Here is a 72,089-nt window from a genome sequence, read left to right on the forward strand (position 1 = left end):
AAAAAAAGAGACCAGTAAATAACAGTTGAACTGGTGGTGGCTGTAAACTGGTTTGGGCATCTCTAGATCTGGGGGCACACTTGAGAACAGCTCAAGGCACAGTAGTGTGCCACGGCACAGAGGTTGAAAAACACTGAAGTAGAAGGTGATAAGTTACCAGCCAATCAGCTCTTAACTGTCCATTACAGTTAGGAGCTGACTGGCTGCAGCATTATCACCTTCCACTTTATCACTTCTTAATACCTCTGCCCTTCTTTCCAGTGTTTATTGCTCTATTCTCTATGTCAGTACAATGTGCTGCCATATATCCTCTGAGAGTAAGGTCAGTTTGCTGATGACTCTTGGCAGGGTAATATCTGAGCACCTATAAAAATAAGATTGAGAGAAAACTCTCAGATACCTCTGTTTATAAAATTCTTGAAGGTGACCCTACTGGAGCGTTCAGTAGTGAATTGTCTATGTGCCTTAATAGAGCAGTGGAACATGGTGACATCTCCAGTGAATCATCCCAACTCCCATCACAAGTGCCACGTGGTTGTCAGGTATAGGATTATAGATCACATTCTGCCAAACTTAAGGGGTGGAGATAGACCTCTACAATTACTGAGATTGGAATCAAAGTGAATTTTTAGACTTGGAAACTGTCCCTCAAAGGGTTAAATTAATTTCTTGGTTTTCACTGCTTTCTGTGATCATCATGTCATCGGAATGTGTACTAGTGACGCTGGCATCCCGACTACCATGAGGAGACGGCGCCGGAATGCGGACATCAATGAGTACATCAACACCAGATTTCTAATTGCGATGCGATCCAGCCCATAAGGGTGCGATCATCGCACCATGTATGGGCACCTTTAGGCCAGGGACAGGTCGGCAGTTAGGTTTAGGCACTAGTGCGGGACTTGGGACTTGGCTGCGGGGGAGGGTTAGGCTGCGGGGGAGGGTTAGGCTGCGGGGGAGGGATAGGCTGCGGGGGAGGGATAGGGTTAGGCTGCAGGGAGGGAGGGTTAGGGTGCTACATATTAAAGGGCCTATTGCTAGTGCAAGATAAAGTGACTGATGTAGAGCCAACCAGCATTTGTTACCTGCTCACCTGAGTGCTATATATATATATATATATATATATATATATATGTAGGCACCGGAAGGGGCTTTACCTCACTTGGTACGGCTGGAATCGGTCCCACTAGTCTCCTCCGGTTCACGGTCTGGAGTCTTCTCGTACTGTGGCACGGTGCCAGCTCCCGCTGGGTATGGGCAGACATTCACCGGTCGCAGTGCACCCCGACGGGATTGCTAGTGTGGGCACCAGGCGTTGCCACACTCCGCTACACTGCACCCCGGGTGCTGTTGGGTCCTCTGGCTGGGCTGCAATTACTGCTGGGCTCTGCAGTTCTCCCCGCTGCACTCCTTTCTCCCTCTGGTACGATACGGGCACCTGGTGGGGGGTCTGCTGGTGGTCTGGTGCGGCTCTCAATGGGCCTCTGCTGGTGGCCTGGTGCTACTGGTGGCCTGGGCTGCTGGTGGCCTGGGACACTCTCTCCAGGGCCTCTGCTGGTGGTCTGGGCTGCTGGTGGCCTGGGCCTCTCTCAAGGGGCCTCTGCTGATGGCCTGGGCTGCTATGAAGTGGGGTCAGTGGGGGTCCCGGCTACTGCCACGCTGTGTATGCGGCTGGTGAGTGCCGGACACTGAGGGATTCTTCCCTCTCTCTATTCCCCTCTCGGTGCGTGGCCGGTGGGGCTAATGGACAGGGAGGTCAGCAGGGGTCACAGACCTCTCCGCGCTCCCTCTCCGGCTCTGTACGGCTGTCTCTCCCCACCGTGTCTCCGTCCCTCTCCTCCGGGTCGGCGGGGGTCACCTTGCGTCACTCCTCTGACGTCAGCGCCTCTCCATCCTCTTCTCCGGCAGCGGCGGGCACTTCTCTCTGTGCCGCCAGTCACACGCTGCCGCTCTGTTCTCCTTCCCCTTGCCTCCCCACCGGGACACACGTAAGTTCACTCATCCTGCCCTTCCTCTCTCCTTCCGGGCCTCCTCTTCCTCCCTCTCCCCTCCAATCAGAGGTCCTGCTGGCCTGTCAATCACTGGCTGCCAGCCGGGCAGTTTAAGCCCCCACGCCCTGGAGCGCGCCTGTTAGGGCTGGATTAACCCATTCTTTTCTGGGGCTTACATCTATATATAAAAAAGGGCCTATGAACATGAAAAAATGTTCACATGAAATGGTCGTGCCAGGAAGAAGGGGGCATGGGTTCGCAGGAAAGGTGGCCGAACCACCATTTTGTCACTCCGGGGGTCCTGGAGATCATCTGGTCTGCTGCTGCAGTGCCGTCACTAAAGGGCCCTACATACGCAGAGATGTGTGCCAGAGATACATAACTGGAGATTCAGCACAAGAGATTTCACTCATTCAGATAATGAGCCACATACAGAGAGATTTGTGTCAGAGATTCATAATGGGAGATTCAGCACGGGAGATTTCAAATCTGTCACAACTGTCACATAAAGTGAAGTAAAACACTGCACTTCATCACAAAACTAATGTTATATGGTATAGACATCTACCACATAAATAATGTCTTCTTTAATAAGTGTTCTTTCACCTCCCCTAGTATGCCCCCCCCCCCCCCCCCAAAAAAAAACAACGAGTTTAATCATTGGTGGCTGGTGGACCCCCCCACAAAAAAAAGTTTAATCATGGTGGCTAGTGGTAGTGGTTCCCCCAGAAACCCCCCCCCCCCATATGAAAACTTTTAAACGTTGGTGGTACAGTGGGTATTGACATAAAAAAATACATACTAAGTCCGGGGTCCAGCGTCTCGTCCTCTCAGTCATACAGACAATCATTTTGTATAATAAAAAAATGGCATGGGGTCCCCCCCCCCAGACATGACCAGCCCTGGGCTTTTTGAGTGGTCCTGTTTCCCAAAATACGGAGGACAAAGTGAGTGGGGTCCCCCGGATTTTGGGGACCAGCACCAGGCTCTTGAGTTGGCCCTGGTTTCCAAAATATGGGGGACAAAAAGAATAGGGGTCCCCCGTATTTTGGGGATTAGCACCAGGCTCCACTAGCAGGGGGTGCAACGCCATAGCCAGGGGACATGCTTGATGGGGTCCCGTGGCCAAAGCATTACCCACCCTAACTAGTCAGCGCAGGCTGGGAGTTTTTGGGGAGGTGGGAACCCCCCAAATAAGGGGGTCCCCCCTCTCCAGGGCACTCCAGGCCTGGGCTGAAGCCCTGGGCTATCCCTAGCCCTAGGCGGTGGGTGCAGGGTTGATAGCTTGTTTAACAGTAATATTGTCTTACAGGGGTCAGCAAGCCTACCCAACATGATGGCACTTGGGAGAACCACAGGTACCAGCATGTGGGGCATTAAAGGCCCGCCGGTACCTATAGCCCCCCTGTAAAGGAAATATTAAAATAAAACCACAAACACAGGTTTTAAATGTTTTATTTAATAAAAACACAAACACAGGTTAATACGTATTTTATTAAACTGCATCTTGTTTTCACCCAGGGGGTTCCTGCCCCCCCCCCCCCCCAGGGCTTCTGCGGTGTCTGCACCTGGGGGCGGCGGCCCCCTAAGCTCTTTTGCATGGCCACCGCCTCCCAGGACTTCTGCATTTTCATCTATGTTCATCACCAAGGGGCGGCGGCCTTTTAAGCTCTTTTGCATTGGCCGCACCTCACAGGACTTCAGGAGCTCTTCTCCTCCGCTGTCGGACTGACTGCCCCTACCAGGTCTCGAGCTGGCTAATATAGCCAGCTCTAGGGGGTGGGGCAATGACGCAGCAAGCCGTGATTGGCTGGCCACGGCCATTTTGAAATTTGTCATTTTTTATTTAACATCTCCATCCCAATGCCGCGCTGCCGCCCCGCTGACGCCGAGAGGAGAGGTAAGGTGGGGGTGGCGATGGCAATGGGTGCTCCTGCTGGTGGGGGAGGGGGCACAGGGATGGCGGCAGCGGGTTCAGCGGCACGTTCTGCGGCGGGTCTGTGGCATCCGCAGTCCCTCGGCCCTGATCATCTTCCCGCAGCCACACATGCAGGAGATAAGCAGGAGCTTTCTGAGCAACTGCTCTGAATTGTACAATGGGTCCGTTCTGAATTTATTATGAAACACATTCACGGGTGACGGAAACAGGGTGTGGCTCATGGTCACGGCATTCGCGTGAGGCCATGCCACCTATTGCAGAGGCCATGCCACTTTGCCTGCGCATGGGAGCCCCTCTACATCTGTTTATAATGTTGAGAGGTATGGTGTCCCAGTAAAAGGGATCGTATAGTAAGTATATGTATTAGGTATAATTCATGTGCACAGTTTGGAACATGCTCCATGGAGGAGGATGTGGGCCAGTCCAACCCTGCCGTGAAGTCTGTCCCAGCACTTCAAAATATATAAATAAGGTGGTTAAATGAAAGTAAATATCAACTATTTTTATGATGCTCACTGCTTATTTTTTTAATATACCCATCTACTTTCCTTACTGCAGCAATAATCGGTACTTGTTTCCTAGCACGGCGCCCACAATTTTATCTTATTACATCGTTTGGATCGCATCGCATGCGATTGATGAGATCAAAACGATGATTTCATTGTACAATCACCCTGATGGGTGATTAGTATGTTATATGCACGCTCATTGTTAACGGCACCGCCACTATTAACGCCAACCCGAAGTGTGGCGAGCGCAGCAAGGGGACGTGGATAACTTCACATGTATTCCGCTGCACTCGCCACACTTCGGGCTCGGTGGCTCGCTGCGCTCGCCACACTATCTATAATCAACTCCACACCGGCGTGGATAGTGGGGCTATGAAAAGGTCGGAGGACGCGTACCGCCGCCCCTCGCAGATTAATAGTGGCGATGGGGTGCATATAACATACTAATCACCCATCAGGGTGCATGTACAATTAAATCATCGTTTTGATCGCATCCATCGCATCGCATTCCATTTTAATGGCATGCGATGCAATTTTAAAATTGTACAGTGCGGCTCTTAGGACCCGAAAATCGGGTCCCATCGCATTCCACTAAATAAGGCATGCGATGGTATGCGATGGGCTCCGTGCTTGGAAACAAGTACCCAGTAATCTAATGTTCCTTTTTCTTCATTTGTAGTATTTTGTTTAAACTTTCCATACAATATTGACATTCTTATTTACCACCCCGCTAGCATATTGCCCAACAGAAATGTACTTCTGGGCACAGCCGCTATAACATACCTCCCAACTGTCCCGATTTCCGCGGGAAAGTCCCGATATTCGGGGACGTTCCCGCGTCCCGCCCGGGGCCGCCATTGTCCCGCGGTGGTGGTGGTGGGGGGGACAGTTGGGAGCCCCCCCCAGCCTGCCAAGAATAGACGCTGTGCGCATGCGCACAGCGTCTATTCAGCGCCGACGAGCAGCGAAAATGGGGGCGTGGCCTCGCGGCAGTACCGCGATTATAGACCACGCCCCCTTCCCGATAGGCCACGCCCCCCGAAAAATCACGGCGCGCACCCTGTCCCGACCAGGCACCTCCAAAAGTTGGGAGGTATGGCTATAATTATACAGATGAACCCTCAGTGTTCTCTGTTTAATAAGAAACTACATACAAATGTAATTATTACTAACCATAACATGTACAATGTTTTTTTTTTTTTTTGCTTGTTCGTTTTTTTGGTGCAACCAGAGACCTGTCATCCTTCTGCACAACCATTAGATGGCAGTGCGTGATTCACAGTTTACATCTCTATAGCAGGAAATCCATCTGTGTGAGAAATAATTTCTACTTCCAGGTAAAGGAACAAATTTAGTACATGGCTTCCTGTTCTCCATAATAGGGAACAAGTTCTTCTGGTCTGCTTGCTTGTGCAATGTAAGTGATGTGTGTGTGTGTAACCAATTAGCTGGGCTTATGTACTGCGTTGGCTGAGCATAAAGCGCTAGTCATACAGTACCTGTATGCAGGGTGCCTAGCGAGTATTATCAGATCACCCCATCAGTTACCTTCTCTTACCAAGTACTTATTGTATGTTGGATTGCTTTCCTACAAGGTGCTAGTAATAGCTGAGCAATATTCAGTCATTTCTGTAATTGCAGAATGTTAAGTACAGCAATGATTCGCAGGTGCTACCTATGGACGTAGTTTTATATGCAAATTGCAGTGTATTAGTGTTCAGCATGGAACCATTTTACAGGAATCTGTTTAGTAAATACGATTAGCTGAACGCCCTTAGCTGACTGGGATACCCACATCATGTATTTTCTGATTAGTTTGGTGTGTATCTGGTAATGTAGGATTATTAGCATACCCTGTTTATTGTGTACAGGGACTATGTAAAAACCGGACCGGACTACACTCCGAACCGCCGGACAGGACATCACAATCTGCAGTCCAGAGCTCTACTTTATGTTCTATAATATCAGCTAAAAACAGCACCTGGGACTCTCCTTTTAATGATGATAATCCCACACAAGGAACCTTTTTTATGCAAATATTTATAACTCCTGTCACAGGTACATTTCTTGAAGTTCATGGACATTGAAACATTAAAATAAGGGTATGGGTAAAACCCAGACCAGGACAAAACCCCTGGACTGCCGGACCAGACATCAAACTCTGCAGTTTGGAGCTTGTAGCGTCCGGTCCGGGGGGTGTCCTGTCCGGGGGGTGTCCTGTCCTGGGGTGTCCTGTCCGGGGGGGCTGCCTGTCACACCTGTCACCAGGTAGAGGAGGGGGGGTAGAATAAAGTCTCCCTGTATGGTCCGGGCATGTAGCAAAAACCGGGCGGTCCGGACCACACGGGGAGGCTGTAATCTCCCCTCCCCCATGTCCCTGGTGATAGCTATCACAGGGACCCCCCGGACAAGACCCCCCCCCCTGAACAGGACACCCCCCGGACCAGACCCTACAAGCTCCGGACTGCAGATTTTGATGTCAAGTCCGGGTCCGGTTTTTACACTTTTGCACTTTTTGACAAGTCCCACTACATGATAGACTGTATGTATGTTTGGGTGTGGATTTAATGATCACAAACGTTAAAAGCTCTTCTTAAATGACAGGGAGGGAGATCATCGCTATTGCTGTCCTTGTGAGTTTCCCCAAATACACAGCTGAGATATTTTCATTAATAAATATATACTGTTAATCTGGCTATGTCATGATCTTTAACCCTTTGAGTGCCAAGGGAATTTGACAAAATAGGTGTGAAAATTGCCAAGGAAACGGGGGTTTTTTTTTTTTATTAACCCATTGAGTGCCAGCGTTGCTGTGAGAGATCCTCAAACGATTTGTTAAAAATGCCAGCGCCGCTCACAGCGACTGTTCTTTTTTTTTTTGGTGCAATATTTAACTAAACTTTAATCAATTAACTTGGCTATATTTGTATTTATTTATTCTAAAAGAACAGTGTCTGTGGGCGACTCGGGCATTTTAAGTGGATATTTTGAGGATCGCTCACAGCAATGCTGGCACTCAAAGGGTTAAGGAATAGATGTTAGGTTTGCTCTTTTGGGAGGTCTGTTATAGAGCTACCCAATGTGTTTGCGTTCTATTTTGCTGTATATTAATAGGAATTCAATTAGCTGTGTGTGTGTGTGATTTATTATAAGTTATTTAAATAATGCACACTTATTCTGTAGCGCTTTACAAAGTATATATAAACACACTTGTCCTTGCTCCATGGAGCTTACAATCTATATTCCTTACCACATGTACACGCACACACATACATACATTCTAGGGTTCATTTTTGTTGGGAGCCAATTTACCCTACCAGTATATTTTTGGATTGTGGAAACACACACAAGTGCAGAGAGAACATACAAACTCTGCACAGTTAGGGCCATGGTGGGAATCAAACCTATGACCTCAATGCTGTGAGGCAGTAATGCCTAACCATTACACCATCTGTGCTGCCCTTATGTTGTAGTGTTATACCCCTTTCACACCAGAAATGCAGGGACAAACCCGGGAATTACATTCCCGGGACAAGCAGGGACATTCCCGGGTTAGGACCCATTCACACATGCTTTTGAAGCAGGGACAACCTGGGTCGGTACCTTTCATACCATGTTCTCATTGCCGCCCCTGCAAAATCCCGGGTTTTTCTTGCCGGATTTTTGGCAGGGCACAGAGCTTGTCAGCTCAACAGACCCCCTTCATACTGCACTTCAGACCCAGGAATTTCCTGTGTCTGCCCCTTTCACACTGCTTTCCATGGTCTGCCTTCCAACAAGTGTGTGGAATTTGATTGGGTGTTGGGAAATGTATACAAATTGCTGTGATTGGCTGTTTAAAAAACAGCTTTTATTGGCTGGCTGTCACATATCACATGATTACATCCCCCAATGAGCTTGTTTTTTGGCATCATGTGTGAAAAACACGGGTCTGTGCTGTTCACACTGCCGTACACCCATGCATTACCCAGGAAAAACCCTGCAAAAAACCTGTGTCTAATTCCCAGGGCGTAACACCCGGGAATTTCACAAAGACCCTTTCACACGGAGACAGGACACAGGAAATTACTGCTTGCCCTGGCAAATACCCGGGTTTTTGCGTCAGTGAGAACGGGGTATTACACCAAACCCGGCTTGACCCTGCATTTATCATTGAAAATGGCCTTTTTTAGGCCCAAATTACATCATTGATTATTAAAAATTAGACACAAAACATTTTTAGTGTTTTAACCTTTTGTTTACTTCAAGAAAACAAATGAAAAGGCATATAAAAGTATAAAACATTGCCTATTTCTAGGCACAAAAGTACAAGATAAATACAACCTGAAATATAAAGGCACATTATTACACAAATCAAACAACCCCCCCACCCCCGCCCCCCACAAGCATCAAACATCCCCCCACCCCCCCTTACACACATTAAACATCCCCCCCACCCCGCCCCCTAAACACGAACATATTGACCTTATGAAACAGGCCAACATTTTTGTAAACTTGAAAAGTGCTCGGCAAACATCGGTCGGCCATTGTAATCAACAAACCTGTTAAGTGCACAGGCATATAAAGTGTCCAACTGTCTGCATATAAATAAAATAACACCCTAAAAACCCAACTTACCCCCGCCCCCCTACCTAAATGAAAAATGTGCCCTTACAACAGCAAGACAATTTTAAACTGCCTATTGCAATTGCCTGTATACAGGGTATTCAGGTAAGGATGGTGGCGGGTTAGGAGGGTCATAGTATGGACCTCTGGAATACAGCGGGCAGCTATGCTCAGGGGCAGTAGGGCCTTGGTTAGCTGGGTGCATGTTGTTACCCACAAACCGAGGTAGGATGTGTTCCAGGAACTGGAATTGACGGTCTTGGTAGTTGTGCAAGCTGCGCTCTTGGTGTCCCATTATCTGCGTTATGAAGGTCTGCTGCAGCTCTCTTTCCGCCTCGATGAAACAGAGTTGCCGGGGATCCTCCTGTCACTGCATGTTGTTGTCCATGTCGCGCAGTTCTTCACAGAGCACCCTGGTCATTTCCCGTACTGCGAGCTCTACTTTGGTGACTTTGCGTTTCCGTAGGAGAAAAAGGCATCAGAAAAAGCAGTGGTGTGATCGTATGTGTTTGTGGCCTACTCCCACATACACTTGATACCAGTGGTCGAAGTGGGGCGGTATACAACGGTATACCATACCGCCACTTCTCCACTGTCAGTCATTTTTTTTTTTTTTGTAAGTAATAGGAGTGTGCAGACTAGCGTCTGCACACTGCTATTACTATATGCATAGCACAGCAGGCCCAGCCCTGACCGGGTTAATGGGGCCGGAGGCAGGGGCGAGCATTAATTGACAGCCCAGAGCTGCCAACGATTGGGGGAGGCAAAAGAAGGAGGAAGCTTAGGACTCACGTGAGGGGAAGAGGGCAGCGTGCGGCAGGAAGGTGAGGAGGAGAAGCATGGGTCCAGCCACCTTGATTGGAACCCCGCAGCCAGCCGGAGAAGAGAGAGCGGTGAGTGACGGCACGGGAGCGAAGAGGAAGAAGGCCGCGCGTCACCGTGACCCCCGCCGACCTCCAGCCGGGTGAGTCAGACAGGAGGCGCAGTGCAGCATCGCCCGACCTGCCGTTTGCACAGGAGGCTGTGACCCCCGCTGACCTCTACACACAGCGGGCGTCGGGAGCGGGGAGGCGCAGTGCAGCAGCGCCTGTCAAGCAGAGAGAGAGAGAGAGCGCCTGCACACATGGCTGGCTCTCTCTGTAGTGCTGGACTCGGCAGTGCTGGGCTCTGTAGTGCTCCACTCTGTAGCGCTGGATTCTGTAGGGCTGGGCTCTGTAGTGCCCCACTCTGTAACACTGGGCTCTGTGAGGGGCTGTAGGACTCTGTAGGGCTGGGCTCTGTAGTGCCCCACTCTGTAACACTGGGCTCTGTGAGGGGCTGTAGGACTCTGTAGGGCTGGGCTCTGTAGTGCCCCACTCTGGAACACTTGGCTTTGTGAGGGGCTGTAGGACTCTGTAAGGCTGGGCTCTGTAGTGCCCCACTCTGTAACACTGGGCTCTGTGAGGGGCTGTAAGTACAGCCCCTCACAGAGCCCAGTGTTACAGAGTGGGGCACTACAGAGTCCAGCGCTACAGAGTGGAGCACTGCCGAGTCCAGCACTACAGAGCCCAGCAGCCGTGGGACCCAGTACTTGCCGGCCATCCTGTGTAGCTGGGTCCCACACTAGCGTTCCCTGGAGGGTACACAGCACCGGCGTAGATCTGTGAACCCCAGCCAACCCCTGTCTCCCTATCCCTGCAGCAAAGAGACAACCATTTATTTATTAAATATACTTATTTATATGCCAGCAGCCCACCAAGCCACCATGTGAGATGAGCTGCATCGGGTGCTGGGCCGGGGTCAGGGTGCCTGGGGACATGACCACGCCCACTTTAGCCATGACCACGCCCCTTTTAAAAGTAGCCACGCCCCCTTGCCCCGAGCGCGCACGCCTTTGGCGCGCGAATAATTACATCCTTATTTTTTGCATACCCCCACTTCTAAATTTCCACTTCGAGCACTGCTTGATACACTACCAAACTTTTCGGCAGACGGTTATGGTGGTGTATAGTGCAGCATTACTGTGTATTGGAATGCAAGTGCTTAGGACATTAAAGCAAGGAGAAATACTTACTATTGGTACGCATCACAGGGAGAGCTTTCTGGGGTGTCGCAGGCACATCACTCTCTTGGATGGTTTCTGCACTGGTGCCGGTTATGCTGTCATCTGCATGGTTAACGGAGGAGTTTAAATCGGTGTCATCTTTGACAAGTATCGGTGATGTTGGCCCAGGTGATGTTGGCCCAGATTGGGTACTGTCCATCGACTGATTGTCTTCATCAACCACTGATGAGAGAGTGGCCGAGCTGGAGGATGACAGGCTGATGGGGTCACTCAGCGCAGTGTTGCCAAAACATGCTGTGCACAGCTCGTAAAAGATCCAATCTTGCCTTGCAGCCCCGCTCTTATTCCGATTGCGGTCATGTATGCGGTTGAATAGCTTCTTCAGCCCCTTCAGCTTGTTCACCACTTGCTGCTGGCTGTGGACAAAGCCCTGCGATGCCAGGACCTTGGCAATGTTGTGGTATATCTGGGCATCCTTCACAGTGCCTGTAATCTGGCGCCGGATCTCCTCTTCCCCTCTGATGCTTAACATCTCCCTCACCTCTTCGTTTGTCCAAGACATGGCAGCCAGACTTGCAGGGGTTAAAACCCACTTTTGCCCAACTTGCAGGGGTTAAAACGCACTTTCCGCAACAGCACATGCACTCAGTCTCCCTGCACGCTGTTTGCTGCCTCTGGGCGTGTCTGTGAGCGTCCAGCACAACAGGAAGTTGCTCTGCTAGCAAATCAGCGTTAGCTGACATCCGCAGAGGCAACACAGGAAGCAGGGACATGTCCCCGCACCTTTCACACCAGCCAGCAGTCCGGGAAGGACCCGGGAGTAACCCTGCTACCTAGCAGGGTTGGACATAGGCGAATCTAGAATTATGGTAATGGGTGGTCCCAGATCTAGACACAACAGCAGGGGGACCTTTTGCGCGGCGTAGCCGCGCTGCAAAAAGGGGGCGTGACCTCATGGGAAGGAGGCGTGGCATCACAAAAAGGGGTGTGGTATTACACTTTAGACCATACACAGTAATGCCCATTACACATTTTAGCAAACTCCGTAATACCCATTACACATAAAGACACACGCCGTAATGCCAATTACACATAAGGCCACACACCATAATGCCCATTACACATTGTGCCACATATCATGATGCCCATTACATACTATATAACAAACCGTAATGCCCATTACATATTTGCCACATAAGTGCTGCTTACCTACATGCTCATTGCTAGGGGATTCTTGCTTGATGGCACCATAGTACCCATTACACATGATGCCGCACACCATAGTACCCATTACACATGATGCTGCACACCATAGTACCCATTACACATGATGCCGCACACCATAGTACCCATTACTCATGATGCCGTGCACCATAGTACCCATTACACATGATGCTGCACACATAATGTCCCTTACACATGATGCTGCACACATAATGCCCCTTACACATGATGCTGCCCACCGTAATGCCCCTTTGAAATAATACCCCTTTCACAACAGAAAATGCAGGGATTTACCCGGGAATATGGTCCCAGGATCATGCAGGGACATTCCCAGGCTGACCCTTTATACACCAGCCTAGCATTTTCTGGTTTGAGGGGGAGAGACAACCACTCCCCTCTCCCTACCCCCCTTTAACAAGCCAGCTATATCTTTGGAACCAACTGACCCATTTACATGAGACCAGTATCATATTGAAGAACTTTTGAGTTGGCTTTGAATGATTTAGGTCCTGTTAAACTGGGCTGTTTGGTTCCAGAGAAATCTGCCCTCAAAGAACATAAACAGTCATGAAATTACATTTAAGAAATGAAAAAAATAAAAAAAACGGTTTAACCTCAATATCCCTGGAACCAATTAATCCATATAGATCCAGCCTGGTATCAGATTGAAGGCCCAGCGATTTGGGTTCGACTGAGATCAACCTTGAGCTTCAGTGATGCAGAAGGGGGAACTGGCAGCCGTTGAACTGGGTGGGGGTCCCATGTTATCCTATAGGGAAAACGTTCCAGCTTTGCCTGCCCGTATCTCCGGTTCCCAGAGGGCTAGAGACACGGGGCTGGGCTCGTTGGAAAGCCCCATCCCTCAGCTACAAAATTGGCAAATGGGTGGTCCTGTGCACCCCCGGACCACCCCCTAGATTCGCCTATGGGGTTGGATTGCCGGCAAATTAGCCCGGGATTTTGTCCCGGGAACCTTTCACACCAGCGCTAGTACCGGGTTGTTCCCGGACCCAACCCGGGAATTTAGGCAGGTGTGAAAGGGGTATTAGGAGGGTGAATGTTTGATGCATTCACCCCAAACCAATGGAGTGAATAAAGTAAGTAATGTTTTTTTACGAACGTAAATATAAGATATACAAAATGACAAATTGTCAACATACCAGATCATTTGATGAAAGCATCCTGCTAATTACCAAAATCTGTTCTAACAGTAGTTGCAGATTATACAGCTATGTACTCTGAGTTGTCATCAGGGCTGTTTCTGCAAACTTTGGCCTCCAGTGCGAATGCAAAATAAAAAATGTACCCTGCCCCCATAGACAGTGAAAAAATAAAACATATGTGCATGCCTATTACACCCCATGCAATTATACCATTTGCACCATATTATGCGCCACACAGACAGTAATGCCACTTGCACCATATTCTCTTATATTGCGCCACACAGACAGTAATGTCCCTTGCACCATATTTATGCCCCAAATAATTATGCCACACTACCTGCTTATTGTGAGGAATTTCATGGTATTTGCTCCTGCCAGTGCCTCTTTTACCATCTAGTAAATATTTCTTCCAAAATGCCATTTTGGTTGGGACATTTTTCAACAGTATTCCATGTGGACAGCTACACTGCATGGAATACTGTCTGAAGGACACAGTGGCCATGGCCGCAGGTGCCCCCTCTACGTCTGCATGGCTCGCCCGGCCCTAGAAATAGTCCTGGTTGCCATTAATAACAATGTAACAGACAGTACGAAAGACAAGAGTATGTTTGTATTTAGCTAGATTTATTTGGTTTTGTTTAGCATTACTCCAGCACAATATTTCAACAGTAAAGTATTTCAATCACATGATGATCTCAAAATCTGATAAAAAGCCCCAAGGGTGGCCAAGTACGTAACACTGATTCTCTGTAAATAATCACTGTGAGAAACACAAAAAAAATATTGTGGTACATTTTTAACTATTACTTCTCACTTCTACATCTCTCCATATAAGACTTTTTTGTGTTTCTGGTACTTGTTTCCTAGCAGGGCGCCCAGATTTCCTACGTACGCAAACGTAGTGAAATCGCATCTCATCGCATTGCATGGTACATTTTAACCGTGCAATATTTCATTGTACAAGCACCCATGCCATGAGATGTGATGAGTGCTTACAATGAGATGTGATGTGATGTGTGCTTACAATTGTAAGCACCTACGCCATTGTTTAGCGTCAACCCCATTATCCACGCCACCCCGTAGCGTGGAGAGCGGCGGCGGAACGTATCCTCTGACCTTTTCATACCCCCACTATCCATGCTGTTGTGGAGTTGATATTAGATAATGTGGCGAGCGCGAAGCGTGGCGATCGTACGCGGATAACTTTACATGTATTCCGCGTATGCTCGCCACGCTTCGGGCTTGGTGGCTCGCTGCGCTAGCCACACTATCTAAAATCAACTCCACGCCGACGTGAATAGTGGGGGGTATGAAAAGGTTGGAGGACCCATTCCACCGCCGCTCGCCATGCTTCGGGGTGGCCTGGATATTGGGGTTGGCGCTAAACAATGGTGTAGGTGCAGGTGCTTACAATTGTTAGCACACATCACATCTCATTGTAAGCACCCATCACATCTCATGGCACGGGTGCTTGTACAATGAAATATTGCACGGTTAAAATGTACCATGCAATGCGATGAGATGCGATTTCACTACGTTTGCGTACGTAGGAAATCTGGGCCCAATATCCAGGCCACCCCGAAGCGTGGCGAGCGGCGGTGGAATGGGTCCTCCAACCTTTTCATACCCCCCACTATTCACGTCGGCGTGGAGTTGATTTTAGATAGTGTGGCTAGCGCAGCGAGCCACCAAGCCCGAAGCGTGGCGAGCATACGCGGAATACATGTAAAGTTATCCGCGTACGATCGCCACGCTTCGCACTCGCCACATTATCTAATATTAACTCCACAACAGCATGGATAGTGGGGGTATGAAAAGGTCAGAGGATACGTTCCGCCGCCGCTCTCCACGCTACGGGGTGGCGTGGATAATGGGGTTGACGCTAAACAATGGCGTAGGTGCAGGTGCTTACAATTGTAAGCACACATCACATGACATAGCATCACATCTCATTGTAAGCACCCATCACATCTCATGGCATGTACAATCAAATATCGCATTTGGTGCCATACGATCTTATGCAATATTTCATTGTATAAGCACTCCTGTGCAGTTAACATGGACATCGCACAGCACTATAGATGGTACGCGATGTGATGCGATTTTCCTACGCAGAATAGCACACTAAGCTATTTACTTAGTGGGCGCCCTGCTAGGAAACAAGTAGCCATAATTATTCTTAGTCTTAGCTCAATACTTTGTTGATGCACCTTTGGCAGCAATTACAGCCTCAAGTCTTTTTGAATATGCCATAAACTAAACTTGGCACATCTATCTTTGGCCAATTTCACCTAATCCTCTTTCCAGCACCTCTCAAGCTCCATCAGGTTGGATGGGAAGCATTGGTGCACAGCCATTTCAGATCACTCCAGAGATGTTCAGTCGGATTCAAGTCTGGGCTCTGGCTGGGCCACTCAAGGACATTCATAGAGTTGTCCTGAAGCCACTCCTTTGATATCTTGGCTGTGTGCTTAGGCTCTTTGTCCTGAACCGTCGCCCCACTCTAAAGATCAAGAGCGCTCTGGAGCAGGTTTTCATCTACGATGTCTCTGTACATTGCTGCATTCATCTTTCCCTCAATTCTGACTAGTCTCCCAGTTCCTTCTGCTAATAACATCCCCAGAGCATGATGCTGCCACCACTGTGCTTCACTCTAGAGATGGTATTGACCTGGTGATGAGCGGTGCCTGGTTTCCTTCTAACATGATGCCTGGCATTCACACCAAAGAGTTCAATCTTTGCCTCATCAGTCCACAGAATTTTGTTTCTCATGGCGTTACCATCACTGGGTGCATTTTGGCAAACACCAGGCGGGCTGCCATGTGTTTTTTTTACTAAGGAGTGGCTTCCGTCTGGCCACTTTACCATACAGGCCAAATCGGTGGACTGCTGCAGAGATGGTTGTCCTTGTGGAAGGTTCTAATTTTCCCCCAGAGAGGAATGCTGTAGCTCTGACAGAGTGACCATCGGGTTTTTGGACACCTCCCTGACTAGGGACCTTCTTCCCCAATTGCTGAGATTAGACAGCTGGCCAGCTCTAGAAAGAGTCTTGGTGGTTCCGAACTTCTTTAATTTATGGATGATGGAGGCCACTTTGCTCATTGGGACCTTCAAAGCAGCAGATATTTTTCTGTACCCTTTACCAGATTTGTTCATGAAGACAATCCTGTCTCGGAGGTCTAGAGACAAATCCTTTGACTTCGTGTTTGGATTGTGGTCTTACATGCACTGTCATGTGTTGGAGCTTATATAGTGTTCCTTCTAGGAACAGGGGCGGACCTGGCCCACTGACGTCACTGTTCTGGGTGGTCCCGGGCTGCCGACATCACAAAAGGGGCGTGCCTGGCCGCCGTGATGAAAAGGGGCTGGCCTGGCCGCCGCTGTCAAGAAAAGGGGCGGGCCTGGCCGCCGTCGACACTGTGACGCTATATACTGTGGCGCCGGGCTTCCCCGGTATCACCATAAGAGTAGGAGGCAGGCTGTTTAGCGGGGTGCTGCCAGAGGGACAGGGCACATTTTGCCCTTTAAAAATCGGGCAGGACGCAGCGCCTCGCTAAAACAGCCTAGCGGGAACACTATTATATAGACAAGTGTGTACCTCTACAAATCATGTCCAATCAACTGAATTTACCACAGGTGAACTCCAATTAAGCTGTAGGAATATCTCATGGATGACCAGTGGAAACAGGATGCACCTGAGCTAAATTTTAAACTTCATTGCAAAGGCTGTGAATACTTATGTACATGTGATTTTTTTTCATCTCAGCTGTGGGAGTTATTCTGCTATCCATTTTTGAAGGATGTCATATGGGTGTGTGGTCGGGAGCGCTGAACAGAAAAAGTACTATAGTACTGTACTCTTCTTACACCCCCTGCAGCAACGCTCAGTAGCAGTTTTTGTCCAGGAAAATTGTATGTGCAGTGCAGCCACCTATCCTCTGATGATATTGGGTTGTTATTGAAGGATATTTGAGAGGAGGTGAGAACTTTAGAAGAATGGCAGAATGATAGTTTCTGATTTAGTTATGTCAAGCTCTTGCTAGAAAATGTCAGCCGGGTCGGATCCAGGATCATGAACCCCAGTCCGAGTCGGCATTCTGATTTGAAGGCGGTTTAAAAGGCTCAAACCCTGGTTGTGTGTCCACTAACCAAGTTGCTGCCAGAGTTATAACTGTGAACGACACAGGTCAGCCGTGAAAAACCTAGGTCATACTAAAAGCTTGCTGATTGGCTGAGTATTCAGAAGGCTCCCCCTATGGTTTGTGACAGGCAATGCAGACAGTCTAGACTTGGGTGTAGCGTTAAGGCAATGACCTGGGAGAGAAAGGGGTCTGACAGGGCTTGAAACAGTGTTAAGTATCTTGTGCAGGGCTTAAAATTGAAGTTGTAAAAAGCAGACTAGTGTACCAGAAACAAACCAAGAAACCAAAAAGATTATTATTATTACCAGTTATTTATACTGCGCATACATATTCTGCTGCGCTTCACAGAGAATATTTCAATTTTCACATAAGTCCCTGCCCCAGTGGAGCTTACAATCTATATTTCCTATATGTACATGCACACAAATTCATTCTAGGGTTCATTTTTTTTTTTTTGGGGGGGGGGGGGGGGGGGAGCCACCAGTATTAATCATTTCTGATTACTGTCATCTGTGTTGCACAGGTTATTTGATAAGAGAGGTGTTTCACCACAGGTGATGGTAATCATACATTTACAGGTAATGGGCCCCATACATCAGCAATCACAATTAATGGATTTCCAGATCCAGGGATTTTTTGGCCAGATATATGGATTCTACAATCTATTTGACTTGCCCACACATTACAGATTTATTTCAGTGATCGGCAGATTTTTCCATCTAAAGATTGCATCTTCATATCTGGAAATTGCCCAATCGATTGTCATTTCAGCTGTTCATAATGTAAATAGATGAAGAAGACGAATTGGGAATGCCCACAGATATAAAAAAGTTCCGCAGATAATACCAGATTATTAAGCATGTTTAAAAATCTGATTAAGCAATCGATTGGCGATCCCTATTAATTTTTGATTGGGATTGCCAAAAGGGGGAGCCCACACATCTAAAATTAATTGTGGCAATCATCTCCAGATCTCAGGATTGTCACAATTAATTGCTGATGTATGGGGGCCATAAGTCCAGGAATAGAGCATTCATTAGATCTCCCATTAAAAGGAGAGAGACTTGTTTTGTGTGAAAACATAAATTCAGTGAAACTTGTGTGCTTCTTCTGCCACATCCCTTAAATGCCAGCGCTTATTGGGGATTTTGCCCCTTGCTTGTGGCAGCTGAAAAAAACTCACTGATAAGACACAGCCCATTCCTGCTTCTCGAAGCTAATAGGATAGACCCATGTAAAGCAATTTCTTGCAATCAATGATCACATGTAATTGGATCCAACCCCCTTATTGGACTGACCCCTTTTCAGACTCAGACTGGCCTGTTGGGGAACTGGTGTTTTTTGACCCTGCTCATTTTTTTTTTTTAGGGGGATGAGTCCTGACTCAAACCTTTAATGTTGCCGGGCAGTCCGTAAGGAATAACTAACCTGGCAGTTGGATGATTTTGTTTTTCACCGCCAGGCAGTCATCAGCTATTGAGTAAGGATGTGTATTTGTGTTGACACTGATTGAATGGACAAACAGTTGTGGTGAATTAAAACAATTTATTTGATGCAAAATCATATGCATACATGCATATGAGACTGGTGGGGTATTGGGGAATGTTGGGAGAATGGGGGAGAGAGGGCTGTGAGTCCAACCGTGTCGGGCGGGTGCTAGGCACAGGTGGGTTTGTGAGCCAAAACCCCACTACACCTCCTGCGGTGACTGTGGTCTGTTTTGCGCAAGTGGGTGGAAAAGTCTTAGGGCTGGGATAGGCACACTGATCCCGCTGGTGGTGGGTGGATAAATGCCACTGGGGGTCGAGGAAAGTGCAACAGTGTCGCCAGGAGCCAGCCCGTCTCATGGTCCTGACGGTGCACTTCACACTTAACTGATACCCTGGAGGATTCTCCGTTCCGACCGTCCCTCGTCACTCTGTGTTAATCTTCTCCCGCTGGTGCCTGTGGATAGTGGGGTAGTCTTCAAGGATGGGCAATAATTCAGTTTGGGTGGATAATGTGTTGTGAGAAAGTGGTATAGCGGAGGTGTTTACGCTAAGAGTGGACACTAGTTGTATATGGAACACAATATATCTTTATGTTGGTAGTCTGTATTTTGCAGTATATCATTATACAATACAGAATATAGCCCATCTGTATTTACTGCAAAATACAGATGGGCTATATTCTGTATTGTATAATGATATACTGGATTTTTATTATAAGGATGAGAACTTATATTTGTGTTACTTGGAAATGCTCCCTAAGTTAAAATCTATATTGAGCCCATTTGGCGTTAGTGTGAGCTGAAAAATCCATAACATTTCCCTTTTATCTAGGATATCTGCGAAGTAACCCCCCTCCAGTTTTTCTTAGGTGCTTCAATGGCACTTTAAAATGGGAGGAAACACTGTGTTGTTCATATCCCCTTTTGATATTTCTGACGTGTTCATAAAGTCTTGTGCTCAATGATCTTGTGGTCCTATCTATGTATTCTAGGTTGCAGGGGCATTTCTACAGGTAAATGACCCCTGTGGAGTTGCATGTGATGTGTTACCTAAATTGGAACGTCCTGTTCACCGTAGTGGAGTGCCAGGAGGTCTGTATCTCAGTACTTATATTGTTCATGCTTTTGCATCCTGAACATCTCCCACAGTGGAAGAATCCCTTACTGTTGGTCAGGGTGCTTTGTATGGTGGAGGTGGGTTTTATATGTTTTTTTGTTAGTTTTTGTTTTAAATCTGGGGTTTTCCTGAACACTAGTCTGGGTTTGTCTTGGATGTGTGTTTTCAGGTCTGGATCTTGCTGCAGTATGTGCCAGTGTCTGTTGAGAATCTTTTTGATGGTGTGGGCTGATTGATTATACTGGGTAGTGAAGATGGTTTTGTCATTGTCTGTGTTTTTGTCTCTTGTGATTAGTGTATCTTTCCGTTCTGTACTAAGGATATCTTGTTGTGCTGCTTCCTCTTTGAGAAACACTTACCATAGCATATCTGGGATTCACCATTAGAGCTAGAGCGCTGTCTCTTCACTATTTAACTTCTGTAACTGAGTCTGGACATACTCGACCAAGCCGCCGGCAGATGGGTTGAGCGCCATTATCCTAAATACATTCTCAGTATCAGCTATTGACTGACCCTTATGGTGTGTACACACAGTCAATGGCCGTGCTATTCAATCCTGATGCGAACCGATCAAATCGCACAGCAAGCCAGAAGACAGGCAAGCAATTTTGACCATATATTACAGATCTGTACTTTAGTTGCCTAACCTCCTTCATTCTGCAGGAGACTCCATGAAATAGCAGCAATCTCCCTCTCTCCCTCATTAGTCTACCAATCTCACTCATTTCTCCTAGCCCACATTACACTGTTACATTTTTGGGGAAAAAAGGAATGAGATAGATACATTTTACATTGAATCATCAGCGCCATTTCCCAGCACTTTACCAAGTATAGTAAGTATACCAGTATTACCAAGTAATAGCTCTTACTAACTGCTTTGGGGCTCATCTACATTTGTATATAAGTACGTTTAAAAGATTCCTCTCAGATGTAGCAGTGCACACCCGCGCTTCTAGGTGCCACATTCACAATCTCTTTTCACAATCTCTCCATATATGGAACTAGACATGCCCTTTGGGTGGAGCATGACACGCCCCCTCAGTGGGGCACTGTGCAAAATTCTATTATTATTTATTATTTACCAAATACAATCTCCCTGAAACTCATTTTCAAAAGTAGGCAAGTATGATCTGTACTAAATAGTCAATGCAGCCCTTGCAGCCCTATCTGGCTTATGGTGTACACACTTGTACAATGTGCATGAGATTTTGACTATATAGTCAAAATCTCATCTGGATCTCATGCAGATCGCACAGGTTTTAACCCTTGCGATCCAAATGCACGCTCCCGTATCGCAGCCAGAAAGTCTTGGCTGCATAGCCTATATAGTGCAGATGTGCACTATATAGTCTAAATTGTATGCAGATAGTCTAAATTGTATATATTGTATTCAGATAGTCTAAATTGTAATAGTCATGATTGTACACACCATTAGATTTGTTGTGTGCATCGGGATCGCAATGCGATCCCGATGCGATTTTGACTAGTCAAAATGATATGCTTAATTGTGCCATGTGTACACACCACTATCGTCCCAGTCTGACACTTCCCCTTTAATGTCCTATAAGTTATATAATACTACTCTATGACGACAAATTCCTATGACTCTTGAGCACACCCCTTATGTACAAGAGAATCGATCTTTATGTATGCACATTTAGCCCTAGCACATCATCCCCACAGCACATGTTTCTACCTGTGCCACAGCACGTATTTTACAAGAAAACGACATGTACTGGTCCAGCTGGTTTGGATGCAGACAACACTGCTGCCTGCTACAGCCATTACTGACACCACTGCTGCCCGCCCACACCGCTTTCTAGTGTAAGAAAGTTCACGCAACAACCCATTATTCCCTGCTCAGTAAGGCGAGTCTTTGACAACACACACGTGGGTCTGGGCGGGTGAATGACGCGTCACGATTACTGTGCAGTGTCACGGGCCCTCCCTCCCTGTTGGTGGGTGCTACTACTGTCACGATGTGTCTGAAGGTGAGTGGAGAAAATGGCAGCCCCCGTATACACGCACAGCGGTGAGAGGCCGTGTAGGAGTTGGGGCACTGTAGTAATAAGGGGTGGGCTAGTATAGTATGGAGAGATGAGACCGACGTGTGTAACGCAGTACAGCCAGTCAGGCTCCAGGACAGTCCGACTCCTCAGTGACAGTGTCAGCGTAAGATGGGCGTGTGACCGGCCTGTGCCCGAGTCTGCTCTATGCATCGGGATGAGAACGCAGAATATGACTTGTCCCCCTTGCATTGGGGCTGTTGCTGGCAGTGCACAGCTGTAACAGGGCTTGGGGCTGCTGCAGTGTGTTGTGTCCTAATAATGGCACAGTGCTGCTGATGGGTGTCCCACATGTAAGCACTGCAGCCATGATGATACCGGTAGCGTCCTCTGTCAACTGTGTGTTGTGATCTGCTGTCTGGGCTGCATCCGATTTCGTTTCTTCCCTTTTTTGATTAGTGTTTCAGCTAGTATCAACTTTCTCTGCAGACAGTAAAGCCCAACACCTCCAGTATTTTGCCTACTCTTTCAAGTAATATTTCTCTAGTTTTCAATAGTTTGAACTAGTTCGGAGCTGAAAATTGTTGATGTACTTCTAGATTATGTGCTGTAAGGATACACACCACTTCTCATCCTTCCACCGTTGTGTTATTGTAATGTCCACTCGCTTATGTTTTGTCTTGCGCTGTATCAGTGGTACAGGAACATAATGCATCAAAGCTTGGAGAGAGATACAGGGGGTAACCATGGCCAGGATTCCAACTGTCAGAACGTTCCGACAGTCGGAATCTTGGCCGTGGTTCGTCAGGAAACGTGCGTAAATTTGACAATCCACGTCCGTTTCTGACAAAACAGAGCCAACTTGTTTTAAAGTCGAATCTGTTTTGTCGAAATCTGCCTTCAATGTTGTCGGAAATGGCAGCATTGAATAGGCGGCGGGCGTTATTTACCCTGTCGGAAATATCGCTCGACATTGAATATCCCCTACATATAGGGTGGATATATGTGTGACTACATATGTATCTCTACCGGTTATCCCCAGCTCAGAGCCAGCAGCAGGGACAGCGCTGTCCCTGCTGTGGGCATAGGGCATCATCGCGCCTGCAGCTGCCGAAGTCTATAGCTGCAGGCAGCGGACTGGTCAGCGATGCTGATCATTCATAAATTAGGCAGGAGGCATGCGCGCACTATGAAATATTGTAGCTGCGCTATGCCTCCTGCACCGCACGCTAGACACCAGCTCGGCGGGTGTCATAGATCAGGAGAAGCGCTATCCCCTGCCATAAGGCACGGGGATAGCACATATTCCCCTGAGGCCACTCCCAGAAAATGATGCATCCCACCCCGCAACGTGTCATTGCCGCCCCCCTGTCGGAACTTAAACTGCGATCGTCAGGCTTGAGCATAGGTCCAAACATCACAATCCGTGGGTTTTGGACAATTGTGTAAGGGTCTCAATCAGGCCCCTTGCCAGGAATATGGTTATTTGTAGTGTGCAGACGCCCAGTGCTTTTCTTTATAAGACTCTTAAGAATAAAAGTTACCCTCAGTAAAATAAGTACAAATTTCCACAAATGTATAAGCCAGTGGTTCCCAAACTGTGTGCTGTGGCAACTAGGGCTGTCTCACCGTACTTGCAGGGGTGCCCTGGGTTTATGGTCTAGGACCAATTCAAATTATGGTCAATGTAGTAGGCAAAACAGTACTAAAGGCTTTCCATCATAAAATATGAATAGTTGCACACACCACATAACTGAACCTAAGGATGACATATAAACAAAATGTACTTCATGTAAATTTTTTCCCCTGAGTTTATATATCAGAAACTTTTTCCCTAGGCATGCTGTGAAGCAAATTCTGATACTCTAGGATGCTGTGATACACAAAGGTTTGGGAACCACTGCTATAAGTAACATTTTGGAAATTAAAGATAAATGAGACGTCCATATTGGTGGTGGCATTTTTTCTCTCTACAGTAGTCTTCTTGGAGATGATGTAGCGTTGGGCTCGTTTTGGCAAAAATGTAGGTGTAAACAGTGGCTGAACAAATGCCAAAATATGTTGCAGAGCTGGACAAATCTCAATATGGGTTTCGTTGCCCAATGGCAAGATTGTAGAACAGTATTAGAAACCTGTTTGGCTAAGAGCAAAGTATTGGATGTTGTTAAAAGGTATTACTTGGCTGATTTTGAAGTTTAAAAACAAAATGGTCGACTAGTCAGAAAGTGTTTTCCAGCAAATTAAAGCTTTTACTGTGTTTCATGTTTTTATACATTAATGTAAGTGTAAAATATTGGAAAAATTATTTTGATTTTCCATCTGTAAAATAAAAAAAAATAGTGTCCCATTAATCCCACATACCTGTCCTACATCATAACATCCATTTTTCATTTACTTTTTTTTTTAGAAAATCACCTTGAAAAAAAAAAAGACTATACTATTTTTAAACTTTCATATGATTTTTTATTTAGTTGGAGTTTCAGAGGTTCTGCACAGCTTGCTGACATTGTTACCTTAGAATGAGGACTTAAATGTGCCCAAACATATGTAAGAAAATATAAATGTTACTTTTGCTTTAATAATTATGCAGGAGCAGTGGCGTAACTCCCGGAGGCAATGGAGGCTTTTGCCGCCGGGCGTTAGCCACCGGGGGGGGGGGGCACAGAGAGCAGGCACTAGCAGAAAAACCCGGGCCCCCACCCCCACTCTGAAAGGGTGTCCTGCGGCTGCCACTCGCCGCGGATCAGATCTTTATTACAGATCCGATCCGCGCAGCTGCCCTCCCTTCTGATGTGAGCTGACAGCTAAACTACATCAGGACGACGGTATCTGCCCTGTGCGGCACAGATAGTCTAGACTAGTGACACTGCTGTGCTTAACGACGGCTCAGCATCCAATGATCATTAAAACTTCAGCCTGCAGCACCCTGATTGGCTGGTGCGCAGGCTGTCCCGAGGAAGGAAGCTGTGGTGTCACTAGGGAGAGTGGACCGTCCCACACTGCTGTCTCTGCCGGTTAGGAACGGAGCACCGCAGGGTTGGAAGTGGGGCTGGACCATCCTTCTATGGTGCTGCTGAAGCAAGCAGCATTGCCGGTCACCCATTCTAACAGTTATTATGGAACACCAGCGGTGCGCTGCTGCACTGGCTGCCCCGGCTCCCTGCACCTCACTGACCCCCGCTGCCTACACCTTACTGACCCCCGCTGCCTGCGCCTCACTGACCCCCGCTGCCTGCGCCTCACTGACCCCCGCTGCCTGCGCCTCACTGAACCCCGCTGCCTACACCTCACTGACCCCCGCTGCCTGCACCTCACTGACCCCCGCTGCCTGCACCTCACTGACCCCCGCAGCCTGCACCTCACTGACCCCCGCTGCCTGCACCTTACTGAACCCCGCTGCCTGCACCTTACTGAACCCCGCTGCCTGCACCTTACTGACCCCCGCTGCCTGCACCTCACTGACCCCCGCTGCCTGCACCTCACTGACCCCCGCTGCCTGCACCTCACTGACCCCCGCTGCCTGCACCTCACTGACCCCCGCTGCCTGCACCTCACTGACCCCCGCTGCCTGCACCTCACTGACCCCCGCTGCCTGCACCTCACTGACCCCCGCTGCCTGCACCTTACTGACCCCCGCTGCCTGCACCTTACTGACCCCCGCTGCCTGCACCTCACTGACCCCCGCTGCCTGCACCTCACTGACCCCCGCAGCCTGCACCTCAATGTCCCCGGCTCCCTGCACCTCACTGACCCCCGCTGCCTGCACCTCACTGACCCCTGCTGCCTGCACATCACTGACCCCCGCTGCCTGCATTCCTCTGACCTCGGATCCGGATCACTGCACCTCACTTTCCCTGGCTCCAGCTTCCTGCACCCAGCTTCCTCGAAGAACCTTCTATACCAAAGGTAAATAGGGAGCAGAGAGGCAAATATTATATAAGGGCTGGCTGGGGGGGATTACATGCTGAAAGGTATGTGACTTATGCTGTGCATGAAACATATTAGGAGAGGGGCAGCGTGTTGATGTGCATAAAATAGGGGTGAGGGGGTGATGGATATAAAAAATAGAAAGGGCTTGAGCAATAATGAGATAAAAATATATAAGGGGGAGTAACAAAGTTATTTAAAAAAAGGGAAGGGGGATACGTAGTGGCGCCATTAGGCTGGTGCGGCCAGCGGGTGTCACTATATAGGTGTGTGTTTTTATTTATTTTTATTTATTCGGGCATCTTGCACGAACTTACGCCACTGTGCAGGAGCCTTAAATTCAATTCCAAAAAATTAATTTATATGTAGCATGTGCCTCTTTTCTACGGAGTCCCTCAGTTGAATGGCTCCTGTAGACTACAATGTAAAATACAGATGTAAATGCAACCTAAATATACTAATTAATTAAAGTTAAAAAAAAGTATTTTCATTGTCAAATGATCTGTTTTCCTGCAGATTGAACCTTAAAGTATATTTTAAAAAAGCTATGAAAACAAATAATGGGAGTTTTTGATTGATTGCCTTGCATTGTTTTTCCTTGTACTAGTTTTATTTTTCTTTGATAACCTGTATATCCTACTGTATACCTTGAGGTTTCACTTTAAACTAAATTGTGACCTCATAATCATCTGCCGGCCCTACACACTATAAAATTTACTTTTCAATCTGTCGGGTTGTAATTTGTTCCCAGACATTGCAGATTTTCATTATAATAAACCATTTGCTCCCAAAAGATGGAAAATGGACAAAAACTCATTTGCATAAATTGATTTAACCAATTTGTCTGAATGACCATTTTTGTCCATTTTCCATGTTTGGGAGCAAACAGTCACTTGTCATTTGCTACCAGAAATGACCAGATTTTCATTCCAACCAGTCAGATTGGAAACATAATCTTATAGTGTGTATCCAGCTCGAGATTAATAATTCTTATTTAACCCACGTTTTCCTTTTGGTGGATGCTGGGACTATAGGTATGGTTTTATTCACCCTAAACATCAACCTAGATATGTAAAATACATCTTTGTTTGCTCAAGGTCTTAGGGGTAAAGTTTCTAAAGCTGAAAATGAAGAATGGCAACCAATCAGATTATTTCAATCATTTATCTATTGCATCCTAGAAAAATGATAGAATCTGCTTTTCTGCTATGTGCAACATCACCTATTTTTATTCTTAGAATCTTTAGTAATTTTACCTTTAGTGTCTCAAACATACATGGGTTTTATTGGAAGCTATTTCAATGACTTGTCATTGTTTTTAAGTTAAACAGCAAAGTTTTTAATTATATTACTTTGTTACAATTCAGATGATTTGTATGACTTTTTAAATATTACATATTGTTCTTTTTCCTTTTGTTATTCTGTGTAGATAAACTGACATTTGAAGAGGACATGACATGTAATTGTGCGAAAGCACCAGATGCAGCTTATGACACAGAGGTGGACATGGACTACTCAGAGGAGTCAAATCGAATTGCATCATTTATTAATTTCCCAAGTAGCTCTCCTGTCTCTGCTCTTACCTTGGCTCGTGCTGGCTTCTACTACACCGGAATCAAAGATCTTGTAGAGTGCTTCAGCTGTAAAGCTATGGTTGAAGGCTGGCAACATGGAGACACCGCAATTGGAAAGCATCGAAAAATCTCCCCAAACTGCAGATTCATTAACGCATTTAATTTGGGAAGCGATTGTGTACAAACCCAAGCACCTATGAGCCAGAATTCAAATCCCCACCCAGTAAATAATTGTGCAACAAATGATTTTAAATCCAGTTCTGAAATTCAGGCTGATTTTTTGTTAAGGACAGGAAGAGTTGTTGATCAATCAGAACCAAAATACCCTAGATTTATTAATATGTGCAGTGAGGAAGCACGACTAAGGACCTTTACCAATTGGCCATGTTATGTTCGCTTAACTCCAGAGCAGTTGGCAAGTGCAGGCCTTTTTTACACAGGCATCGGTGACCAAGTTAAGTGTTTTTGTTGTGGAGGAAAACTGATGAACTGGGAACCCAGCGATGATGCATGGACAGAACACCGCAAACATTTTCCTGACTGTTTCTTTGTGTTGGGTCGAGAGGTTGGGAATGTGACTTACGAATCCAATCATTTGCCCAGCAATACACGAAGACGTTCAGAAGTTCCTGAACATCCTGCTATGAGTCAGTACATGGCACGACTGGAGAGCTTTGCTAACTGTCCATATGCACTGAATAAGGAGGCGCTTGCTAGAGCTGGATTTTATAGTACTGGTGAGAACATCATTTGTATACCTATTGTAAAGAAGAAGAAAAATCACTTCACATGGCATCAAGGCTCTGTCCAGTTGTATATGTGGTGATGGTTATTGAGATACTGCATCTGACGATGTGCAGGTGCTGGCCACCTCCTAGCGTATTCATTGTCTATTCCTAACATGTCTGGTCTTTGAGATTTTTCAGTGTTCTTCTATCTTAGGGGTATTCAATTATGAGTCTGAATGTCTGGACGTTCCCGACAGTCGGATTCACAACCGTTTTCGACCCAGTCCAACTGTAACCTCGACAGCTGGTTTTTAATGTTCCGACAATTCAGATTTGACTCAGAAACATAAAACCAATCTGAAAGCCTTCAATGCTGTCGGAAGCAGCAGCATTAAATAGTCAAGTGCTGCTATTTCTGCCTGTGGAAATAGCGGCACAGATTGAATACCCTCTTTAGATTTGTAACTGAAGATCCCAAAGAGACAGCAGTCATAGTGCTAGTTCAGGGAAGAGGATTTGATTATCTTAGCTGATCAAAGAGTGCACTTGGGTTGATTTTGGATAGTGACCTGGTGAATTACTGGCTGGTATTGGTTATTTTGTGAAAGTGGAGTTGCCTCTAGTCTATCCATTACTGGTTTTGCCTGAAAAACCCAAATGCTTATCAGAAACATTGATTTATGATGGGAAACAAGTTTTCTATGACTAAAGGCTATTAAACAGAAGGTATGCCAATGACTTATGCATTTACAGCTGCTGCTGTTTAAGACATTCCTAAGTTTTGAGAGTGAGTATTAAAGAACTCCATCAAGTACTGTAATGCGGGGAGAACACTAGGCCAACGGATTGGCCGCCCGGCCAATCTGCTGACCTATCTTCCGATCAGTAAGTGCATACACATTTACTGATCGTTGGCATATAATGTTTTGTGCATGACATTGTTTGCAGACATATTAGCAGTACACACCTGTCAGCTCACCCACAATATATTGTCTATTCAATTAAATGGCCGATATATATTGGCTGTTGTGTACCCAGTTTTAGTGTGGTTTTGATATTAAGGGGGGAATTAAATAGGATGAGAGATTCAGAAAGTGAGAGATTTGGTAAGACATCTCCAGTTTTTAAAGCCAGTTTGAGTTTGCAGTGTAAATGATTGCTGCTTTAAAAAAACTGGAGATTTCTTACAAAATCTCTCACTTTCTGAATCGCTCATCCTATTAAATTTCATCTTAAATTGTTACATTTAATCTGGTAGTTTTAGGTACCTGTGGTATGCTGTTTTCTCATTCCACCAGGTATGTAAAAAGTTCTTAAGATGGTGTCCTAATTAAAACTGGTTAACCATTTGAGTGCCACGTGAATTTGGGAACATAGGTGTAAAAATTGCTATGCAAACCTTTTTATTTATCATAATGGCCTGTAATGTTTACCTCATATAGGAAATATGATCTTTTTTTACTTGAATTTCTATAACAAATGGGAGTAATGCTGGCATTTTTTAGCAGATATTTTGAACATCTCACAGATGTTGGCACTCAAATGGTTAAACAAGGGCATGAGCAGTGAAATGATACACACAAATTGGAAGGGATTGAGTTGCTGTCTGTGGGTGAACAATCCATATATTTAAAGCAATAAAAGCAGTAATACTTCAGTACTAAAGAGTATATTAGTGTGGTGCACGCAATTCAGCCAGGCACTTCTCTTGCTGATGGGTCTGTCCTAGTGCATTCCCAAGGCAGTGGAGTATCCATAACAACGGTGCTATTCTTTTTTTTATTGCACTTTTTTGATCTACAGCAGCTAAATAGCAATGGAGCAGTAGCATCCAGATAGCTAATATAGTCAATAGTGCTGCCTAACTTTTATTTTCGCATTGGATTTAATATAGTTCTTATACACGGGTGGATCAATAAGTACCTGTGTTTAAAGACCGGTGGCAATGCTGAGGAACTTGGTATTACTATCATGTACTACATCTTTCAAACAACGCCATAACAAATTTCAGATTGATTCGTATGTTAGGTTTTTTTTTTTCACCACGACAATGCACCAGCTCCCTCATCTGGATTTTTGTGACCAAATTGCATGAATTTGCATATGTTTGTGCACAAGTTGATTGATAGGAAGCTGGTTTTTACCGGTGGTAGTGGATGGTTTTTCTGGGAGGGTCAGGGAAAATGCAGGTGAGCCCATGCGTTTTAAGGGAAGGCGTGTGACATACGCTCCAGCCCTAATTCAACTGCCCCTATCGCAGCCGCTGAGTAAATGCCCATAGGCACTGGTTGACTTTGAGCTGAAAGCAGCTCAATTTTGTCGTTTGATCTGCTTTTACTGTAGCTCAAAAGATTCCCAGTGTGTATGGGCCAGCAGTGAGTGCTGATGCATGCTCCCGCATAATCGCTGGCGGCCTCATCTGGTTTTACCAGCAGATAGCGACGGGGTGGATGGCTTTCCATAGCGTCCTGCTATGGAAAGTCATACACCCCGGGATTTTTTTATTATTATTATTTTTCCCGTCATTGCTGTCCATACACGCTGTGTAAATTGCCCAGTGTGTATGGACCTTAAGTCTGAGCTACGCACAGATTATACACACTTGTCAATGGATTTGCAGCTAATTAGTTTGTAATTTTTTTTTTAAACAAGAATTCATGTTCCCTTGTACAAATGTCTGTACATTGCAGTGGAATGGGCTAAATTACCACCTCAGTTATTTATCCTCCATTATTGTCAAGATGTATGACCTATAATATAGTACACATTACACTTTCTGGCAGACTTATGCGGAAACAAAAGATACAAAGGTTGTTGTAAAATCTATGTCCATATATTCATAGAGATAGTAATATCCTCTCTCTGCACTGTAGGTGAACAGGATGCAACAAGATGTTTTCATTGTGGTGGGGAATTAAAAGACTGGAAAATAACGGATGATCCATGGGAATTACATGCCAGGTGGTATCCAGGGTAAGGACACCATAGCTGATGTGTGTGTGATCATTTGATAAGCCATCCTGGCTTATTTAGCTAAGCACTTTCTGAGGCCTTTATCATACCACGGTCTTGATGGGAGCATGGAAAGCTAGAAACTCTCGGGTATTAATGCTTTTCTGCCATCACAGATGCACTAATACACATGAGGTGTCAGTCACAACAAAGTTCTGGAGTACAGAACATACATGATCTGTTTTTACTTTTACATGTCAGGGGTCACAGTGATACCTATAGAATGCGGGTTGGGAGAAATTGTTTTTGTAAGTATATATTTCTCTGTAATTAAGTTTCCTAATGACCAGGCAAATATTATTTGACAATATTGTAACTATACAGCAGACCAGGCCTAGTCCAGGTACCCCAGCACACAATTCCTGTTTCCAAGGGTTTTATGGGCCATTGGGCCTGATTCAGAGATAGTGCTACAGCGATAGTTAGTGAACATTTCCAATGGTTTCAGGACTGTGTATGTGCAGGATGTGTACTGCACATGTGCAACCTTTATCTACGAGTCCGCTCACAGATTCCTGAAGACGTGGCATTGTGCCAGGGCAGCTTTTCTGGAAATGGGGACGTGAAACCCCCGTATTCCGAGAGGGACGAGGACTGGGTCTGCATGGCAGCACACAGATTTCTTATAGCCTCACAAGCTGCTGGGAACTGGCCTGGCTGACCATCAACTTGGCCAAACAAGCCCCTATATAACTACTCCTTTGCAACAAAACTATTAATTCTGAGTATTTAGCGAACTATTAGCAAATTACGACAGAAAATTAAAAGTAAAAACACTATCTGTGTGGTAGAGCATCCAAGTCATCTGTGCATCTGGGCACTAAAAAGATTGGTGTATGAGGACACCTCTGTACAGCACTGTACTATATACCTACAATGTTTTTCTTTTTGCTGATGATGGTATTTTTGTATTTGTTACCACAGATGCAAATTTCTAGTTGATGAAAAAGGGCAACACTTTGTCAATAATATACAGTTATCTAGACCTCTGCCAAACAGACCGGTAAGTTTTCTTGTGTTTTTTTTTTTTAGACTTTTAATTAAAATTCTTACCCAACAAGTCAGTCTGTTCTGTACATCCACCGTGTACTTTTAGGAGGAATCATTACCACACCCCAGTACACAACATGGTAATACCATTTATACAAACATTCCATTGGTAAACCATCAACTACAAACATTTACCTGAGAAGTACAAAGGTCTCACTGCTTTCCATAATATAACGTGTGAGCCTGTCAAGCAGCTTAGGAGCGAACTGCAAATTGTCATATTCAGCTGGGATAGATTAGAATTTTATTTGCTATGGAAATAGTTAAACTATGTGGGAATAATATGGCAAGGTTATGACACTGTTTTGTGACCTGAAATGACAGTAGTTGTTTTTGCCTGAGGTTTATTTAACATTTATAAGTCATGATTGTATATCTTCAAGAGCTGAGAAGCTAGATGACGGGTGTCCATTTTTGGCTATTAAAACATGCATCTTTAAATAATCAACCTTGCGCATTCAAAAATACTCTTGAGAAATCGGTCAGCATAGGAGCATGATCTGAGCAGGTGAAAGGGGGATTGTGACCATAATTTAAAAGTCAAATAGTGATGGTGCCCATAGACGGTCCGTTCCCGGACCGTCCGTTCTGTACTATGAGATGCGCGCTCCCGCACATCTCATCGTACGGTACAAAAAGTATGTGCTGCACATACTTTTTGTACTAGGTACACATCGCATCGGATCACAGTGCATGCACAAGGCATGCACTAGGGATGCGATGAGATGCGATGCGTGCTAATTAAGTGCCGAACGGATCCGTTAAACGGACCGTGTATGGGCACCTTAACTAAGCTTGACCATTTCAGTTGAACAATATGACGAATAAATTAAGGGGATAAGTAGATTTTTGTATTGCTGGTTCAATAAATACTTTAAGAATAATACAGGTGGTGTTATTCTAGAAATCAACTGAGGTCTTTGTAGTCTTAATTTTACTGAGAATAGGCAACATGAAAGGATTTATAGATTTATTTATTTATTTCTAGAACTGGGTTTAAACTAATTTGCTATAAGTTCTTCCTATCTAATTGTTGATGGTGCAGAGCCTAGTTTAGAAAATAATCGTCCCTTTCTATGGGCATATATCTTTACTTGTGTGTACATATGATAATATTTTGGAAAAAAGTAGATTCCTGAAGCGATATTTGGTCACCCTTTAGACATGCCTTGTTTTAACTTGTGGGGGTCAGTGGAAAAGTCGTACATGCCCTATCTACATGGATCTTTACTGCCATCAAGTAGTTTCCAATATCGTGCATCTACTCCACTAACGTCTATCATAGTAGCATGCACCCAGCAGCAAAAAACTATTCCCTTGTATTAAATTTCACGATCTATATGTTGAAAAGTAAAAAAAGTTATGTACCACATTTGCCACTTAGTCCCTAAATGAATAAAAAAAGAAGTGTGATGTTTGTGTACTGGAACATGAAAGGGTCCACCAGACATCTTAACCAAGAAAAAGATGGGGTCCCTTTACTTGCTGATTGAGCAAGGGAGGAGTCCCCTAGGGGCACAAGGTGTGACCTGCTTTGCTCTGGAGCAGCTGCAATAAGATCAGGTATGTCAAACCTGAAAATAGATACACAGAAAAAGAAAACCAAATTTTGCAGTGCTGGTAAAAATAAAACCAATATACTAGTTGTGTCTCCTCATCCTTACATACAACTGTTTTGAAGATTTTTTAATGTTGGATTGACTAATTAGCCATCAGGTGCAATGTATGAACCAGTTTGCATAGGGGTATAAATATCAGGCCAGTTGCCAGCCTCCCAACATCCATTATACCTTTGAGAAAGCTTGTTTCGAGCGAAACGCGTTAGGTGGACCCCAGAAGCAGAAGCGGACTACTGGCTCCAGCAAACTTTTGCCATTTCCAACTGCCCGAACCAGCCTGAAACCACCTGTTCCATCAAGTGGCAAGCCCCACTCCTTGCATAAAGGATTTTCCATTCAAAAGGGACTTTGGACGTATAAAGGGAAATTCGCATTCCATCAGGATCCATTCTCCTCCTAATTGAGCAAGGTGGACGGTAACTATAACCCATTCTGTTTACAGAGGCTGTCCTATCACAAATTTCCAGGCATTATAGGAACGGACAGTATATTTAGCCATATCCAAGTTCTGCTATCTGCACCAATGCATTTTAACCAGTTTATGTATTATATGTGTGGCCATTGTGTTATTCTTTTTAAAATAATATATAATTTTACCATAAAATTGTGAAGTCAATCCAACTAGTATATTGGTTTTATTTTACCAGCGCTGCAAAATTTGGTTTTCTTTTTCTAGACATCATAACCAAACCTGGTCACTCCTCAAAAACTTTAAAAAAAAAAGTTTAAATACAGAAGGCCACAAAACATGGTCAGTTTTTCTGTGACTGAACAGTACTTATTGTACGCTTTCCAATTTTTCCTTAGGCAAGTGCTGGCAACCAGATACCACCTGCTCCAACACCAGCTGTTTTACCCACAGGTAAGTGTAACCTTATTAAGCTGAATGTTATCTGTGCATGCCAATATCAATGGTTCGTTCATTCAGGCGAAATATGTTTAGCAAACATGGCCGGTGCTAAACCTGGTGAAATAGCAATTATTCTATAAGCTTGTTTTATAGCTATCAAACTGTAACATAGTATCATTCTCTGCTTAGCGAAAACAGTTTGAAGTCTGCCACATTGGGGGAAATTCACTAAGATGGGAGATCTATTTCACATGGAATGTTGTTATGGGCAACCAATCAGAATCTACTTCTTATTCATTTAGCACCTTTTTAGAAGATACTAGATAGCATCTGATTGGTTGCCCATAGCAACATGACATGTGTATTAGAACTCCAATCTTAGTAAATTTCCCCCATTGTGTGTAGCTTTCTATTTCAATAAAATGTGCCTGCAGTACAGCCACCTTGTCGTACTTGCATACCATGGGGCCCTTATCAACCATTATAGCTATTTAAACAACTTTGCATATTATGAGTTGCGCTCAAGCTAATCCGCTCCCAACTGTCTTTTTTTTTGTGTGTGTGCGATATCTGATGAATTGTTGCAACCGATCGCATGAAAAGTGTCACATCACTTGTCTTTTTACTGCGATTGCCACGCGAGGCATGATCCCGTGTGCATTGTAGATCTCTCAGGCTGCCACAAGGATTTTCCGATCCCACAGCCAGGATATTGTATACGGTCCAGGCGCCCTTTAGGTGTCTTTAGGAGCTGATTGGCTGGGGCATCATTTTACCTAGTTAAAACTTGTTGATAAATGAGCCCCTATGGATGAGCTTTATCAAAGCATGTCAAGAGATAAAAGCGGAGAAAGTCGCAGTACCAAGCCATCCGCTTCTAGCTGGCCTTTAACAGTCTGTTTGAGAAATGACAGGAGCTGACTGGTTGCTACTTCATCTCTCTCCAACCTTTCATAAATTTCCCTCTATGTATGCTGATGGGGCAAGCAGTCTCTGGGGCCTGATTGTAGCAACTAATATGTTGGAGCAGGCAGTGCGCTGTCTCCATTAACCAGACTTAGTTTTATTAATTCCTCATTGCAATCCAGTTATGCTGGAAAATGACAAGAATCCTCAGTTTTGACTGTAGTAACTTTTGTGCAACTTTGAAATATCTTATGGTATATAGTTGCTGTGCAAGGTGTCTGGGCATTTTAAATTTACCAGCACATAGCTGAAGTTCCTATTTACTCTACTCTATACCCCAGTAGCTACCTGAGAACTTGCGCTTTTTTGCTGTGCATCCACATCTGAGAGCTTGTTTTCAGCATCACCTTCTAATTTGCATGTTCATTTTTTTGTTTTATTTTACTTCATACCATTAAGATTCTTCAGCTGCAGCTGGGGAATGTCTGGGACAGGAAGCCCAATCACTGCTGCCACAGGTACTGCCCAAAACCTCCAGCCGTAGGAGCGACTATGCTCCCCCTGGTGTGTCTGACCTACTCGCTTTGGCATCCACTTTGGTGACAACAGACGACTTGACTTGGACTGCCAACTCTTCTAGACCACAGTGCTTATAGACCAGTGCTTGGCTAGTCTGTCCTGACGAGGATTCCACTAGGAAGCCAGGAGTGGATGATCTAGTATAAGTGCTGTAAGACAAACACTATGGGAAGGCAAGGAATCCACACACTTCTCTGTTGAAATGAGAACAAAAAAACCTGATCAGAGATTTCAGGTATCCTGTTGATTGACAGTACATCTATACTCTTCTTAGCCTATTTATGGTGGGATTCCAAGCCTAAATTGAATGCTCACATAGATTAGCAGTGTTAGGTCACCAATCTGATTCTGAACTCCTCCATACAGGATAGCGCAATAAGAAATTTAGGGGATCGTGGATATTAAACATGTGTAAGCTTCCCTATCCTGGTGGGAATAGTGGAATTGTGACTTTTTAACATGCCTAATATACTGATGCCCCGATGGGTTGCTGATCATTCTTGCCCACTGATTGGTGTATCCGGTTTGTGGAACGGCAGTGCTAGAGGGTCAGGGAAATGGAGGATTGCCCTCGCTGGTGTATGGGCCCATTAAAAATGTTATTCTCTTCATGCTTTGGGTTGCCCTTTTCTCACTGCTCCCTGACTGGACTTTTCTGGTGTGTTTCTATTCCCTTTTGGGAACTTCATAATGGAGCTTTCTATTCACTTTTGGGAACTTTGTAATTGTCACAGTGTTCTGATTATTGATGTGCCGACATTGCACCCATAGATGTTCACTAAAATGTTATAGTTCTGACTTACCTGTTTCGGTGGATCTAGCGGATCCAGCTCCCATTTAGTGCCTAACACCTAACCCCCCGCTGATGAGTCTTAACCCTGACATTCTGTTCCATGCAGTATGGCAATATTCTGCAAAGCGCGCAGGGATATGGTTAAGCTGAGGCAAAGGAGATATTGACATTAAAGATGCCGACACAATGACTGCACAGCTTCTTTGGATCACTACCTGCTGCTTACCGATTTGTAACACCCTCTTTTGGAACCAGTGGATTTGGCGGAGTAAAAGTTCTATGTTACAATTCTTGTGGATATCTACTCAGCCAGATGAAGAGTGCTGTCATCGTTCTCTAGATATTGTTAATGAATTGAGAATTTACGTCCATAGGACCAAGGACCGATGAACCGGTAACTCACTGTTTGAAAACTGGTGAATAGTAAATGACGTGGATTATTTCAGTAATTCACCAGGCTCACATTGTTGCATCATTGCTGTCCCTGAAATTGTAAGGTTACATTTCACTTATTTGGTGAGATCCTCCTGCTACTGTATGTGCAGCTTTGGCCTCTGCTGAGTAGTTAAGATGGACGGCTATGTGGGCTTAGTACAGAGGTGTGTGTCGCAAATGATTAGCATACAGTATATTCCCTTGGGGACAAAGTTGGGTTCATATTCAATCTTCCAGTATCCCTGAATAAAATGGGAATAAAATGTGCTTAAAATAAATTCTCTTCATTTTCTTGTACATCAAGCCAATAATGGTGGCACGAGAGATTTTGTACAGGTGCCAAGTGCACTGCTATCGAGTGCGGATGGCCTTGTGCTCTCATTGGGCCATATTCAATGAGAAAAATTTGCTGTGTTTTATGGCGAGTTTGTGCTATTTTCGCGTTGGAAGGAGCATTTTGCTCTCCAAAAGTGAACCACCCTATTCAATGTGATATTTTCGCCGTCTTTCTAAGTGATTTTCACCGTGTCTCTCCGTGTAGCAATTCTCCATCTTTTCATGGAGAACTGGAATGTGAACTTTTAAACTAAAAGGTTTTTTTTTTTTGGTGTAAAAAAATCAGGATTTTTTTTCTGTGAAGGGGCATGTTATTTTTATTCATGTGCTTATAGCACATGAATATATATTTAATAAAAAAAAAAATAGATAGAGATAGACGGTGGTATGGCACTCGTAGCCAATAATAAATTGAAGAAGGAGCCAAGTAGATAACGTTTCAATTTTTATCAATTTTCATCAAAATTTTATAAAAATTGATAAAAATTGAAACGTTGTTATCTACTTGGCTCCTTCTTCAATTTATTATTGGCTACGAGTGCCATACCACCATCTCTCTACATTTGCCTTCCTGTATAGGCACCGGCCGCAGTTACTTTGTTACGGGGAGTTTTTTTTTTTTTTTTTTTTATTACACAGAGCAGCCAGCAGGGGGCCGGAGCTATTCACTGCACCCGATCATTACATATGCACAATCGGGTGCAGTGAATACTGGGTCCCCCGCTGGCTATAGGGGGGGGGGGGGGCAGATTGTGCTGCCTGGGTCCTGGGGAGCCCTCCTCCCCTCCACATATGTTCTGGGGCAGCCAGGGAGACTTTAATCTCCCTGGTTGCCACCGGCTCCCTGCCGCGGGCGCTCGTCCGCTGCAGGGGTTAAGACTCGCCGTGAGTGGCGGCGAGTCTTAACCACATTGAATAGTGGGAGCAGGAGTGGCAGCGAGCCCTCCGGAACAGGGCGAGTGCATGGCGAGAGAAAAAATCTCTCGCCATGCACGGAGAATATTTCTCATTGAATACTGCCCATTGTTTGGCGGTGAATTTGCTTTCCGCTTCTTCAATGTGATTTATCTTGAATGTGGTGCCAGGAATCAATGAAGCGGTTAATTTCACCTCACCTGTTTTTGGAGGTGCTCTCTCTCTCTTCTGTGCCCATTTTCCTAGCACATACGTAATTGATCCTGTTATTGGATATACCTGCTGTTGTTTCATATATATTTCTGCAGTTAATGCATCTGATGTTCATTTGTTATACATTGTTCACATTTCTAATCTTGCTTAGATATATTTCTAATGATTTAAAATGTAGCAATTGCATGGAAACACTGTTTCAGTCATTTAGGATACTGAATTGCTGTGAACAATGATTTTTATTGGCTCACTCATTTCTGTGTATTTAAATGTGTTAAAAATGTTTTCACATGCCAGTGGGCATCTACCCTTATGGCAACCTGAATCTCAATGTTATTTAAAAAAAAAAAAAAAGACCTAGCTGAAATCCATTTGAAGTTTTGAATTCTTTCTTTCTTTTTGTTTTATGATCACAAAGTGATTTAGTAGACACTGCAAAATGAGTGTATATAATTTAGTATTTTGATTTTAGGAAACGCATTCCTTTGAATTCTTCAGTTGTTAAAATATGGCCTTGAGGTGGAATAAGAGCAGCCAAATGAATCCAGTGGCCCAGACTGTTGCTCACCAAGGTCCATGTCTGCTCCAGCTTCTGATTCCGTCCGAACAGCAGTGCCATATGCTTCAGTCACACAGAGGATATTTTATGTTCCCGAGCCTAAATAAAGTCACACACAATTCTTTTTTTCTTTCTTCTCTATGACCTTATGAGGCGGTTAACAGAAATGCATCTTTTTTTCTAGACAGTGAATTAACAAAGAACCCTTTGGTGATTAATGCACAGCAAATGGGATTTCATCTGGAAGAAATTAAGAAACTCATGTTAAAGAGGATAAAAAACACAGGAGTAAATTACACATCAATGGAGGTTTTGGTTTCTGATTTATTAAAATCTCAGCCTGAAAATGAGAATGCAAAGCAAAGAGAGATCGGTAAGAGCACTATGGGTATTAGAAATCAAATTGGGATTTTTTTTTTACAAAATTATATACAAAAGTGCACCAGTGGCAAACGCAGGATTTTCAGAAGGGGGTTTCCAGAGGGGCGAAGCAAAGCACAGAGATGGACACTTAGGTGCCCCAGTATACGCCGGGTCAGTTAAAGTATTATAGATAGACCAAATGTATATAAATAATAATAATAATAACATTTTCTGGAGGGAGGACAGTTTGCTTGACTGCAGATATCTCCAGTTGCCGGAAAAAAATTTCTTAGATTTTAATGGAACTAAAAACAAGAAAATCCCACCTACCAAATGGTATTGGGGACTAGGGATCAGAGTTCAGGAGGCAGAGCAATCTGCCAACGAGAATATAAAACGACATACCAGGTGTGTGGAGCTGGAGCAGTAACCAGCTGCTGGAAGGCTGATATCTCTGGTTGTGGGAACAGTAGAGACAAGCTACTAGTGTCCATCAAAGGGGGAGAGTCCCAGATTTTGGAATATACCCTCAGAAAACCTGAAATATCTGACTGGGAAGAACAATTAACATGCTTGGATGGGGACCACTGCTTTGAAGTCAGATATCTCCGGTTCCCAAGGGCCGATTTTTAAAATTCTTGTACCTATGGAAAGAGGGGACCCTCAGCTTTCACCCTAGGGCCCTTAGACTCCTGGGGGGGTTTCTGGGTACTCAGAAACCCCCCCCCCCCCCCTGCGTGCGCTACTGTGCACTTTGCATGCAGTATGTTTTGACTATAGGTACATGCATGAGCTAAATATAGAGAATATATGAGACCTTAAAAGCCAGCATATTCCTTGGTTGACATATTATCAAGCAGTAATGTGCAGCAGCGTCCCTGCAAAGTGGGATTTGCTGCATGCTAGTATGTGAGCTTAGTGCATTGGCATCGGAACAATGATTCTAGTACCTGCTCTGTTTGTATTGTGCTGTGCAGGCTGTGAGTACAGATGGACTGCAGGGCGGTTAATTTTGTGGTAAACATCGGAAGCCCTAATTTTGGTACTTGGTGCAATCTTTACACACTAGAGCAGGGGTGTCAAACTCAAATTCATCAGGGGCCGCATCAGCAGTTTGGTCACCCTCAAAGGGCCAGTTGTATCTGTAGGACTATGTGTCCACTCTTTATTATCCTAAATTATTGTCACTGCATTCAATTATTGTATACTCAGCAGTAGCATTTCCCTTCTGCTATTGCTGTGAACTGCAGTGCATTAGGGCAAATGCTGCCTGCACAGGGGGGCAGCACTCAGTCTTAGGGCATATGTCCTGCTTATTATCATGGGACACAGCAATTAATGATGGGCTGCAATGTGCCAGTGCACACACACATAGGAAGAGAGTTTGACACTTACCCGCTCTGATGCGTCCACTCCAGTCTGAGCTGCTCCACCACCAAGGACACAGCTGCGCTCTCACACCGGAGCATTTCCCCCTCCCTCCTGTGAGGAGCGCTCCTCGCACTATCTATCCAGGAGTGGGGGGCAGCGTGCTCCCGGTCACTGTGCAGTGCACACTCAGCAGTAAGTGACCTGGAGTGCGCAGCAGCAGCACCATTCACCACGACGGACCTGCTCTTTCCTCTCTCTGGCTCCTATACAGCAGGTGGGAGCGGAGGAGGGGTTGACGACCGGCGGCACTGCGCTAGAGAGCAGACGTTCTCTGGCTTGTAGGCTGCCGCGCATGCGCTGAAGAGGCGGCTTTCTTGTTTAAAAAAAAAAATCGAGAATAAAAGGTGAAGGCTGGCGGCGGCTGCGCGGGCCACATGAAGAGGTCTGGCGGCCGGATTTGGCCCGCGGGCCTTGTGTTTGACACCCCTGCACTAGAGCATGGCTTACTGCAGTGATAATTGAAGGACTAAAGATGTAGTTGGTAATATAACTAAACCTTGTTTTATTTACATCATACGTCCTTCTGCCTAGAGCCACCTTTCTAAACCTCTCATTGATGTCTTTCTCATTGCATTATAAAAGGAAAAAAGATTTTTGATAAATTTGACAGTGTTCTATCCACTTTTGCTTCCATCTTGTCCAAATATGTTATAATGGGCCTGATTTACATGTGGTTGGTATCAAGAAATCAGCTGTGCAATAACGTACAGCTGAAATGAAAATGCAGCTAGAGGCTTCTGTAGGAAATAGATGCCTCCTACCAGCATCTGTGATACAAGTGCTGCATCCTAAGATGCAGCATCGCATCACCATTGCATCACCATCTGTAGCGTTGGTCATTGCCCTTGTCCAGTCTGTGTAAGCTGAAGCTTATTTGAACCAGCTGTTAGAGCCCCTCTGCCAGAGTCTGCATTTCCTGGGCTTATCATGCCTACAAAACAGGGGTGATGCTCCCCCATTTTGTAGAATAGTAATTTTCATTGCCCATGTTCCACCCTTAGATGAGGGCCAGCAAAAGCTGGTGTTTCCCTATATAATCCTATTGGTTGCTTTTCCACTTCTGTGCCCTAGAGGGATCCACCCTCTGCAGTTGCCGTGTGGACTCCCATGACCTAAATCTATGATACAATTATGTGTGCTGTGCTTGTGCTGTGAATTCATGAAGATAGTTTATTTCTGGTTGCAAACTGCAGTTACTCAATGGTGACTGACAGGATGGTTGTGCACCTTTCTATGGTTACACTTATAAAAGTTCTGAGTCATACAGCTGGAATTTAGGGATAATTAGATATAGGCATTTTGTACATTCTGTTGCTCATGTTCCAGTATATGTGACTCCTCAGCTCAGCATTGTAAGTGAATTAGGGTAATAAGGTATGAGACATACATGATTTATTGTTCTTTGCCACTACAGTTTTAACTTCTATAAGGCAATGGTGCAACTACTTTGCATCTGTTTTATCCCAGGGAGTCTGTATTATACAATTGATAGCATACTATGGGGGGTATATACAATTTTTTTTAGCCCAATCAAACTATCCAATTATAGCCCGTTTTTGTGTACAGTAATTGACCCATTATGAGGCAATAGCACAAGGGGTCCAGGGGCTGCTTATAGGGGATTCTGCTTTGTGTACCCAATAAGTGCTGGCTTGTGTTTTTGCGCTCTGCAGTGAATCTTTTCACTGAAAATCTGATTCACCCTATTCAACGATCACTGTTTGCCAAAAGCGACCAGTGAATGCCGGCCAGTTCTCCGTTTCATGCTAGCTGCAATTCGCTGGTGTATTTCAATGGGGTTTTCACTGTGATTCGCCGAGAGTGTATTCAATGGTAGGATGGAGAACTGCTTTCACCAAGATTTTTGCCGTGATTCACTGTTTTGCAATCGACATCTTTTTTAAGGTGAACTGGAATGTGTTCTTTTAAAATGATTTTTTGGTGACAAAAAATCAGTCATTTTATTATGTGAAGGGGCATGCTATTTGGACTCATGTACTTGCAGCACATGAATATATATTTACATTTTTTTTATTTTACAGATGACGTCACAGGGGGCGGGGAGCCACTCATTAATATTCATTGCACTGGGTCCCGCTCATTACATATGCACGAGCGGGACCAGCGCAGCGCTCCCTCCACCTCCCCGCCTGCCCTGTCACCTCGGGGCGGCAGCTTCTGCTGCCTGTGTCCCCGCAAGCCCTCATTCTCCCCCTTTCTGCTGTGTGCAGTGTCCGGCGCAGGCAGGGAGGCTTCCATCTCCCTGCCTTCTGCCGCACACCCCCCCCCCCCCCCCGGCTCCCTGTGCCATTTGCCGTGGGGGTACAAATTCGCAGCGAGCCCCTGATGCGTTGAATAGGGGGAGAGGGAGGACTGCCAGCAAATCCTCCAGCCCAGAGAATGCCGGTGAATGTGAAGCGAATCCTAAACAGGATTCGTTGCACATTGTGAAACTTTTTATTGAATACTACCTAATGTCTATCCTTCCACAGCCTTTTAAAATTGTATGTTTTTTTGTTTTTTTATAATACATATTGGGGATTTACTAAACCTTCTCAAGAGGGTAAGTTGAAATGTTGCACATAAAAACCAATCAGATTGTCCTTTTATAGACTGTATTAGATGAATAATATCTAGGTTACATTTAGTTGCTATGTGCAACTTCTGCACTTGTCATTTTAGAAGGTTTGGTGAATCTCCCCAAAGCCTTTGTAATACTATGTAGTATTTTTCCTATGTTGCGCTGTTTGCAATGTGATTCCTTGTGGTGAAGAAGCCAAACTTGGGGTAAGCACAAACTGTGGTCTGAAAACACTACATTACATGTTCAGTGGAGAGATACCGCAGGTCTTTTCTTCCTGCTTTGATTAGATGATATAACGGTCATGGTCCATCGTGGATCTTCATGTTTATTAGATCCTGGATTTTATATTGTCTGGACTTCCTCTCATGTGTGATTCTTATTATGCTAGTTTACTCTTATCTGCACTTGAACCTTGCTGTAACAATGCACATTTCTCCATTGTGAGATGAATAAAGGAATTCTATTCTATTTATGGCAGACCTGGCCATAGTCACTTTGTAGTAAAGAACATATAAATGATGAGTATATTGTGCCTATAATAAATGGAACTATTGTGTTTTGCAGAGAACAGCATAGAAGAGAAACTGAGAAAACTGGAAGAGGAAAAAATCTGCAAAGTTTGCATGGACAAAGCCGTGTCTATGGTGTTTATTCCATGTGGCCACTTAGTGGCTTGCACTGACTGTGCTGAGCTTCTTGATAAATGCCCCATATGTTGTACTATTATACACAGACGGCAAAAAATCTTCATGTCTTAAAGGACTGCTGTCACAAACATGAATATAAAATGTAATCTTATCTGGCATGATTTACAAATTCCACTTCTACATTACAGTAGCTACAGGATTCCTCTTCTGTCCTGTCTCACTGACATGTGCTGGGCTAAGCTTAATGTTATCGGGGACAATACCCCAACAGATCAGCTATCCATTCCCTCTATAGGGGTGGTGAGACACGCGGCTCACTGAGGCAGACCAGTAGACTTTGGATCACCTTAGATTTTTTTTTTTTTTGTGATTTGTCTTTTAATCCAGTTTCGCGTATTGTTTGCTGCAGTTAATTGTTACAATAATTTTTATACAAAATTACTGGAAATACTAATGTTTAAGATTTCTATCCAAAATGTCTGTCTCCTCACTAGCCATAAAGAACCAGCGCAATTAGTCTTGTGAATATGTGTATAGATTATTTACCTTGTGTATCCTACATGTTATTTATAAAATGCTAAATGTAATGCATCAGTTACAGCTGGTATCCATATTATTTTCCTTGAAGAATTATCAGACTTACAGGGGTATTCAATCCCGGGTCACGATTGTCGATCTGTCCCGACAGCCGTAACCCTGGCCCGATTTAATGTCCCGCCTGCCAATCGGCGAAAAGGCGGCGTGTCCGTGTAAACAGCCATGGATTGTCGATAACGACAAAAAGGGGCTGACTGCTTTTAAAGTTGGCCCTTTCTGTCGATCTGTCTATTCAATGCTGTCAGGAAAGACTACCTTGAAAGGGCGGTTGCCGCTATTTCCACTGTCACAAATAGCAGCCGGGATTGAATACCCCTCTAAATGCATTACTCAGACATTTTTTAAATCCCTGCTTTCCGTAAGCCCATACATACATACGTCCGTCTGTCCGTCCATTAAACAGAAATGCTTGGTGTCAACAGCATTGGAAAATTCTATTTTTTTTCTCCTTGCATTCCACATTTTGGTGCACTCTTTGGGGCATTTCAAATAACAGCAGTGGCTGTATGTTGTCTGGAGGCCAGTATCTGGCGGCCACCAACATGGCGAAATGTATTCAGTCTTAACAAGATAAAGTACCAGTCATCCTGTAACATGACAGTTAGGGGCTGCTTGGCTGGTTCTTTATCACACTCCACTTTAGCACTTGTTAAGGTTTAATACATTTGACACATTCTTCTTTACACCTGTGGAAGTGTGCTGCAAAATGTTCAATGTTAGCTACTGTAATTATAGGAGTTGTACACTAAAAAAATCCCTCTTAATTGAATTGCCCCTTTTGTTATAGCTTGGCCTTCAAGTGCCTTTGCTGTGTGTTGGCAAGCTATAATAAACTTGGTCACAGAAAAATATACAATGTAGGATTTTGACAACACATTTGAGTTACTTCTACCTAAACTCTTTACAACAGGATTCCGTCATTACTCATGTCAAATATATAGTAATTGATTTTCAATAAAGCACTTTGTTTTATGTGGCATGCAAAGCAATACATCATAGCAAAACAATCATATTTCCTGTATGAATTCTAACATATTTTGGGCTATTGCCTGGAATACATACCTATTTTTCCTAAAAGTACTAGTTGGTAGTGACCTTTTTGTATTTAGAACTTGGAAAATACAGGGTGGTATTTAATTGATGTAATTTTAGGGCAAATTTGGATTTCTCATCTCAATTAAAGTGCTGATTTATAGCCTAGGCCAGGGGTTCCCAATCTTTTTTGATTCACGGCACCCTAGAGAATCAGAATTTTTTTCACGGCACCCCTAGGTCCCAAAAAAAATAATTAGATTGTGTTTATATGCGATTCTTAGTGGCAGTTATGTGGTAAAGGGCAGTATTTGTACACATTCTATGATTGGCAGCCACCAGCACTGGTTTTGCTCATAAATAATTAACCATTAATAATTTGAGTTGGTCCTAGACCACCAAGCCGCGGCACCCCTGCATGTGTCCAGAGGCACCCCAGGGAGCCACGGCACACAGTTTGGGAACCACTGGCCTAGGCAAAAAAATTGTTACTAGCGAAAAACACGGACAGACTAATTAGTCGCCAATCCAAGTGTTTTCGTCCAGTTTTTTTAGTAATTTTTTTACACCCTAAAATAGGTGAAAAGGCATGGGTGAAAAAATGACTAAAGAGTGAAACTGCCCAGCCATAGAGGATATCCTCTTAGCCACTAAAAAAAAAAAAAAAAAATATTTTGCTTTTCCAATTGCCTACATGCAATAATTATACATAGGGTTTATCACTAATTTTTCTTAATCTAATCTGAACAAATTAGAAGTTGTGGAAAATCCTATTTTTTTGGAAAAAAATTAGGTCTTGGCTTAGAACACCATCAATATAAGGAAATTCGTAAAAAAAAAATTAGATATATACAATTAGATAAAATACACCTATTATTAACACATTCGTATTTGCAGGTATTAATATCCCGAAAATACGGCAATTCGTATTGATGGCACATTCGTATTTGTATTTACAAATACGAATGGATACACCATTGATTCAATACAACAAGAATCACCATTCAAAATAATTAAAATATGGCCGCTAATTAACGGTAAACGGACGATAATTGCCAGCCAAATATGCCAACAAAGTAGACTTAAATTTCCTGATGTATTTGTCAGAAGCCTGCAGGGATCAGTCAGATCCGTGCAGGCTTCAGTGTTAATATAATAAAATAAATGGTGTGTAGTCCTCCCCCAAGGCCGTAACCAGCCTCAGGCTCACAGAGCCGGTCCTGGTTGTAAAAAATCAGGGAACAAATGGCATAGGGGTTCCCCGTATTTTTTACAACCAGCAATGGGCTCAAGGGCCGGTGCTGGTTCCCAAAATACAGGGGACAAGCACCAGTATGAACCAGTACCAGGCCCAACCAGCCAGCAGGGTAATACCACAGCCGGGGGAGACTTTTTATACCCCCGGCTGTGGCATTACCCAAAGCATTACCCCTTGACAGGTCAGCCTGGGCAGGGGGAGTGGGGACCCCCCAATGAAGGGGTCCCCTCACTCCAGAATGTCCCTGCCCAGGCTGAAGCCTGGGGCTGTCCCCGGTACCCCTGGACTGTGGGTACCGGGCTGATTGTGGTGTAAAAATTAGAATTAATCATTGGTTTTTGCTGTGGAACTGAGTCCCATCAAGCCTGGAACGCATACTGTGACTTGAAGAACTACAAGTCCCAGCATGCGGCCCATTAATGGGCTTGCTGGGACTCTTAGTTCTACAGCAAAACCAATAGTTAAATAAAAGCACACTGACACTAGAAAAATAAAACTTTAATACAGACATAGCCCATACATACTGATACTTGCCTATCTTGAGCCCGTAGGTAGGTCCCCCGTCCATCGGTCCAGGTGTCCGAAGAAATTCATAGGGGGATCTGTGGAAGGAAATTATACTCAAGAAGCTCCTCCGGCGTAGATCGGTCTTCTTCGCTCCTGAAGTAGTCCACAGTACGTGGCAAAAAAAATAAACCTAACACCCGAACCATCGTGAAGAGTGAGAAGAACATTCTGCGCTTCTCACTCCAAATGCTGCTATTGGCCGTCTAGCGGCCAATCAGGAGCCGCAAACCGACCAATAGCGGCATTTGGGGGGAGAAGCCGCAGGATGTAAACAAAGTCATCCTGCGTCTTCTCCGTGATGGCTCGGGTACCGGCGTTTTCTTTTTTTGCCAAGTACGTGGATGCATACAGGGAAAGAAGAGGACGATCCCCGCCTAGAAGATGTAAGTATGGTTTGCCTCCACAGGTACCCGTACTGGGATTCTGCTGGATAAGGGGACCAATCTTCAATCAAGATAGGTAAGTATGGATGAATGGGCTCCGTGTGAAATAAAGTTTTATTTTTCATGTGTCAGTGTGCTTTTATTTAACTATTGGTTTTGCTGTGGAACTAAAAGTCCCAGCAAGCCCATTAATGGGCCGCATGCTGGGACTTGTGGTTCTTCAAGTCCCAGTATGCGTTCCAGGCTTGTTTCACAGCAAAACAGAATGGTTTTCTCTATTTTTACACATGTCATCAGCTCAATGCCCACTGCCCAGGGGCATTGAGGCTTCAGCATGGGCAGGTAAGTTCTGGAGGGGGGGGCCTAATTTGAGGGGGTCCCCACTTCCCCAGGACCCCTGCCCATGCTGACCGGTCAGGGGGTGAATGCTTTGGCTTGTATAAAGAGTTTCCCCCAGGCTGTGGCATTACCCTGGTGGCTGGTTGGGCCTGGTGCTGGTTCTTAAAATACAGGGGGACCCCTACTCATTTTGTCCCCCGTATTTTGGGAACCGGGACCGACACTTGGGCCTGGTGCTGCTTGTAAAAAATACAGGGAACCCCTACGCAAATTTTTCCCTGATTTTTTTTACAACCAGGACTGGCTGGTTATAGCTGTGGGGGGGGACCCCACGCTGTTTTTTTGTTATTATTTTTTTTCATTGTTTTTTACACTGAAGCCTGCACGGATCTGACTGATCCTTGCAGGCTAAAACCAATACAAATTAGTATTTTTAAATACGAATTCGTATCAGAAAATATACGAATGAATACGCCATTGGATAATACAAATCAGTCAAATACGAATGATTAGTAAATTATCCTCCGGAATACGAATGAAAATACGACTACACGTATTGATTCGTATTAAGAATATGAATACGATTTCCATATTCGCAGTCTTAGCAAGGTTTAATTGACCCAAATGTATACTTTTATCCATTTCTATGTGCATATTTTAGGAATGTGTTATTTATTTACACAAAAATCATACTTTTTTTTTTTTTTTAAACACAATATGGAAAAAAAATAGCGTATTGCAGCCATGTTACCCATTTTAATTACACAATATTTTATTATGCTCCCTAATATTCTTCTATACTATTATCCTATGTTACTTTGCTGTTTTTCGGGGTACAGGCTGACTTCACCATTTTCACCTGCACTTTTCTGTGCAATAGATGGGTTGAAAAAAAGGGAACTTGTGAATTCCCTATAAGTGTTTTCTTGGGAGATAGGTGCGATAACTTTGGCCCTTATTCTGGTTGGTGCGGTAATATCCGCGTGCGTTCGTTCCGCCGATGTTTTGTGTCTGCGCATGTGCAGAGGCGTCTCTGTGCATGTGCGAGCGGGGCATATGGCCAAATCCCGCATGAAATGTGAACACTCCGAACAGGGGGTGGAGAGGGGCGTGAAGGGCTATTTGGGCTCATTACCATATGCATACGCCCCGCGTTTCATGGGCGTTCCCATGCAAACGCTGGGCGTACGTATGGTAATGCGGCCGTGACGCACGTGTAGGGGGCGGACATATGACATCGCCGGATGTCAGCTGCCCGCCCAGATCCCTGCTTTTGCACGGAAAAATGTCCGTGTGGTTTGAGGTTGCGGGAGCTGGTGGAGCACTCGGTCCTGCATTCGATGGTCTGCGACCATCGAATGATGGGGGAGGTTCCCTGAGATGGAGGAGGCATATTCCGTGAGAAATACACGTGCGGTCCGTTCGGCCAGCTTCTTACCGCGTACGGACGGAATTGGCGATCCGTATGGAAGGCGGGGTTTCGCACGCACGGTCCTGGCCGCATAATCTGATCCGGCCGCACCGATCAGAATAAGGGCCATTACCTGTGATCTCAGATCATGTTATTACAGCGAATAGCATACCACACAGAATCAGAGGTGAAGCTTATTTCCAAAATAATAAATGTCAATAAATAAAAGTAAGGGTCTCCTGTGCATTTTCTTTTTTTTGCTCATGTAGTAATAAGACTAATAAGAACCGGTACTTGTTTCCTAGAACGGCCACAACGATTTAGATCGTTGTGGTCGTAAGATAAAAAATCGGATCGATCGCATCGCATGCGATTTGGTCGCATACGATGCGACCGATCCGATCGACCGATTTTTCACCCGATTTTTTTTTTTTTTTCACCAGATTTGTTTCAATTGCCCCCCCAAATGTTAATAAGTGTGCTAGACCCCACGATAGACGTGAACCCGAAGCGTGGCGAGCGCAGCGAGCCCGCGAGGGGCGGCGGTGCGCGTCCTCCGACCTTTTCATTCCCCTACTATCCACTAGGGCGTGGAGTGAGAATATAATAGTGTGGCGAGCGCAGCGAGCCACCGAGCCCGAAGCGTGGCGAGCGGACGCGTCTAACTTCACAGGTATACGCGTCCCCTCGCGGGGCTCGCTGCGCTCGCCACGCTTCGGGCTCGGTGGCTCGCTGCGCTCGCCACACTATTATATTCTCACTCCACGCCCTAGTGGATAGTAGGGGAATGAAAAGGTCGGAGGACGCTCACCGCCGCCCCTCGCGGGCTCGCTGCGCTCGCCACGCTTCGGGTTCACGTCTATCGTGGGGTCATGGCGGGCACATACAAAATGTGAAATGGGTCATATTGGCCCATTTCACCTTTTTTATCATTTTTCCCTATGTGAGATGGACTTAATCAAGTCCATCTCATCTTGTGCCATTATAATGGCACAAGACCGACCGATTTCAATGTTAAAAGATTTTTTAACATTGAAGTCTATGGAAAAATCGGGTCAATCGGTCGGTCGCATCGCGGCCGATTTTAATTGGTCGCGACCGACCGATTGACCCGATTTCTGTCAATCAAAGTGAAAAAATTGTAAAAAATCGGCCACATCGTGAGGATCGTGTCCCTTAATTAAGAGCCACGATCACTCACGATTGTGGCCGTTCTAGGAAACAAGTACCTAAGAACCTTTTATTACAACATAATCACAAAAGAACACTTTCAAATACAAAAAAATATACCAGGGAAACCTTTTCAAACGTAATTTTATTAATGTGAAATAAAACTCTGAGCACCGTTTTATTTATTTGTTATTCACTTAGGTTTATATGTATTGTTGAGAGGTTTGACAGTCACTGTATTGTTTTTCAGGTTGACATTTACAAGGTCCACATGAGTTATTTTTGTATTTTTTTTGTTACCTGCCCTATCATTTTATGTTCTACTATATCTTTAAAGATGTATAAACTTTATTAGAATAATGGTAATCTTTTTAAATTGTTTTAATCTAGACATGATCTTAGATATATGCAATGTAAATTGTTCCTGTGTCTGTACAGCTGCTGATTATACATAGTACATAGCAGGACGTTGCACTTTTATCCACAAAATATATCAGTACCTGGACAGCCAACATTCAAAGTAACATTGTTACTAGGACCCTAGGACATAACACCTTCATACATTTTAGAGAGAAAAAAATGATTCACTCTCCTCTTATTATGTAGCCCATAGCAGCCTGTCTGATTTTGCAGTCCATTTACTGACCTTGAAGGAATTTTCACTTTGTTTTAATCAAATGTTTCAGTTCTTGTATGTTGCCAATGAGTTATTTAGGGGGTGCCCATCCTTACTCCGCTGTACATGCCAAGAATATTGGTGTACATGCCCAAAAAAAGGGTTTTGCCGTCACTCAGTGAGACATGATGATGATGATATACCATCAGCGTATCACTTTATAGATCTTATGATAACTGTTATTACTGCGCAGCATGTAATTTAGTCATCCATTTTTTTTAATTAAGTAAATTTGCACTACAGTGGTATAGTATTCTCGCAATGTAAATATTCATTTATATTTGGGTGTCATGTAATCTAATCTGCATGGGTAAGAAGAGGATGATAAAAGAATAAACTCATTTACTGCAACCAATTACTAAAGCATTCTTTACAGTAAATGTCTGTTTCAGCGCAAAAGGCATAATTTGTATATTTAGTATTTTCACTTTTATTAGATTTAATTCACTACACCAAAATCACTTGCAAATTATGACAACAGTAGGTGACGAAGAAGTGATAAGTTTTCCTAAAGGGCCATATTACTTAACTTGGTATTCAGTCTAGTCCATTTGTGTTTGTAGACTTTACCAATAGATGACAGATCTATGGAGATATTATTAGCCCTTCTACTTAACCTGAGACTGAAGCGGACATGACAGCAACCAAAGGTTTTACATCTAATATTAAACAGTTGAAAGTTAACTTGTTTTTCTGTAAGATAGATCCCATGGTCAAACCACTGTTCTAGAGTGAAATAATTACTCTTATAATATATTTTTAGTTGCCATAATTGGACTATAATAATTTCTGCTATATTTTTAAGGCTTTTTTTTTTTTGTAATTTGTAAATGTTAATATAAATGTTTGCTAATATGATCTACAGATATATACCAAAATAAGGGTTGCATTTTTTAATTTTAAAGTAATTGTGTATACCCATAGTCTAAGCAGAAATTACAGAATGCCAAAGTTGTGATGAGCCAATCAATCAATCAGAGATGGCTGGTAAGTTAAAGTGCCTTTTTTTCCAGGCTGTTTGGGTCTCCTGTCACACCATCATTTTTCTTCTGCACAACCAGCTTTGTACATCTTCCCATCCTCATGTTTCTAGTAGGGAGACTTAATAGTTAGAAAAGCCAAACAATGAAGCTGTACTGAAGGTAGCTACATCCATTCACAGCCCAGGAAGTGCTATATACACCCAGTAGAGCAGAATAGAACCCTAGTCTATAAATCTGACTAGATGTATTTATTCACAAAAAGACCATCATACAAACTGGTCAGTCTCCTTGTGTAAGTCACTGAGGAAGGTTCTCTGTTGGCTACATGAGCGGGCAGGACATAAAGGTAGAGGAGTTGTAGAAAAGAGGACAACCTTTCTTTTTCTTTTTTTTTTTATAGTGTCTGTATTTTACATGCAAATTTACTATCCACTCTGCTTATTTAGCTTATACATAAGCTTTGTTTTATTTTCTTTTGTCCTGGTAAATTATTATTTTTGCTCAGGCATTACTGCCTTCATTTTGATGTAAATACTGTATGTAAATATAATCAACTTTAGTTGGAATGTGTGGCGTCCTACTGACCACATGTCAATTATTTGGTCTTACTTCAAAAAATTAGATTATGTTTTTTAACCCTTGTTCCTACATGGTTAGTTTTCTGTGTGGGAGCACCCACAATTCTTTCAAGAAAACCAACATCATGGACGGTGTAATGGTTAGCATTACTGCTTCACAGCGCTGAGGTCATGGGTTCTATACCCACCATGCCCGAACTGTGTAGAATTTGTGTATTCTCCTCGTGTTTGCGTGGGTTTACTATGGAAACTCAGGTTTACTCCCACAATCCAACAATATACTGGCAGGCTTATATACAATTGGCTTACAACAAAATTAACCCTAGAATGTTTGTGTGTGCGTGTAAATGTGGTAGGGAATATAGCTTGTTAACTTCACTGGACAGGGACGGATGTGAATGTTCAACTATAAAGCGCTGCGGGTACTTGTGAGTTATCCGGGCGCCCGATTTTTGGTCGTATACGCATCGCGTCGCATCGCATGGCATCGTATGTTAACCAAATGGCATGCGACGCGACGAGATGACCACCCGAACCCGATTTCGCATCGCGTCGCATCGTATGTTAACCAAATGGCATGCGACGCGACGAGATGACCACCCGAACACGATTTTACATCGGGTACCATGTAAAGTGATCACGTCGCATCACATGTTAACCACATGGCATGCGATGCGATAGCACCCGATTTTAGCAGTGCAAAACCCCCAAGAAAGTGTCACAAAAAGTGACACAATGTCAGTCCCATCCCCATTGTTAACGCCACTCCACTATCAACGTGAACCCGAAGCGTGGCGAGCGGCGGCGGTACGCGTCCTCCGACCTTTTCATGCCCTACTATCCACTAGGGCGTGGAGTGAGAATATAATAGTGTGGCGAGCGCAGCGAGCCACCGAGCCCGAAGCGTGGCGAGCGGACACGGATACCTTCACAGGTAAGCGCGTCCCTTCGCGGGCTTCCCAGGTGTCCATGGCGACGTGGAAACCTGGTAAGCCCGCGAAGGGACGCGCTTACCTGTGAAGGTATCAGTGTGCGCTCGCCACGCTTCGGGCTCGGTGGCTCGCTGCGCTCGCCACACTATTATATTCTCACTCCACGCCCTAGTGGATAGTAGGGCATGAAAAGGTCGGAGGACGCGTACCGCCGCTCGCCACGCTTCGGGTTCACGTTGATAGTGGAGTGGCTGTGAGCATCCAATATCATTCATCAATATCATGCATATCTGACACATTAAGGACAACTGAATTAAAGGGAATAACTGTGTAATTAACATATTAACGAAATAAATTAGAATAACAAACAATCACAAAGCACACAATAATCAATCAACATCATTATTTATCAAGTAACGTGAGCGCATGCAGAATGCGCTCAAATGTGCTGTCTCCCGCCAGGCACTTTCGCCACACGAACTCCTGCATGTAGGAATCAAGATGATGGCGGGCTGTGCCCCGCTGGCGTTTGTTGCGCCATTTTGCACAACCCCACAGTCTCTCAATGTTCTGGGTGTGTGCACCAGTCTCTGGGTCTACAAAATTAAACCGATGATTGACCCGCAAGTGGCTGTAACCAGCCCGCTCCAGTTCAGTAGTTTGGTAGGCGCGCCAGCAATCACTGACGATGGTGCTGCCAGGTGCCACGTGCTCCACAATTGCACCGAGGAGAGTGGGTGCATCTCGCTTGGCAACTGCGACCATGAAACAGTCCCCTGTCTCCCGGCACACTCCTCCGAACACCCACTGCTGTGGGAGTACTCTGCCAACATTGGCTTTGCGCTTCACAAACAGTGTTTCGTCAACCTCCACCATTTGCCCTGGGCCTCCAATCTGCCGTTGAGGCTGTGCCATCAAGTCACATTGGCATGCCTCCCGCATCAAGGCGTTATAAAAAATGGTGCTTTTGTTGCATAGCTTTAAATTCTTAGCACAGAACTCTATTGACGTCAGTTCATCGCACCAGCAATAGATGAAGCGCAGGATAGTCATGAATGGGAGCCTGCACCCAGGATAGAATAGGGAGGCCCACAGACTCTGTTTTTTGCTGCAACTTTTAATGTAGCAGCGCCATTTGCGCTCTTTCAGGGACAGGCGCATAGGGTGGCCATTTGGGCATGTGGCAGTCAATGGGAGCAGCCCTTTCTCCTGCAGGAATACGACTGTCTCTTCCTCAGTTTTTGGGAGGCTGAAGATGCCATCAACCAAAGCCATTTTGGGAATAATGATGTAAGGGCCAAAATGGGGCAGGTGTAAGGGACCAAATGGGGCAATATTGGGGCAAATGTCTTATAATTCACCTCACAAATATACACCAACGTTGTAAAACACTATCTCTCTCTGTAAATCACTTGCTCTCTCCTCTGGAAACTACCTCACACTGATTTTCTGCCAGATGGGCCAGAGGGCGGGTTTAAAAATGGGCGGGAAGTGTTAACATCGCGTCGCATCTCATACCATACAATAAGGGACGCGATGCGACGGCAAAACGCGTCGCATCGCATCGTATGCCTTATTATAATGGCATGCGATGACCACATCGGGCACCCGGATAACTCACAAGTACCGCGCTGCGGAATAGGTGTGCACTATATAAGAATCTGTTAATAAATAAATAAAGGTTGTAGAGGGAGTAGGTGTGTGAGTGAGAGGATCAATGAGAAGATGCAATGTTCGTGATCACGCCCTCTCCACAGCTTTTTGTTGGAGCTGTGAGACAAACCACAGGATTGCATGGAACTTAGCTGCATGGATCAGCCACATATAATTCTTTGTACTTTAACTGTTTGAGTGCCAACATCTCTGTGAGAGATGTGCAAAATATCTGCTAAAAAATGGCCGCATTTGTTATATAATTTCAAATAAATAAAATAATTATATTTGCTGTGTAAGGTAAACATTACGGGTCATAATGATGAATATAAATATTTTGACAGATTCACTTGGCACTCAATGGGTTAATTTCACGAGCAACTGCCTACATTTGTCACCCCTTAATCCATAGTTAAGTTCAGATTAAAATAGAGGCGAGGGTATATATCACACATATATTATGTTGTACAGAAATCCTATAACTTTAACCCTTGAGTGCCAAGTGCATTTGTCAAAATAGGTGTAAGTATTGCCAAGAAAACATTTTTATTCATCACCTTGTATAGGAAATGTGCGAATTATACTCACCGATAATTCCTTTTTCTTCCTAGAGATCCCATGGCAGCCTATACATTGGGTTAATCCCCTCCTCCTTTAGTTCAGACAGGATCTTTTTTGCAGGGACCGCCCACCTTGGGTATAATTGACCCCTCCTCCCTGTACCCTGTGTCTTTTGAGTGTCTCCGTCATATTAGTCCCTGGAAAAAAAGAGACAACAACACGAGGGCGGGAAATCATGGCTGCCATGGGATCTCTAGGAAGAAAAAGGAATTATCGGTGAGTATAATTCGCACATTTCTTCTACGATCCCCATGGCAGCCTATACATTGGGACATACCAAAGCATAATAAAAACCAATGGGAGGGATCAGTAATGCAAGATATATTTATTCTGAGGTATTAATTCCCCGATAGGGCTTCCTCAAGAACATAATTCCCAAAGTGGGCTTCCTCAAGAACATAATTCCCAAAGTGGGCGGCAGATACATTTAACGCATAGTGATTAGAGAATGTGTGGATGGACGACCAGGTAGCCGCCTGACAAATCTCTGCAGTTGACGCGTTGGCCTTCCTAGCCCATGACGTAGCAACTGCCCTTGTCGAATGTGCCTTCACAATTGGTGGAGCTGCTTTTCCTTCCAACTTATAGGCGAATAGGATCATTTCTCTAATCCATCTGGATATTGTTTGCTTTGTTGGAACTAATCCTCTCTTAGCTCCTTCAGGTATTATGAAAAGATGTTTCGTTTTTCTGACATCGGCTGTTCTTTCTAAATATATGGAAATGGCTCTAACCAGATCCAACATATGCCACAACCTCTGTTCTTCGCTTTCTGGATGCGCATGGAAACTTGGCAAGGTAATCTGTTGATTAATGTGAAACTTCGATATCACCTTAGGCAGGAAGTTCGGATTTGTCCTCAGGACAATTCTATCCGGGAATATATTGAGGTATGGTTCCTCTATCCATAGTGCCTGCAACTCACTCACCCTCCTAGCTGAAGTGATGGCAACTAAGAATACTACTTTCCATGTAAGCAGTTTAAGGGTTATCTCTGTAAGAGGCTCAAAGGGGCATTTGACTAGGACATTTAACACCAGATTTAGATCCCATGGTGCTACCAGATTCTTTATCGATGGTTTTATTCTTTTCATGGATCTACAGAACCGTTTGACTAGATTATCTTCCGCCAGTCTACGGTCCAACAGCACACTGAGCGCCGCTATTTGAGTCTTGATGGTTGCTACAGCCAGACCCATTTGGAATCCATTAAGCAAAAATTGCAATACTTTCCCAGTTGATATACTCGAGAAGTCTTCAGTAATTCCGCTCCATCTTATAAACTTGTTCCATATTTTATAATACACCATGGAGGATACATCCTTTCTTGATTTCAGCAACATCTCTGATACTTGACGCGACACATTGTGGTTTTCTATAATTTGCCGCTCAACCTCCATGCCCTTAGAGAGAAGGTCATTGGGTCGGAGTGAAATACTGGTCCTTGATTCAGTAAGTCTGGTCTGTTGGGAAGACTCCACGGTGTTTGTGTCGACATTTTCATTGCGTTGACAAACCAAGCTCTCCTCGGCCAGTAAGGCAGGATAGCAATTACTTCCACTCTCTCTTCTCGGATCTTCCTCAGGACCTTGTTTATCATGGGTATTGGGGGAAAAACATAGGCTAGCTGGAACTGCCACTTCCTTGAAAAGGTGTCTAAGGCTACGGCTTGAGGATGATAGGATTTTGCAAAGAATTTCTTCAACTTTGTGTTTGAATATGTCGCCATTAAATCTATCTCTGGAACACCCCATTTCATGGTCAACAGGTCGAACACCTGTGTGTTCAACTCCCATTCTCCCGGCTGCACTTCTCTCCTGCTCAGAAAATCTGCTATAGTGTTTTCTGGGCCAGGAATATACACCGCTGTTATCGATTGGAGATTTCGCTGTGCCCAACTCATGATGTCTCCTGATATCTTCATCAGTAGTCTGCTTTTGGTGCCCCCTTGGTGATTTATATGGGCGACGACAGTTGAATTGTCGGTCATTATTCTTAGGTGTGACCCTCTGATCTCTTTTGAGAATCGGCCCAGCGCTTCCCATACCGCCATCAGCTCTCTTGCGTTTGATGATCTTAGACTTTGTTTCGCCGACCATGACCCCTGGGTCGAGAGCCCTTCCATATGTGCTCCCCAACCGGTCAAGCTTGCATCTGTGGTTAGGATACAGTAATCTGGAGCTTCTAGACTCGAGAATTTGAACTCTAGATCTCTTGTCCACCATCTCACTGATCTTCTGACTTCCGTGTCCAATGTTAACATTCGATGGCTGTTGCCTTGATCTTTCATAAACTTTAGTAAGAGCCATTGCAGTCCTCTCATGTTCCCTTGGGCCCAAGGTATTACATGAATACCTGACGCCATCATACCCAGCAGTCTTGACAACGTTGCCAGTGGACTTCTCCTTGACCGCAGAACAGAGCTTGCTAGGTCCTGAATCCTGACACATCTTTCTATTGATAGCGCTATGGAGAATCTTGTTGTATTTATTCTTACTCCCAGAAACTGTAATTCTTGAGTGGGATTCAGCTGGCTCTTCTCCTTGTTCACTATCCAACCGTGTTTTCTTAGAAAGTTTATTGTCACGGATACTTTCTGTCGTACTTCTTCTACTGTAGGTCCTGCTATTAGTAGGTCGTCTAGATACGGCCAGATCTGGACTCCCTCCTTCCTTAACTCTGCCATCAGTGGAACTAGGACCTTCGTGAATATTCTGGGTGACGTTTTCAGTCCAAATGGGAGACAGGTGAACTGTAGGTGTGTCTCTCCTACCGCAAACCTCAGAAACCTTCTGTCTTCTGGATGAATTGCTACATGGTAGTAGGCATCCTTGAGGTCTATGGATGCGAGGAATTCTTTTCTTCTTATTCCCATTACTATTGATGATATAGTCTCCATTTTGAATTTGACTGATTTTATGAATTCGTTCAAGTCTCTCAGGTCTAAAATCGTTCTGTATCCTCCTGTACTTTTGTCTACCAGGAACAGATTCGAATAGAAACCCTTCTTTCTTTGTTCCATTGGAACATGTTCGACCGCTTTTGCAACTATCAGTTGCTGTATCTTTTCCCATAAGGCCTTTCTCTTCGATCTTTCTATTGGAATTTTTGATTGAAGAAATCTGTTTTGATAGGGGACAGACCAAAACTCTATCTTGTATCCATGTTGAATAATGTCCTGCACCCATTTGTCTGTGATCGATCTTATCCAGACTTCGGCAAATTTGAGAAGCCTGGCCCCCACTTCTGACTCTTGAACATAGTCATAGTCTTGATCCTCTTCGGAATGGCTGCCGAAAGGATTGACGAGAGGTGTTTGGGTTTCCTCTCCTGTAGTATGGACGGCCTGGTCTATAACTCTTAGCCTCTCTAAAGTTTTGACGGTATGGGTTAGGTATGGGGAACTTGTTCCTTCTGTCTTGAGGGAGTCTGACTGACTTCCCACCTGATAGCTTACTGATCATTGTATCCAGCTTCGGTCCAAACAGATAGGTTCCCTCATAGGGCAATGCTGCCAACTTATTTTTCGAACTGGCATCCGCACTCCAGGGTTTTAGCCACAAGGCTCTCCTTGCGGATACTCCAGCCGCCATAGCCTTGGATGAGAACGTAACTGTGTCCAATGATGATTCGCACAGGTATTCAATCGCCTTTTGCATGATGCCGAGACTCCTAAGGAGATATTGTTTAGATATTTTATCTTCAATATCCTCATGCAGATTAGTGGCCCATAGTCGTAGCACTCTTGCTACTGATGCTGTTGCTACGCTTGATTTTATGGCAACTGCTGATGCTGTGTGCACCTTACGTAAAGAGTTCTCAATCTTTTTCTCCATGGAGTCCTTAAATGCCGCTCCATCTTCAACGGGTATGGTAGTCTTAGACGTCAACTCAGCAACTGCTGCGTCAACCTTCGGCAGAGTGCACCAGTTTAGAAATTCATCATCTTTAAATGGATACATTTTGTCAAGTCTGACACCAGTACCCATTCTCTTATCTACTGCTGAACACTCTTTGGCTATGATTTCCCTCACTACCTTATGGATAGGAAAGGTCCTCCCTTTCTTGAATCGATCTTCAAACAGCGTATCAGCGTCAGATGATTTAGGCTCCTCCTTGTATTCCATTGTTTTATAAATGTTTTTCAGGAGACTTTCTACTATATCCAAATTGAACTCTCTGGGTTCCTCCAGCTCTCCTGACTCATCCGTATGCTCATCATCCACATCATCTATTACAGGTTCATCTTCCCCTGAAAACTCTGCCTGAGCCCTGGATCTCTTGGCAGTCTGAGTCTGCATGAATTCATCCTTTGAAACAAATGACTGTTTCATCCAGTCCATTAAGTTCTTTAATATTTCTGACTGATTAGAGGACTCAGGTGTCTTAATCTTCCCAGCATCGCATTCATCACATAAAGATTTCTTATTGGGTGCAGAGAAACTTTTATCACATGCCACACAGGTATATGAGAGATTTTTCTTCTTTGCTACTCTTTTCTTCTTTGCAGGCGATGAAGGCACACTGCAAAAAGGAAACTGACTAAGTACTATAATACATAGATAACTAATAAATAAATAACTAATGCCCATAAAACAGGGGCTTACCTCAAAGGGGCATCAATAGGCTCTTGGGGAGAAGGCACATCCATCATGCTTCCAGCAGAAGTCATTCCACGCTATAACAGCCTGTTTTTAAGCATTCCCGGCTCCCTGTATATATAGGAGCCATTAACTCCTCACTCCCCGGTTAATCCCATTCAGGATGACCGAGCGGAACCAAACTTCCCGTTCCCCGTTGTGGGGGAAGCAATTTCCCGTGCGCCTGCACACGCTGGGCGGAAGTGGGCTAGCGCGCACTTCCTCCCCCTTCTGCCTGAGACGCTGCCGCCAGACCAGAGCAGCGTCTCATAGGGAATCATGCGGCCAGCCTGTACCGGCTCAGCACCGCTCCTCTGCTGTCCTGCCGTCTCAGCCTGTACTTCCGACACCAAGACCTCAGACGCCGCTGTCACCCTCCAGGGCTGCTCCGATGAATGCACACTGCAGGTACTTCCTATATATATCAAGGCAGGTACTTTGATGTGTTTTATAGTGCAAGGAGCAGGAATCTTTATAAGGCCACATCTCCTTGCACTCTTCCTCTCCCCGGGGTGCCACCCCACAGCTCCAGCTGTAATAGAGGTAACCCTATTTGAAATAAACAAACAGACCCTACACTGTCTAACTAACACGGAGACAGGAAAAAAAAGACACAGGGTACAGGGAGGAGGGGTCAATTATACCCAAGGTGGGCGGTCCCTGCAAAAAAGATCCTGTCTGAACTAAAGGAGGAGGGGATTAACCCAATGTATAGGCTGCCATGGGGATCGTAGAAGAAATAATCTTTTTTTGCACAGCATTTTTCATTTGAATTTTTACAACAAACGTGAGCGATGCTGGCATTTTTAGCAGATATTTTGAACATCTCTCATAGAGATGTTGGCACTCAAAGGGTTAATAATACAAATTATTTCATATTGTATGTGTTTGAGTCCACTTTTTTTTTTAAGTATGTCTAGGTTTATACATGATTTAAAGGATTTTATTTTCATGCACACAAATCACCTTAAAACCATTCACATGGTATAGCATATAACAAGTATAGTTTATAAAATTGTGTAATATGAATAACTGCAATGTGTTAAATGTCTTTATTTTAAATAAATTCAAACTACTGAACATAAGAACACTATGGTGTGGTTTTCTTTTTATCTGTATATTTATCTATAACCAGAGTTTGCCATATCCAATGATGCTCACATTAGGAGATCCTGTATTCTGAGATGGTTGAATAATACCCCTTTTACACCAAAAACCCTGGTTGGACCCTTGTCTTTGAACGCTGGAGTTTCCAGGACCTGGCCCTGCTTTATACCCCATTTACACAGCACTTCGACCTGGGTCTGCACCGTTAACACTGGATCTGGGTCATCCCTGCCTTTCCTTGTGGATGTCATTAAAAATGGCCATTTGAGGGCTGAAATAATTATAAAACCAGCAGTAATTTAAATCAGGGGGTTTCAAGATAAGAGGCCTTTTTATTTATATATTTATATATATATATATATATATATATATATATATATATATATATATATACATATACACTTAACATCGGCACTCACCTTTCCTAGTTTTGGGGTGCCCTATGGCTTGTGACCACATTGTTTAAACAGACATTGGATGGGCTCTGCACACACTAAATTAACTGATAATAAATTGTGGAGATTTGGTTCATGAATTGATCAATGCATTTAAGCCTGCAGCCCCCGTCAAGGGACCCCACTGTTCTGCAGGTCCTACCACTATCGCTGAAAATGGCTGCAATACACATAGCTATCACATCAATGTTTGATACCAGGCATGCTATCAGGTCTGAAGCTCACAGCAGACTTTGCTTTTATAGGTGAGCAGCTACCAACACACCTGTCACTAATCATCTAGGGAAATGGCTAACACAAGCTATGGAATCTTAGTTAAAAACAGGGTGCATGAGAGAATGTGACCACAATAAGACTAATTAAAAAAATTAATCAATAAACAATATATACACTTAACATCGGCACTCACCTTTCCTAGTTTTGGGGTGCCCTATGGCTTGTGACCACATTGTTTAAACAGACATTGGATGGGCTCTGCACACACTAAATTAACTGATAATAAATAGTGGAGATTTGGTTCATGAATTGATCAATGCATTTAAGCCTGCAGCCCCCGTCAAGGGACCCCACTGTTCTGCAGGTCCTACCACTATCGCTGAAAATGGCTGCAATACACATAGCTATCACATCAATGTTTGATACCAGGCATGCTATCAGGTCTGAAGCTCACAGCAGACTTTGCTTTTATATGTGAGCAGCTACCAACACACCTGTCACTAATCATCTAGGGAAATGGCTAACAAGCTATGGAATCTTAGTTAAAAACAGGGTGCATGAGAGAATGTGACCACAATAAGACTAATTAAAAAAATTAATCAATAAACAATATATACACTTAACATCGGCACTCACCTTTCCTAGTTTTGGGGTGCCCTATGGCTTGTGACCACATGGTTTAAACAGACATTGGATGGGCTCTGCACACACTAAATTAACTGATAATAAATAGTGGAGATTTGGTTCATGAATTGATCAATGCATTTAAGCCTGCAGCCCCCGTCAAGGGACCCCACTGTTCTGCAGGTCCTACCACTATCGCTGAAAATGGCTGCAATACACATAGCTATCACATCAATGTTTGATACCAGGCATGCTATCAGGTCTGAAGCTCACAGCAGACTTTGCTTTTATAGGTGAGCAGCTACCAACACACCTGTCACTAATCATCTAGGGAAATGGCTAACACAAGCTATGGAATCTTAGTTAAAAACAGGGTGCATGAGAGAATGTGACCACAATAAGACTAATTAAAAAAATTAATCAATAAACAATATATACACTTAACATAGGCACTCACCTTTCCTAGTTTTGGGGTGCCCTATGGCTTGTGACCACATTGTTTAAACAGACATTGGATGGGCTCTGCACACACTAAATTAACTGATAATAAATTGTGGAGATTTGGTTCATGAATTGATCAATGCATTTAAGCCTGCAGCCCCCGTCAAGGGACCCCACTGTTCTGCAGGTCCTACCACTATCGCTGAAAATGGCTGCAATACACATAGCTATCACATCAATGTTTGATACCAGGCATGCTATCAGGTCTGAAGCTCACAGCAGACTTTGCTTTTATAGGTGAGCAGCTACCAACACACCTGTCACTAATCATCTAGGGAAATGGCTAACACAAGCTATGGAATCTTAGTTAAAAACAGGGTGCATGAGAGAATGTGACCACAATAAGACTAATTAAAAAAATTAATCAATAAACAATATATACACTTAACATCGGCACTCACCTTTCCTAGTTTTGGGGTGCCCTATGGCTTGTGACCACATTGTTTAAACAGACATTGGATGGGCTCTGCACACACTAAATTAACTGATAATAAATAGTGGAGATTTGGTTCATGAATTGATCAATGCATTTAAGCCTGCAGCCCCCGTCAAGGGACCCCACTGTTCTGCAGGTCCTACCACTATCGCTGAAAATGGCTGCAATACACATAGCTATCACATCAATGTTTGATACCAGGCATGCTATCAGGTCTGAAGCTCACAGCAGACTTTGCTTTTATAGGTGAGCAGCTACCAGCACACCTGTCACTAATCATCTAGGGAAATGGCTAACATAAGCTATGGAATCTTAGTTAAAAACAGGGTGCATGAGAGAATGTGACCACAATAAGACTAATTAAAAAAATTAATCAATAAACAATATATACACACATATCAAACATTGATGTGATAGCTATGTGTATTGCAGCCATTTTCAGCGATAGTGGTAGGACCTGCAGAACAGTGGGGTCCCTTGACGGGGGCTGCAGGCTTAAATGCATTGATCAATTCATGAACCAAATCTCCACTATTTATTATCAGTTAATTTAGTGTGTGCAGAGCCCATCCAATGTCTGTTTAAACAATGTGGTCACAAGCCATAGGGCACCCCAAAACTAGGAAAGGTGAGTGCCGATGTTAAGTGTATATATTGTTTATTGATTAATTTTTTTAATTAGTCTTATTGTGGTCACATTCTCTCATGCACCCTGTTTAACTAAGATTCCATAGCTTGTGTTAGCCATTTCCCTAGATCAGGGGTGGCCAACCGGTCAGAGGTAAAGAGCCGAAAATATCGGTAGTCAAGCTAAAGAGCCGACATCATGCGCGCGCCGAAGGCGCATGCGCCAAAAAAAGGGGCATAGCCTATTTTGACCCCTTGGGTGGGTGTGATACAAATATGCCTCCAATAGTGCAGTGCCATATATACATATGCCCCCCAATAGTGCCAGATACACATATGCCCCAAACGGTACCAGGTATGCACCACACTGTGCCGGGTATGCCCCCACAGTGCCAAAAAGCTGGTATGCCCCCACAGTGCCACAAACTGCTATGCCCCCACAGTGCCACAAACTGCTATGCCCCCACAGTGCAAATTTCCCAGCAGCAGCACTCACCGTTGTTGCTGCTGCTGCCAGGCGGGGAGAGGACAGTCCCCCTGCAGTCCTGTCACCGATGGGAGGAGAGCACAGCACACCGCGTGTCTCCTTCCCCCTCACTTCCCTGTGACTGGGCCGCCCACCAATCAAAGCTCACTGGCCGGCTCCTGATTGCATACCTCCCAACTTCTGACCTGTAGAAAATAGGGACACTCGTGCGGCGAAGGGCACAGCGTCTATTCTACTAGATTGGGGGGTCTCCCAACTGCCACCCCCCGCAGCGGGACAATGCCTGCCGCGGGTGGGACAGCGGGACAGGACCTGAAAATCGGGACTGTCCCGCTGTAATCGTGACAGTTGGGAGGTATGTGATTGGCTGCTGGCCCACGAGCTCTGATTGGCGGACGGCCGAGTCATGCTGCTTTCAGACCGCATAACTGGCTTTGACCCTGTATTTGAAAACGTTTCCAAAAAACGGGTCTGCCAGATAAAACCCCTTTCACACGCTGCTCTTAAACGGTATATTACCGTTTAAGTGCCGATTTTTTTGACACTGGCAGACCCGTTTTTGTAAACTTTCCAAATACAGGGTCAAAGCCAGTGCAGCCTTCAGCCCTCCCCTCCGTGCAGCTCCCCCCTCCCCCCAGCGCGCGTGTCGACCCCACGTGTGTCGACGCGCCCCCCCCCACTGAACTGCAGTGCCGGGATCCACAACGGAGGTACCGGCTGCACGGGGGGTAGGTCAACATGGGGGGGGGGCGTCGACACGCGTGGGGGGAGGGGTGTCGACACGCGCGCGGGGGGGCGCGGGGCGGCTCCAGTGCTGTGAATATTTAATGAGCGCTCATTAAATATTCACTGCGCTGAATTTAGGACCCAGCTCATTGGCTGGGACCTAAATACCGTTTCAGACCCGATTTTGAGCCTAAAATACCGGTTCTGAAACGGGTAGGACCCTGCATTTTAACCGGTTAGAAAAAACGGTATTTTCTAACCGGTTAAGTGGTCCTGCACCTTTCAGACCGCACAGATTACCGTTTTAAAATGGTAAAAAAAAGGCAATATACCGTTTATAAAGTGCGGTCTGAAAGGGGCATCACAAGGATGCACAGTAAGGGGTAGAAGAGATGCGCGATGCACGCTCTCCTCCCCTCAGAAGGTGAAGGGATTCAGGGAACCGGCAGCAGGGGGGACTGGGACAGACGGTGGGCGGCAGGCAGCAGTGGGAGCAGGAGCCGCACTTTACAAGGGGAAGAGCCGCATGAGGCTCAAGAGCCACAGGTTGGCCACCACTGCCCTAGATGATTAGTGACAGGTGTGTTGGTAGCTGCTCACCTATAAAAGCAAAGTCTGCTGTGAGCTTCAGACCTGATAGCATGCCTGGTATCAAACATTGATGTGATAGCTATGTGTATTGCAGCCATTTTCAGCGATAGTGGTAGGACCTGCAGAACAGTGGGGTCCCTTGACGGGGGCTGCAGGCTTAAATGCATTGATCAATTCATGAACCAAATCTCCACTATTTATTATCAGTTAATTTAGTGTGTGCAGAGCCCATCCAATGTCTGTTTAAACAATGTGGTCACAAGCCATAGGGCACCCCAAAACTAGGAAAGGTGAGTGCCGATGTTAAGTGTATATATTGTTTATTGATTAATTTTTTTAATTAGTCTTATTGTGGTCACATTCTCTCATGCACCCTGTTTTTAACTAAGATTCCATAGCTTGTGTTAGCCATTTCCCTAGATGATTAGTGACAGGTGTGTTGGTAGCTGCTCACCTATAAAAGCAAAGTCTGCTGTGAGCTTCAGACCTGATAGCATGCCTGGTATCAAACATTGATGTGATAGCTATGTGTATTGCAGCCATTTTCAGCGATAGTGGTAGGACCTGCAGAACAGTGGGGTCCCTTGACGGGGGCTGCAGGCTTAAATGCATTGATCAATTCATGAACCAAATCTCCACTATTTATTATCAGTTAATTTAGTGTGTGCAGAGCCCATCCAATGTCTATATATATATATATATATATATATATATATATATATATATATATATATTCTAAGAGAAGAAAAGAGGAGCGCTCCAAATAGTGCTTTATCTTTTTTATTTTTCAGCACAATAAAATATCCGACAGGTACACTTTAAAATGGCAGTTGTGGGTTGGCGCCCCTTTGTGTGATCTTCAATAATTAGATCTATGTTGCCTTTAATCAGAATTCCAAGATATAAGCAAGTAAAGTCCAAAGTTCAATATAATTTTTTTTAAATGTCTTTGATTCCACACTACAGTGGTGGTCAAATCAGACCATAAAAAGTTCAGTGGTATAATTCATAACAGCACTTAAAAACGATCCCAACGCGTTTCGTCCCCACACGGGACTTCATCAGGGGTTCGCAAAAAAGCTTAGGAACAATTTCAACCACTATCTTGGTGTCTTCAAACTGGATGTTTTGAGTACTAGGTCCTTAGGATATCAAAGGTACCTTTTTATTCAGGATCTTGGTGCTTCGGTACTACGATGCGAATGACCTATTCAGTCCGTAAATGAACGGATAATTGCATAACTTAGGGTTTGAGGGTTCAAGGGTGTTTACCTCGATGCTTAATTCACAATTCTGTTCGCCTTTTAGGGATATTTCTACAGATATGGGGGTCTTTTGAAAAAAAACTCTCAATGGGTCGATTAGGGCTGTTCCGATAGCCCTTGTTTGAAGGGGCTGTTCCAATAGCCCTTGTCAGATGGATACTCTCCTTAAGGGACCGTTCTAGATCAATAAACTTGAGAAAGAGGAGCATCCAGTATACAGTCAAAAACTGGTCGAGAATATAGGTTACCACTGTCCTTCTGGAGTTGTGTGCTAGTGCATAGGTTCAGTGGGAATGCATTCCCACTGAACCTATGGGAATGCATTCCCACTGAACCTATGCACTAGCACACAACTCCAGAAGGACAGTGGTAGCCTATATTCTCTACCAGTTTTTGACTGTATACTGGATGCTCCTCTTTCTCAAGTTTATTGATCTAGAACGGTCCCTTAAGGAGAGTATCCATCTGACAAGGGCTATTGGAACAGCCCCTTCAAACAAGGGCTATCGGAACAGCCCTAATCGACCCATTGAGAGTTTTTTTCAAAAGACCCCCATATCTGTAGAAATATCCCTAAAAGGCGAACAGAATTGTGAATTGAGCATCGAGGTAAACACCCTTGAACCCTCAAACCCTAAGTTATGCAATTATCCGTTCATTTACGGACTGAATAGGTCATTCGCATCGTAGTACCGAAGCACCAAGATCCTGAATAAAAAGGTACCTTTGATATCCTAAGGACCAAGTACTCAAAACATCCAGTTTGAAGACACCAAGATAGTGGTTGAAATTGTTCCTAAGCTTTTTTGCAAACCCCTGATGAAGTCCCGTGTGGGGACGAAACGCGTTGGGTTCGTTTTTAAGTGCTGTTATGAATTATACCACTGAACTTTTTATGGTCTGATTCGACCACCACTGTAGTGTGGAATCAAAGACATTTTAATAAATTTATATTGAACTTTGGACTTTACATGCTTATATCTTGGAATTCTGATTAAAGGCAACATAGATCTAATTATTGAAGATCACACAAAGGGGCGCCAACCCACAACTGCCATTTTAAAGTGTACCTGTCGGATATTTTATTGTGCTGAAAAATAAAAAAGATAAAGCACTATTTGGAGCGCTCCTCTTTTCTTCTCTTAGAAAATCCACTACCTGAGAATCCAGGTGCCCGCAAGGGTAATTTGAGGAAGCTGCCAGTCTTATATGACCTGAAGTGCTGTGATATCCTGCTTGGAAGAAGCTAATTCATTCCTACTATTTAAAAGAACAAGGACTTGCGCGCTAATTGGACTTTTTTTGATTATATATATATATATATATATATATATATATACACACACATAATCAGACTACACATGAACCAGATTCCAGCCTTTGGATCCAAACAGCACACATCCTTTCTACAGGAGCATTATTTGGGTGACCGGTGAAATTTTGATTAAGGTCACTGAGCACTTCTCTCCCAGAGTCCATTCTCAAAAGTTTCTCTGAGGAGCCAATGCTAGCGAATATTGTTCTACCAATTTCGCTATACTGGTATTGGATTTACCTTTAAAGTATTACATTGAATTACATATTTTGCAATCAAAGAGTGTTTAACATTCCATTGAATTGCTGCACGTCTGCCCCTGATGAAGTCATGGATATGATGAAATGCATTGGTCTCTGCATACTCAATTGATGACTGTAATCTATGGACTTTGTACTCATATTCAATGATTGTAACCTTCAATGTTGATACGATTTTGAAAGAATTCTGAAACGTCTTGCCCATAGGGATTTTTTTTTTAAATTTTGTTATTAAATACGTTATTTATATTTGTGATTGTTATTCCTTAGCACCCTCTGAACCCTTCTTTTTGATTATATATATATATATATACATACATACATATATATATACATACATACATACATACATACATACATACATACATAATAAGACTACACATGACCCTCAGCAAAATCCTGATCCAACTGATGAGTGCCTGAGGAATGATGGGCCCAGTTTAAGGCAATATTCATTCATAAGTGTCAAAATTACTAAACCAAAAGTTATGAGAAAAGTGACAAAACGGATTATCTTATTAACAGTATTCCAACAATTATGCAAAATTGGGTCTGCATATGGGGTTGTCCAAACAGCCTCTGATGCGTTTCACGCATCAATTGTTTGGACAACCCCATATGCACACCCATACCGGATAGAAGTCTGAACCAACCTCTGGGACCCTTCAAAACAACTCTGAAGGAACTTTTCTATTGCATTACATCTACTGCAGCTGATATCTGCATAAAAGTCTCTGCATCCACGAACCCGTGGACTGGACTCACCTACCCCCTCACAGCCATCGGTAATTTGTGCCATCTTGGAGCGAGCAAGGACTGTTGGAGGACTTCTGTACCCTCTAAAAGGGTGGTAACTATCTTTACCCAATTATCCTTTCCCAGAGGTATACTAGGAACGGACTCTCCGGTGCTCATTATTGCAGTTTGGGGTGTTCATGTATGTTTTACTATTTTATCATATATATGCATTTTTAAACTACATTAAGTGTTAATAAATTCATCCTATTGAAGATCATCCAATCTGAAACTATTTTTCATTTACTCTCAAAGCTGTGCGCTGCTACACTTGTTCTCTTTGCATTTTTCCCTACGGGACTAACTATCCCAATTAACAAGCAGCTGCAGGAAATTGCACTCTAGGTGAGCACCCCCCAGCTCTGTCCCTCAGGGCCAGTTCTAATTAATTATTTTTCCCTATCGCAGGTAAACTTTATGCCTACAATGCTTACGCTGAGTCTGCTGTCTATATTGCCCTGCATCTTCTCTCTTGTCCTGGTTCCTCTCCCCAATATGTCCTCATTCCACTCTGTGATTCCTCTCCCACCCTGCATCTGCCCTCTCAGGGTCCCGAATGTCCCTAGGTAGCCCTGCGGTCCCTCTCCCTGTATCCCTGCCTTCCATCTCCTTGCCCTTCCTCTCCCTCTCTGTCCCTTTCCGTGTCCCTCATCATGTGTTTCTGCCATCATTATCCTTGCTCTCCTTGTCACTATGACCCTACTGTTTCTCTCCCTGCCAACCCTCTCCTTGCCTTCCCTATCAATATGTCCCTGCTGTCCCTCTCTGTCCCTGTGTATCTCTTGTTGTGTTTCTGCCATCCCTATCCTTGCTCTCCCTGTCACTGAGGGCCTTATTCTAGTTCACTCTTTCTGACAAAATCCTTCTTGGATGAACAAAACGATGTGCAATGCAGGTGGGGCAGATGTTACTTGTGCAGAGAGAATTAAATTTGGGTGGGGTTTTACTTCAAAGTGAGATCTATATTGCAGTGTAAAAATAAAGCAGCCAGTATTTACCCTGCACAGAAACAAAATAACTCACCCAAAACTAATTCTCTCTGCACATTTTACATCTGCCCCCCTGCAGTGAACTTGGTTTTGTCCATCTAAGAA

General features: G+C 44.4%; 1 protein-coding gene across 10 annotated transcripts; it reads left to right on the forward strand.

Annotated features, from left to right (window-relative positions):
* Positions 1–5,687: 5,687 nt before the first annotated feature.
* On the forward strand, positions 5,688–45,768 carry XIAP (X-linked inhibitor of apoptosis). 10 transcript variants are annotated; one of them, XM_083159330.1, is made up of 7 exons: positions 5,688–5,776; positions 27,586–28,467; positions 31,332–31,431; positions 32,395–32,473; positions 34,947–35,001; positions 39,910–40,098; positions 44,668–45,768. In XM_083159330.1, exons 2-7 carry the CDS (start codon positions 27,609–27,611, stop codon positions 44,859–44,861), a joined length of 1,476 nt encoding a protein of 491 aa, XP_083015456.1. In that variant the 5' UTR covers positions 5,688–5,776; positions 27,586–27,608; the 3' UTR covers positions 44,862–45,768. The 10 variants fall into 10 exon arrangements, with proteins under 10 accessions (XP_083015456.1, XP_083015454.1, XP_083015451.1 ...); XM_083159328.1 differs by having other exon boundaries at positions 5,727–5,856; XM_083159325.1 differs by lacking the exon at positions 5,688–5,776 and adding an exon at positions 6,455–6,497.
* Positions 45,769–72,089: the final 26,321 nt, after the last annotated feature.

The sequence above is a fragment of the Crinia signifera genome, chromosome 9 (assembly GCF_055691185.1).
Source record: "Crinia signifera chromosome 9, ASM5569118v1, whole genome shotgun sequence".
In the NCBI taxonomy this organism is placed as follows: Eukaryota; Metazoa; Chordata; class Amphibia; order Anura; family Myobatrachidae; genus Crinia; species Crinia signifera.

Bases quoted from the DNA above. Each gene is read 5' to 3' on its own strand.
- XIAP (XM_083159323.1), top strand. From the start codon at position 25,952: ATGTCCCCGGCTCCCTGCACCTCACTGACCCCCGCTGCCTGCACCTCA. The intron at 26,136-27,585 runs GTAAATAGGGAG...TATTCTGTGTAG, and splicing joins AAGAACCTTCTATACCAAAG to ATAAACTGACATTTGAAGAG. The intron at 31,432-32,394 runs GTAAGGACACCA...TTGTTACCACAG, and splicing joins CATGCCAGGTGGTATCCAGG to ATGCAAATTTCTAGTTGATG.